Source organism: Lemur catta, chromosome 8, assembly GCF_020740605.2.
Source record: "Lemur catta isolate mLemCat1 chromosome 8, mLemCat1.pri, whole genome shotgun sequence".
Lineage (NCBI taxonomy): Eukaryota > Metazoa > Chordata > Mammalia > Primates > Lemuridae > Lemur > Lemur catta.
The window spans coordinates 81,542,656-81,614,744 of record NC_059135.1 but is presented as its reverse complement, the minus strand read 5'-3'; positions in this window follow the sequence as shown (position 1 = coordinate 81,614,744).

Here is a 72,089-nt window from a genome sequence, read left to right as displayed (position 1 = left end):
TTGAGATAATTTTGTTATTTTTATCTTATTTATTTATTTATTTATATTTAATTTCAGCATATTACAGGTATACAAATGTTTAGGTGACATATATTGCCTTTGCCCCACCCAAATCAGTGTGTCCATCCCCCAAGTGGTGTGCACTGCAACTGTTAGGTGTAAATATACCCATCCCTTCCTCCCCCCTCCCAGCTGCCTGACATCTGATGAATGTTACTTCCACATGTGCACATAAGTTTTGATCTATTGGTATCAATTTAATGGTGAATACATGTGGTGTTTGCTTTTTCACTCTTGTGATACTTCACTTAGAAGAATGGGCTCCAGCTCCATCCAGGATAGTATAAGGGGTAGTTCACTGTTTTGTTTTGTTTTGTTTTGTTTTGTTTTTTTATGTCTTAGTACTCCATGGTATGTATATACCACATTTTATTAATCCACTCATGTTGATGGGCACTTGGGTTGTTTCCACATCTTTGTAATTGTGAATTGTGCTTCCATAAACATTTAAGTGCAGATGCTTTTTTTATAGAATTTCTTTTTTTTTTTTTCCTTTGAGGAAATACCCAGTAGTGGGATTGCTGGTCAAATGGTAGTTCTACTTTTAGTTCTCTGAAGTATTTATATATTGTGTTCATTAACACATTTCAATATTTATAGCCATTTTTGCTAATTTATCGTTTAATTTTTATACTAAAATTGAAAGTGATTAACCTACAACCATTGCAGTGTTGCAATATTCTGTATTTGTTTATATATTTATCTTTGTCAGCAAAGTTTCCACTTTTATATGATTTTGTATTACTGTTTAGCATCCCTTCATTTCAACTTGATGAACTCCCTTAGCATTTCTGCTAAGGCAGGTCTAATAGTGATGAAGTCTTTCAGCTTTTGTTCTTCTGAGGAAGTCTTTCTCTCACCTTTACTTTTGATGGAAATTATTTTTGGTATCATTTCTTGGTTGGCAATATTCTTTCTTTCAGCATGGTGAATGTATTATTACTCCATTCCAGCCTACAATTTTTCTGTTAAGAAGTCAGAGAACACTCTTACAGAGTTCCCTTGTATGAAACAAGTCACTTTCCTATTGTCACTTTCAAATTTTTGTTTTTGTCTTTGGTTTGACAATTTGATTGTAATGTGTCATAGTGTGAATTTCTTTGGGTTCATCTTGTTTGTTGTCTTTTGAGCTTTCTATATTTGGATGTCTATTTCCCTTCCCAGATTTGGCAAGTTTCTGGTCATTATTTATTTGAATAAGCTTTTTGCACCTTTCTCTTTCTGTTCTTTTGCAAATTCCATACATGTATATTGGTCCACTCAATGTTGTCCTATATGTCCTTAAGCTTTCTTCACTATTTTTCATTCTATTTCCTTTTTGTTCTCCTAACTTATAATTTTCAATGATCTGTCTTTGAGTTTGCTGATCCTTTTTTCTGTTTGATATTATCTGCTAATAAGTGGTGAAATCCTTCATTATTTTTTTAGTTCAGTTATTGTATTCTTCAGCCATATAATTTCTGTTTGGAATTTTTCTACATTTTTTATCACTTTGTTGAATTTCTTCCTTTGTTCATGCTTTGTTCTCCTGACCTCTTTGAGCATCTTTATTATGGTTACTTTGAATTCTCTGTCCGGTAAGCCATATATTTCCATTTCATTAGGGTCAATTTCTGGAGATTTATCTTGTTCCTTTGTTTAGAATATATTTTCCTATTTCTTCATTTTCCTTGATTTTTTGTGTTAGTGCTTGTGCATTAATTATATAAAGCAGCCACCTCTCTCCATCTTCACAGACTGAACTTGTTGTGTAGGAGAACACCCTCACCAATCAGCCCTGTCAGAGATTCTTGTAATTTCTCTAACCTTTGTGGGAGTTTAAATTGATGTCTATGATCTCAGTGGCTCACAGATGTCTAGAGTACACCTGGTCTGTTAGTACTCCAAGAGAGTCAAGATAGAAGCCAGTGCTTCAAACAGACTCCATAATAATCAGAGCATTAGGTATATAATCCAGTCATTTTCCTCTGTTTCAAGGGAGAAGATGGGAGCTGTATTTTTTCCACCTGCTTACTTTGCACTAAGGTGAGGGATGGGGCTGTGGCATGTGCTAGCTTACTAGTTCAAACCACAGTCCTTATTTTCAGTGGCCCCCTGGAATCTAGGCTAATTACTATCAGCACTCTGAAACAGGAAAAACAGAAGCCAGTGCCTTGGGTAGCCCTCAGAAAAATAAGAATATTACACATATGATCCAGTGCCTTTCTTCCCCGATCAGGGAGAGGCCAAGAGCTGGGGGTTTTCTCCTGATTATGTGGCATTGTGCCAGGGGTAGAACTTATGATTAAAGAGTGTCTCAAATAATTATACTACCTTTGATGTGGCTTGTTTCATGCTCACCTGGGATGTAGGAGCCTCTTCATTACAAAGGGTATTGTTCTGTGCTTTAGAGTTGAATTGGTTTGATCATGGAGAAAAGAAGGATTCAGAACTTCCTATTCTACCATCTGGGTGGCATGTGAATATTTTAATATGCTCTTCTCTGTGCAGAATTGTGGCAATTAAGTTTATAAACCCTATTAGATAATTTGCTCATTAGGAATACACTGTATTGAGTCTCAGTTTCTTTCTCTTTTGTGTTTTACTTAGCAGGAGAAAATTCTGAATAATTTTGTAGTGCATTACACATTAAATACACTGGATGATACCATAATTTTGATTTTTATGTCCAGTTAGTTTTTAAGTAGATGATGGTTCTCATAAATATTATTTTAACCATTATAAAGAAATATATTAAAATTCTTTTTGATTAGCCTACCAATTTCCCCTACAAAGGGGATAATTATTTTATCTAATTTTTTTAAACTGCTTCTTACCTCCTTTATTACCTAGTACTTCCATAATAAATCTGCTAATTTCATACTTCAATATTTTCATCTATTTATGTATTATTTTACTCCTTTCCAATTTTTTTTTTCAAAACCACAAGTAGTACTCAATGGTATACATACACCACATTTTATGAATCCACTCAGATATTGATGGGCACTTGTTTCCACATCTTTGCAATTGTGAATTGTGCTGCTATAAACATTCGAGTGTAGGCTGTCTAGGGGATAGGCATGCTCTGACTCAGGTGGTGCAAAAGCAATTTATGTAACCAAAGCATTTGTATCTCCATAGTATTGCTAAATAAAAAAAAATACAAGTAAATTTTTTTGTGTGGTAGGTAGAAATACAGTTCTATTTCCTAAGACATTTAAAGAAAATAATTATAAATAATACAGAGTCAAAGTACAAAGTCTTTCTAGGCCATTTTTTTTCTCTCACTTACCATTACATTTCATCCTGATCAAAAATGTTACTTTTCCTCTGTTATGCAGCAATGTAATTCACCTGTTGTTTGTCAGAAGTATTCCCTATAGAACTGTTTTGATCCTCCAGTATGTTTCTATTTTGCTTACTATAGCCTGGTATTAGTCCGTCCCAGATCAGATAAAATCTTTAGCATAGATTTTAGGATTTCTAGCTCTCTAAAAATTTTTAATTCAGAATTATTTCGAACAACTCATAGGCACAGTTTGAAAGCCTCAAATCTTTTTTCTATTATGTCAGTGTCCATGACAAGTAAAACAACAGCTAATTTCTCTATGCCTTTGACTGGTAACTTAGCTACCTCTTTGATCTTAAAATTACAAATAAATTATTATCCTTTCCTCAATATATTTCTACATAACTCAAGTGCTACAGAATTTTAACACTTAAGTATTTCTTTTAAAGATGTATACTATTCAGTACATGTGATTATCTTGTTTTTTTAATGGGATGAAAGGTAGCACTTTCATTCAGTAAATAGTAAGTCTGTGCTAATCTTATCTTTCACTTTTGTGTAAATATAATTAGAAGAGAAAATCATGTCTCTATCGAATCATCTTTTGTTAATTTAACTCCTTTGCTTAATGTCACACTCAAAATTTAAATAAGAGAACAAAACTGTTGCCCTAATCCTAATAAATGAGTAGATTATAAATATGCTGGTGTCCATGTGAGCTTAGATGCTTTATAATACTATTTCTTTCTCCATTTAATGGAGTTCAAGTGAAAAGTCTGTAGAATAAAATGCTAGTTGCTTACCCTTATTCATTTTCCTCTTTTTAATTAGCTTGATTTTATTCACAAGAGTAATATGCTCACCTAAAATGCATCTCTTTAGAGCTATGTGAGCTTGAGTTTCTAGCTCAATCAAATCAAATTAAAGTAGATATAATGGGTAAGACCTTGGTAAAAACATCTCAGAAGGAGCTGGCTATGCTCTTTTGTGTTGCTTGCAATCTAATCATGAGGCTCAAGTTCTAGCAACTAGTCCCCTGAGTGTTTGAGCATGTGGGTACTTCTCAGGAGTCCTCCCCATGGCTCACTAATGATAAAACCAAGCCTCCAGCTTCTCCCTAGTAGGAGCTGGACTACATATCTGGAATCCTAACTTTTCTAACTCTTATCTAAGGAAATAGTTTTATGCAACTTGTCTCTGAGAGATTATAGGACCCAGGATTTTCTAGGTTCCTAGGGGGACAGAAAACAAAGCTATTTTTCAAAGTGCATGTGGTTTGAATGAACATGCAGGTATTTGCCACAGCTCCTCTGATTGGCTAAGAGCAGAGCAAGTGGACAATAAACTCCAGATTCCAGCTTCTTCCTGAGGAGAGAAGTAATTGGATCACATGTCAAAAGTTGAACCCCAACTTTTCTGGCTGACAGGGAGTGGTTTTCTATCTTGCCTGTCCTGGGGCATTGAGGGAAGTTGGCATCCTCTAGACTTACCGGGACTACCACTAACAAAGACAGCAGTTTGGATGATCACAAAGGTTTGAGAGGCATGCAGAATCTCTGGCTGGGATGTTCAGTAATGGTCAACTCTTATCTGTAGCTAGTCTGTGACAACTGGGACAGGTGTCTGTTGTATCTAATATATAAAAACCAACCTGGAGAGTAAAAGAAGATAAAGAAATGTAGAAACATGTTCCAAATTAAAGAAGAAGAATCTCCAGAAACTGACCTGAATGAAATGGAGTTATATGAGATATATGATTTACTGGACATATAATTCAAAATAATGGTCATAAAGATGCTTACTAGAGTCAAAAGAACAATGCATGAACAAAGTGAGAGTTTCAAAAAACAAATATAAAAGTACCACACGGAAATAATAGATGAAGAATACAATAACTGAACTAAAAATTCAACAGAGGGTTCCAATAGCAGAGAAGACAAAGCAGAAAAGATCAGTGGATTAAAAGACAGGATATTGAAAATCACCCAGGCAGAGGAGCAAAAAGAAGAAAGAATGAAAAAGATTGAAGAAAGTTTAAAGGAGTTGTGAGACATCATCAAGTAAACCGATATAGCCACTAGGCAATTTACAGCAGAACAAAGAAAAAAAGAGGCAGAAAGCTTATTCAAATGCATAATGACTAAGAACTTTCCAAACCCGGGAAAGGAAATAGGCATCCAGGTTCAGGAATTCCCCCAAAATATCAAATAAGATGAAACTGTAGAGACCCACATTGAGACCCATCATAGCAGCTATCTTGGACCATGAAGTGGCCTTGAGTTTTAGTAGAATTGCAACAACCGTAGAATTACAATATCATTCTTCACTATCTACTTCCAGATTTCTTTTACTTGAGAGAAAAATATTTGAATATTGTCTAAGACTGATACTAACCGATAAGGTAAAAGAACAGGAAAGTGTGCTTAAGTTCTTTGACATTCCATTTACTTTTGAGTTAGTTTTTATGAGTTTTTCTGAGGTAGTGTTCTAGTCATCATGTTATTTGTTAACTGCTTGCTTTATATTCTCACTTGTTTTATTATGTTATAGGAGATGCAGGTTTTTACTTTCAAATGTTTTTAGACTGGTGAGTATTGACCACTTTCTTCAGTGCCTAGGGCTCTTTTAAGCATTTCCTCCAAGGGAGGTCTAGTGGTGACAAATTCCTTTGGAGTTTGTGTGTCTGGGAAAGATTTTATTTCTCCTTCATTTATGAAGTTTAGTGTTTCAGGATGCAAAATTCTTGACTGCCAGTTACTCTGTTTAAAGATACTAAAAACTGGACTCCGGTTCCTTCTGCCAAGAAGTCTGCTGTTAGTCTGATGGACTTTCTTTTGTAAGTTACTTGATGCCTTTGTCTCACAGCTTGTAAGATTTTTCTCCTTCACTTCGGCTTTGGCTAGACTATGTGTCTTGGTGTCTTTGACTATGTGTCTTAGTGATGTCCTATTTGCAATAAATCTAGGAATTAGTTGACATTCTTATATCTGGATGTCTAAATATCTTTCAAGATCAGGGAAGTTTTCTTCCATTATTCCCTCAGATAGATTTTCTATACTTTTTGCTTTTAATTTTCTGTCAGGAATTCCTATGATTCTCATGTTTGTGCATTTCAAATAATCCCATATTTCTCAGAGACTTTCCTGATTTCTCTTGATTCTTATTTCTTTATTTTGGATGGTTAATTCAAAGCCTTGTCTTCAAGCTCTGAAACTTTCTTCTGCTTAGTCTAGTCTATTGTTAAAATGTCCACTGTATTTTGAAATTCCCTAAATTAATCTTTTGTTTACAGGAGGTTTTTTATTTTTTTTAACTATTTATCTTTTTAGTGATTTTTTTATTCATATCTTGCATAATTTTTTGGTTTCTTTGTATTGGTTTTCGACTTTCTTATCAATCCCATTGAGTTTATTTGTGACCCATGTTTTGAATTCCATATCTGACATTTAAGAAGTTTCACTTTGGTTGAAGTCGATTCCTTGGGAGCTAGTGTGAACCTTTCGGGGTGTCAAAGGATCCTGTCTTTTCATATTGCCAGCATTCTTATGCTGATTCCTTTTCACCTGAAATTTCTTCTCTTGACTCAAAACTGATAGTTTTGCAGTACTCCTGCTCTCCTCTGCTGAAAACTCTGTGGCTTAGTGTGGAGAGGGAGAGGTATACTGCCTTTTATCTTGTGCTCGTTGGTACCCAGTGCAGTGTTCCTGGCATATTGGGTCAGTTGGTACTCAGACCCCTGGGAGGGTGTTCAGATGTCTGTAATCCCCTGTTCCTAAGCTCCTGGGTTATGTACTTGAGTCTTGCTCTGAAATAATGCTTAGGTAGGAAAGATGCACTGTAGCCTTGCAACATTGCTACTCTTCTGCATCTCCCCTTTCTCCTGTTTGTCATAGACCAGACAGGTGCTGGGGGATGTTCATGTAGAGAGTCAGGCTGGTATCCAGGCTTCCGTAGAAAGCTTGGGTGAAAGCAGGGTGGATCCCTCTCTGTGGTAGCAGTGGAAGCAGATGGCTGTGGGGATTTTCTGGTACCTGGTGTCAGCAGGAGCCATGGGTGTGTGTGTGTGTGTGTGTGTGTGTGTCCTACTTGGCAGCATAAGCAGGGGCGAGGGGCCTTGACCATTTGGTGCCATGGGGACCTCCAGCAGCAGGAGCCACGATGGGAGAGTGGAGGCTGCTCAGTGGCATCAACTAGGGGTGAAAGCCTTGTGTGTTTTCTCCCACTGGGGCCTCCCAGCAGTGACGGCAGTGGTGGCATGAAGGCACTTAACCTTCCTCGCTCCTTGATCTGACAGTGGCAACAAGGAGGTGGCAGCAGTGGACCTGAGCCCTGAACAAACTCAGCACTCAGGAGCTTGACTCCCTGAATGGTGCCAGCTGCAGCCTGCAGGTCCTAGGAGCCCATGGGCCCCTGCTGTGCTTCCGCCCCAGAGCAATACCACTGTGCAGTTTCCAGGCCACTCCTCATGTCAGTGTGGAGGCCTGCAGAGGTGGAAAGGCCCTGTGGTAGCTCAGATTGCAAAGTTCACAGGGGGCATATGGGGCACTTGTGATTTCTAACCTGTCCCTGCCCCATATGTGGGTGCCTCTCCCGGCTACCACTGATACTGCTGGGATGGTCACCGTAATTCCCTCTCACTTCCCTTCAGGGCCTCCTGTTGCTTCTCTGCTGAATCCCAATGCTCTATCCCCAGTGATCCACTTGAATATCTGTTTGTCTCTTTCACTGCGTTCTGTGATAGCAGTGTGTGCCAGATGCTTCTAGTCTGCCATCTCGGCCCCCTCTAAAATATAAATATATAATTGATGTTGCTGTGTTTTTCACTTACATGTTCAACTGCTCATTCACATAGAAATAAAAAATACAAATGTTCAAATCTTTCTATCCTGATAAGAATGTGTATTTTGATTTCTGTGCAATTTTTATAGACATAAGGATAATAATAACTAAAATTTGTATAGCACCACACATTTTATAAGGCAGACTAGAAGATGATAGGTAATAACTAGTGATAATAGCTTAGAATTAACCTTTCTAAATGATACATTATATCAGCCATTATTTAGCAGAGGTGTTTAAGGTAGACTCAAACAGGCGGTGGTTCAATTTCTGTCTGTGCTATTTATTAGCTGCATGACCTTGAATAAATTACTTAATTTCTTTAAACATCAATTTTAAAATAAGGCTAATAACACTTATTGCTCAAGAGTATTGTAATAATTAAATAAGACCACACTTTTAAAGCATTTAAAATAATTCCTAGCATATATTATAATATGCTTTCAATAAATAATGACTGTGATTACTACTGGAATCTGCCAATCCTGTCAATCATTTTACACACATTTCTTCTCCTTTAATCATGCCCCTTCTTTCAATCTCTATCTGAAATATTTAGTTTCTCCAAGCAGGTAGTGATCTTGAATATCACATAGAATGCAATAGTTTCTTACATCTTTGATTAATTTAACATTAGTGTTTAGATCTTACATTACCATTTCAACTTTCATTTATATATCTATTATCTCCCATCTCTATTTTAACCTCCTAAGAACCACCATTGAATATCTTACTTCTTTATAGTTCTCCTAGCAATACACCACAGAATGCTATCCAGAGAATGAACCCCTAAAATACGTTTGTACAAAAATATATGGGCTGTCCATATTTATTAGTGTGCCTCCTTATAGCACAATTTCCTTGGCTTAAATCCTGAACATTAACTTTTTTGTTGTTGCTTTGAAGTTTCTCTTTACTCAATGGCTGATGTTAAACTTTTTATGCTTACTCTCAAGATTTTCTATGATAGTGTATTTTCCACAGTTTCATTCATGGTAATTTTCCTGCAAACATTTTTTTACTTTCTCTATTTTATCTTTTATCTCATAATTCTCCTTCTTCAGGTTATATCTTAGAGGTCTCCCATTACAGTGTCATTAAAAGTGTGCTGCATGAACCAATGTTGACCCCCCAAATCTGCTACTTACTGGTCCAAGATGAGATGAGTACAGAACTTGAGATTAAGCATTAAAAAATTTATAACAATTTAATATTTCCTTGTTATCAAATGTATGATCTTTAGACTTGTTTCATTTAACTGGGTATATAAATTAGTTTGGGTATTACATAGTGTGTTACATTGGTACAAGGTATAAACCAGTCATGGGTAGTCAAACAGCTATAGGTACATAATCACTGGGAAGGAAGCACACACACGCACAGAAAAAATTTCCTTCATCACTGATAGTTTGAGATGAACTGGATTAATGGACCCTGAAATATGTAAGATCTAACAAGCTATTAAGTTCAGCACTTGCTGGAGTTAAACATGTATGGGTGTCTACTGCTTTAGAAAAATACAATTTTTCTTTGGCAAAAGTCTTTTACAACATAGCCTAAGTATTCTTCACCACCTCTTCTTCCAAATGAACTGTACTGAAATGTGAGTTACCAATTATTTTCATGTTCCAAAGTCTGTTTATTCATGGGCTTTTAGTTTGCTAGCATTGACTCTTCTTAGCACAGAATAATGGGAATTCTTGTGTTACTGACTCTAAGCTAGGTTGAAGGAGGACACAATTGTCACTGTCCCTTTAATCATTCAGAGCTTGTATGTTGTCCATCTCCATCCTTAGCTCTAATGTTTTTTCTTCCCTTCTAAATACTAAAGAGATCATTGAGGTTAACATAGAATAGGTGGTAACCAATTATGGATCCAAGTCATTGGCTATTCATTTATTCTCCTTACACATCTCAGTGTGGCCACTGACATTTAGTAGAGTTTCGTTAAGAACTAGATTCCTTTGATTACCTAATGTAAGCATGTTTTTAGGTTTCTTTCATCTTCTGATATAATTAAATCAATTCTTATTTAATCCAAGTAGGGTAGCTATTTAAGAAAGTGAACCAGAATATATTGACAGCCTACCACAAACGAAACATTGCGCTAGCCACTAATTAGTATATTGAAAATGTTGTATCTTTGATCACTTACCTTTAGATTCATGTTCTGGTTAAGGGGCTAAACAGGAAATATGTACTGAATATCTGCTTACAATGCACCATTGTAAATGGTGTAGAAAATGTAATAAAAGCATATATAGTTGGCCATCCATATCCACAAGGTACATATCCATGGATTCAACCAACCACAGATTGAAAATATTTGAAAAAGAAATAAAAAACATAACAGTAAAAATAATAAAAATAAAAACAAAACACAGTATAATAGCTATATACATAGCGTTTAGTCTGTATTAAGTATTGTAAGTAATCTAGAGATGATTTAAGTATATGAGAGGATGTGTGTAGGTTTTTAAGCAAATACTAAGCCATTTTAGGGGACTTGAGCATTCACAGATTTTGGTGTCTGCCAAGGTCTTGGAACCAATCCCTTGTGGATGCTGAGAGATGACTGCATCTCTTTGAGAAAAATAGTCTAGGACTGTGTGGGACAAAGGATAAGACAAAATAATATCCATAGCTGCCAAATCCATATCTGGACCCTAATATTTTGAGAAAAATGAATATTTGTTTTAATTTTGGCATATTAAAACTTTTTACTGATATAGTAATTTATTTTTAATTCATACTGATTTTTGTATTGTAACTAACATGGATTAAATGCTTGCTATCTGCCAGGCAATGTTCTAAATGATTCTCCCTAAGTCTAATCCTCAGAACCACTCTGAGAAGTAAGTACTATTGCTATCTTCCTTTTATATTATCTTCATTCTTATATTTAACATACATATACAATTTTTAGTATTTTATAAAGTGGAAAACTGAGGAACAGAGAGCTTAAGTAAATTAAAGAAAATTTCATAATTAGAAAGTAATGAAAGCAATGAATATAGATATTTAAGGAATTGTTTTATATGGCTATGGTTTATCATAGAATATATAATCCATTAGTTAAAGCAAACTATAGTCTCCCAACTCAACAACAGGGATGCATGGTATTTGGAAATCTTCACTAATCATGAGATAATCGGTGAAGGCCTGCACATTTTCAAATTAATTTATTAAGTAATTAATTTCATTAATTTCATCATTGCTTGAGTGTCTACTATGTGTCACCAGCATTTTGGAGGTAAATGATACACACAAGGTCATTATCCTTATATTCTATGGGATCTAGAGCAGCCCCTGGGCAATATTCACCTATACTAATGTTTCCCTAAATGAGAATCATCTCCATTGATTATTCTAGTAAAAAATGGTAAGGTCAAATAATTTCACTATCACATCCTAAGTAATGGAGAGTTTTTTTCTTCCTTTTAAACATTATCTTTAATTATATATTATCTCTAGCTTCTCCAACACTTTTTCTCTATGATCAGTCATAAAACTTAGTTATTTGGTATGAAAATCAATTAAAGTACAATGTATAAACTCCGAGGGACATTTGAAAGACAGAGCAAATTTAGATCCTGAGTATAGTCACATATCTGCTAGTTTTACATGTCAATCTGTATGCATTTCTTCCAATCTTTTTCGCACTCAGGCTAATTCCTCTTGAAGAAGCCAGAAGTTTTTCATGTTAGGAGGCAGGTGAAACCTTAGCAGACACTTGAACCCAAGCGTGTGAGATCAGAGGTGTGATTCTGTAAGGTGGCAGAGACCTGGATTCTGCAACTCTTGGGCAAGGCTAGCTGGGGGAGCATTTCATTTAACTGATTCTCAGTTCTTTATCTACAAGATGAGCAAAAGAATAATAGTTAATAAAACCTCCTGAAGATTAAATGACATAAGCAATAGAATACTTGGACAAGTAAAAGCAGTACACCAATGTAAGGCAATGTAATATGGTGAAAAGATAAAGAGTTCTGTGGTCACACAGCTAGAGTTCAGTGGTTTAACAGAAAGACTCCTGAATCAGACTGCTTAGGTTCAAATCCTTGCTAAACCACTTGACAGTGGTATAATATTGGGCTAGATACATGATCTATCTTTCTGTTTTCCCATCTCTAAAATGGTAGTAATTGTTGCACCTACTTTGAAGTGTTTTCATAATTTGCAAATGAGAAAATAAATGCCTCTAGCATAAGAGGCATCTAAAATAAGTCTATATTTTATTGTGTACTCAGTAGGTACCAGGTAGTGTTCTGGATGCTTTAAACTATTGTGTTGTTTTGTCTTTAGTATAATACAATAAGATAGTTATTGTTATTATCTGAATTTTATAGATGAGGGAACCAAAACATAGAGAGCTAAGTATGTTGCCCAGATTCATAAAACTGATAAATATTGAAATAAAAAGGTAGAGTTCTACACTGTGAATCCAGAGCTCATGTTCTTAGTATTATGCTTTATTGCTTACAATGATGAAGAAGGGAGGAAATAAGAAGGAGAGGAAGTTATCACTCCAAATTCCAATTTACTACTTGTGCAAACTTAAGCAACTTTAAATACTCTGAGTTTCAGTTTCCTTACACAGGGAGAGACAAGTGTGGTCTGGGCATTAAATATTGAAACATAAGGAGAAATATTGATATAGCATATGGCTTTTACATGCATATAAAGAAGGTTAATTATATCATATAATTAATTATTAATGACTTAACCAGTCTTTACCAAAGTTGGTAACCCTTAACAGGCAAAACTAAGAAAATTAGGGCAGGACTGGTTCTCTCAGTTCTCACAATGTGCTAGTCCCAGCCATCTACACTGATCTGCTGCTTCTTGTTATCACCAAATTCTTGTCTAGACTATATACATGTTCCCAAGATGTAGCCTTGTTGCTGAATGGTGCTCTATTTCTAAATTGAAAGCTCCATGTCTGTGTTATTTCTGTGGAGTGCTGTTGAGTACTGAGGTCATAGGAAATGTTTTTAAGTACTGCTGGGGAAAAATCAAAAGAAATAAAGAGCCCTAAAAGTTCTTATTAAATACAGAGATGAAATCAGTTCTCCCATTTAGTCTATGCTGGGGCAACTCTGGTGTTATCTTAGTTAACCTCTTCATCCATCTCCACTCTCAGCAAAGGTGTTATAGCCATTACTGCTTGATCTTCTCAACACCAATGTGCCATAGTTTCTAAATTCCTCAGCATAAAGCTAAATGTATTTTTAAAAATATTGGGAATTCCCAATTTTTAGGAGGCTATGGGGAAATAAGCCCTCTCCCCCACAACAGGTATGATGCTACTAAACCATCTAGCAGAGCTACTAATGATAAATTAGCACACATAGGAGTGTGAGAAACAAAGCAAAATTTTCATGGACTTTCAATATTGTTTTCAGAGTTTTATATAGTTTTTTTCTGAAGATACACATAAACATAAGATATACATATTATACAACATTTAGAAAGTACAAATACATGAAAAAAGAAAAGTTACCAATATTCCACCTTCTCTCCTCAGCTCTCAACCCCTAGGAGCAACCACTGGAGTTGCCAGACTAATATACAATCAAGGAATTTAAAAGTATTTCCCTTTATTTCAAATTCATATTCTCTCTCTTTCTCCCCTCTACCCCTACTTAGGAGCAAAGGAGGACTTCATTGGGCAACCCACACCACCTATTCCAAGAAATAGGTGATTTCTTGGAATTCACCTATCAAATTGAAGACTTTGCTGCTTGCTCTAGTTTCTTCCGGGTTATTGTGGTTTAGAAACTGCTTAACCTCAAAATAACTTACCAAAGTCCCCTATAATTTATGCTCTCATATTATCTCCTCCCCTGGATCTAGTGACGCACTTCTGATGTACATGATCCAGCAGGAATGAAGGGATGCCATTTCCGTTGCGGCTACAAAATGACTGTGGCTTCAGTCTTGCTCCTCTCTTTCTGTTGCTCCTTCATCATGTGGTGAGCTACCCATGGGGAGACCCATATGGAAAGCAACAAGTTCTCTGCCTCTTGCCAAAAGTCAGCCAGGGCCCAAGTTCTACTAACATTCATGGAAGTGAGCTTAAAAGTGGATCCTCCTCCAGACAAGCCTGATATAGTATAGTTCCGGTCATTTGATTACAGTGTTGTGACCCTGAGCCAAAGGACACAGCCAAGCTGTGCATGGGCTCCTAACTCACTGACACTGTGAGATAATAAATGGTTGTTGTTTTAAGCTGCTAAATTTTGTGGTAATCTGCAGCAATAAATTACACTCAGTAAATTTTTCCCCATTCAATGCCCCTTCAACTCTGATACCAATTATAATCCGTAACACTGGCATCACAGAAAGATTTATTTTTATTGTTTATTTTTTTTAATTGACATGTAAAAATTTTATTAAAGTTTAAATTTTTTTTATGTTTTTAAATTTATTTTTATAAAAATGCTTCCCAATATCTTCTTGCTTAGGCAGTTTAAAATTCTTCAATTTTCCAGGTCACGTAATGTCTATTTTTATGTGTGTTTGTGGTTAAATGCAGACACTATTTTGTAACTTAAAATAGGCATCATCTCAAGTCTACAGGAACTATCCAAAATAGTATCTAATGACATTCCTAGGACTTCAGACATGATTGTTATTATTATCACAGAATGCAGTCACTAAATCCTAAGCATTTACTAACACTAGATATTAGTTACTGAAACTGAAATTTGTTGAATCTTTTCCCATTCCACTGTGGTCTCCCACATTTCAACATATTACTGATTTTTGTTTTTAAACTTTACTTAAATATTTCAAATAGAATAGAATAAGAATAAATACTAATCATTCCTGCTTCCCTGACTTTTTCATCCTGTTGTATTTAAAAGGTAACACTCCTTCTGGCTCTTTTTGTGGTCTCATATGTGTTTATAAAGTTTGTAAATATTCACTTTTTGCAATTACATATAATTTTCTTATATGTTTTTTACTGTTCTCCTGATGTTGTTGATATTTTTTTTAATTTCAGCTTATTATGGGGGTACAAAAGTTCAGGTTATGTATATTTGCCATGCCCCCTCCCCCATCCCCTGAGTCAGAGCTTCAAGCGTGTCCATTCCCCAGACAGTGCGCATCACACTCATCATGTGGTTATACACCCATCCCCTCCCCCCTCCCCCCACGTCTGCCCGACACCCAATTGGTGTTATTCCCAAATGTGCACTTAGGTGATGATCAGGGAAACCAATTTGCTGGTGAGTACATGTGGTGCTTATTTTTCCATTCTTGGGATACTTCACTTAATAGAATAGGTTCCAACTCTCTCCAGGAGAACAAAAGAGATGCCATATCACCATTATTTCTTATAGCTGAGTAATACTCCATGGTATACATATACCACATTTTACTAATCCACTCATGTATTGATGGGCATTTGGGTTGTTTCCACATCTTTGCAATTGTGAATTGTGCTGCTATAAAGTTTAAATTTTTTAAGGTTCAGTTTTCCAATATTGCTCACTGGGGTGGGAGATTGCTGGAGAACAAGAATCTCAGAAGGTGAATTCAAGCAATCATATGTCCACAGTTTGGTTGTTTGTCCCTGAAGTGAATTTATGATCATTTTGGCTGACTTGATCCATGGATTTTCTTTTTATAGTCTACCGATTTTTATTTTAGTTATCTTTTACTTTAAACAAGGCAATTTTACTTCATCTATCTACGTTCTCTTATTCTTTTATTTAGTTGTTTTGCATTGCAGATTTGTTTTGTTTTTGTTGCACAGCATATTTTCCTCCCCTTTCTGCTTTATAGAAACCACCAACCTAAAACTCTCAGCCCATGTGCTTCAAATGAAGCCAGTCCTTTCCTAGCTCTATGGTTGGCACAAGACTCAACCCTTAATGATCAAAGAATCACAGTCCTCTAGTGAGAGTGATTGGTTCAGAGATAAGCACACGACCCTACATTAGCCAATAAGAGACTCAGATCGGGGGATTTTCTTTTTTCTTTTTCTTCTTCTTCTTTTTTTTTTTTTAGTTACTGGGGATGCAAACATAATTTTTCTAGTGAACATGAACACAATGATGTGATGATGGAGCAGGCTTCTTGGCAGCTCGAAAGTAGAATCTTTCTTAGAATGGAGCCAACATAAAAAAAAGAGTAGAACACAGAGGAGAAACAATGTTAAAAATATTGTTTTGACACCAAATAAATCCGTTCTGAAGTCAGCCCTATTTTGTTTTTGTTTTTTGCATAAGGCTTATGCTTTGAAATGGTGTTATATCATCTGCAGCTAAGAGTTCTAAGTGACATTAGTGCCAATTTCTCAACCCATACATAAAACATCACACCAAAACATGTCATCATTAATCAACAAACAGTATTCACTCAGTGTTGATACCATGCAAAATATATGTTTAAACTTCCAGTTGGCTAAACTATTATTTGCTCTAGAAAAATTGGACTCACCAAATGAAATAGTACCAATTCAATGTTTACATGCCATTCAAGGTGAGACTGTTCCTTAAAACATGATTTTATACAGCACATTTTTCAAAATAGTCTTTCCCAAAGTAAGTTAAATAGTTGCAATTTAGGAATTTGTTATATATTTAATAGTCACTTAAAACTACTATTGACTTAGGATTTGATCCCTTCTTTGGGTATTTACAGCAAAATTATAGCAAGACATTGGCACCCCTTTATCCATTTTGAAGTCAAGTAATCATACTAACCCTGTCTGCATTCTAAAATATCATAAAAGATTTAGAAAAGGCTTTTACTGAGAAAATGGGGGCATTTATCAAACATAGATGAATTTGCTTTAGGTTGTGTTTAATACAACTAAATTCCTTAGCTCCTGGCTATGTTAATATAATTTAAAGATGACCATAAAATTTTGTTCCCTGGAGCTAACCCTTTGAAAGCTAGTTGCTTTTTAAATTAGTATGAATAATACATGAAATGTAGATGGAGATTTTTCTAGTCTCACTCTATTGCATCATTATAAGATATGGCAAATAACTGCCAAAGAAAGAAGTTCAAAAATAAAACTGGATAGTATGTATTATGCATTCATATTATTACTGCACATCAATTTTTTCTACTAACTTTTGCAGTACATGACTACTGAAAATCATTGAAAATATTGATTGTAAAATGTATGCCATGCTTTAAAAAATGGAGCAAAACCTGTAGCTATTCAGCCTGATTTTTGTCAATAGAATGTGCATCAATTATATAGGTAGTTCTTATATATAACTTGCCATGTCTAACAGTTAAAATAATTAATTTCAAAAACATTTTAAAAGATAAGCTATTCTGAGTACAATTAAAACATTTTTTTCACATCTTAGAAGACATTTTAGATACCCTCCATGTCTTAATTCTATCAATACTCATTGTAACATGCTAAATTCAGATAAAATTAATTCCAATGTTTTAAATATTTTTGTAGCAATGAATTACTATAGTTGAGTTTACAGTAATTATATCTGCCATAGACTAATGGTGTTTTAGTCTTATTTTATCTACAAAAATGTGTGTAATCTCCAGAACATTAGATTAATATAAGTAGACAGCCTGAAGATTCATAGAAATGCTTGGTGAAAAGATTGTGCTTCCTCTAGACATGCTGGATAATAACTCTGGCTATATTTAATGGTTGTAAATGAGCAATCCTGTGATGTATAAAGACACTAAGGACACTTGGGTTTGCTAGGTTAGATTTTAGGCATGAATGAATAGGGTAGTTAGGTGTTATCCTACCCAAGGGAACTCTCCTAGCACCCATGAATCACAGAGGAAACATATTTATATACCTGTGCATACATTGGTCATGTCAGTTCAATGAGTAGAATTGAACTACATGTATGTATTTGTATATGCACATATGTATATTCCTTGATTAATGGGCCAAGAAAAACTCTAAGGCACCTTTTTAAAATTAAAACTATTTTTAAATAAAATCTACAATTTTACATAAAATTGAAAATTGTAAGTCAATCCCAATAGTTTCCTTATGATTCTACTTCTCAGAAATAATATTTCTAAGAGATAATAACATTTGATTCAGATGGGGCTGGAGGGTTCCACTGGGCAATTTTACCAAACTTTCAATTTCCAGATAATCCAAATGCTACTTATCTTGCTCCAGGGAATACAAAAAAAAAAAAAAAAAAATTAAAAACTTTCAATAACAGTAACAATAATAATGAAGTCAGAATTTATACTTAATGGAGAAGTAAAAGAGGCACTCTCATGGAGTCAGAAAGGGACAAGAATGTTCACTATTTTCACTATTAAGCTATTATATTAAAAAACAGTTTGTAAACTTTGGCACTAATGGTACTATGAACTAGATAATTCCTTGTTTGGGACTGGCTATCTTGGTCATTGTAGGATGTTCAGTAGCATCCCTGGCTGCTACTCATGAGATGCCAGTAGCAACCGCAGCTCACACAGTGGTGAAAACCAAAGTGTTTCTAGATATTTCCAAAATTCCCTAAAAAATTTATAATAGCAACAAAGAAGATAAGACTCAAAACGGAATATGCAAAATCTACATGAGAAAAATCTTAAAACACTACCAAAAAGAACACAAGTGGATTTGAACTAATGTAAAACATGTTATTTTATTGAATAATTCCACTCTATATCACAACAATGTCAATTTCTCCAGGTTAATATATAAATATAAGATGATATTAACAAAATGTCAATAACTTTTTAATGGAATTGGATGAGTTTATTCTAAAGTTTAGAAAGGAATAAAAAACCTCTAGAAGATCTAGGAAAATCCTAAAAAATAAAAGCAATGTTGGGATGTCTTTACTCTAAGACAGTAAAATCTTCTATAAAGTGATGACAAGTCAAATACTGTGTTATAGGCACACAATCCCACACAGTACAGGCATACTTTGTTTTATTGTGCTTTGCTTTATTGTATTTCCAAGATATTGTATTTTTTACAAATTGAAGGTTTGTGGCAACTTGCTTTGAGCAAATAGATTGGCACGATTTTCCCAACAGCATGTGCTCACTTTGTATGTCTGTGTCACATTTTGGTAATTCTTGCAATATTTCAGACTTTTAAATTATTGTTATACCTATTATGGTGGTCTGTGATCAGTGATCTTTGATGTTACTATTGTAATTGTTTTGGGGTACAATGAACCACACTCATCTAAGATGGCAAACTTAATCAATGAATGTGGTGTGTGCTCTGATTGTTTCACTGAAATTCTTTCTCTCTCTCTGTCTTTTTTTCTCTCTCTCTCCTCTTCCCCTTCCTCCTCCCTCCTCTCCCCGCTTGGGGCTCCCTATTCCCTGGAAACACAACATTGAAATTAAGGCCAACTAGTAACCCTACAATGGCCTCCAAGCTTTCAAGTGAACAAACGAACAAGGAGTCACATCTCTCACTATAAATCAACAGCTGGAAATAATTAAGTTTAGTGAGGAAGGCATGTTGAAAACGGAGGTAGGCCAAAATCTAGACCTCTTGTGCCAAACAGCCAAGCTATGACATGTAAAGGAAGAGTTCTTGAAGAAAATTAGAAGCGCTACTCCAGTGAACACAGGAACGATAAGAAAGTGAAACAGACTTATTGCTAACATGAAGAAAGATTCAGTGCTTTGGATAGAAGATCAAACCAGTCACAACATTCCCTTAAGCCAAAGTCTAACCCAGAGCAAGGCCCTAACTTTCTTCAATACTGCAAAGGCTGAGAGGAGGAAGCTGCAGAAGAAAAGTCTGAAGACAGCAGAGGTGTTTCATGAGATTTAAGAAGCTGTCTTCATAACGTAAAAGTACAAATTGAAGCAGAAAATGTTGATGTAGAAGCTGTAGCAAGTTATCAAGAAGATTTAGCTAAGATAATTATTGAAGGTGGCTACACTAAACAACATATTTTCAATGTGGATAAAGTAGCCTTCTGTTTGGAAGAAGTTGCCATCTAGGACTTTCATAGTTAAAAAGGAGAAGTCAGTGCTTGGCTTCAAAGCTACAAAAGACAGGCTCTTTTGTTAGGGGCTAATGCAGCTGATGACTTTAAGCTAAACCTAATGCTCATATATCATTCCAATTATTCTAGGACCTTTATTAATTTTACCAAATCTGCATTGCCTGTGCTCTGCATATGGAACAAGGCCTGGATGACAGCATATTTGTTCATAGCACAGTTTACTAAATATATTAAGCCCAGTTTTGAGACCTACTGTTCAGAAAAATAGACTCCTTTCAAAATATTTCTGATTATCGACAATGCACCTGGTCATCAAAGAGCTCTGATGGAGATGTACAAGGAGATTAATGTTGTTTTCATGCCTGCTAACACAACATTAATTCTTTAGCCCATGGATCAGGGAGTAATTTTGATTTTCAGGTCTTATTATGTAAGAAATACATTTTGGAAGTCTATAGCTGTCAAAGAATCCTTTTGGAAATCCTTTTACCATTCTAGATGCCATTAAGAACATGTGTGATTCATGGGAGGAGGTCAAAATATCAACATTAATGGGAGTTTGAAAGAAGTTGATTCCAACTATCATGAAAGACTTTGAGGGGTTCAAGATTTCAGTGGATGAAGTAATCATAGAGATGTGGTCGAAAGAGCAAAAGAACTAAAATCAGAAGTGAAGCCTAAAGATGGGGCTAAAAATGCTGCAATCTCATGGTAAAACTTGAATGGATGAGGAGTTCCTTCTTATGGATGAGCAAAGAAAGGTGAAAATGGGGAAATACAGATCAAGTAAAATAATGGCATGTTAGATTATATGAAAATATGCTTTTTAATTTTTATGTAAGCAAAAACCCCCAACAAAACAAAAATAGCTATAAGCAATTTTGAAAGTCAAATTGGATAAAAAAAGATTCACGATATATATCAGTTTCACAACCCCTACTCTATTTAAGAAAATATTGAGGAAAAGGCAATAAAAACATTATGTAAAAATGAGTAGAAACATAATCAGGTATTTCATGGAAAAAGAGATATACAAAGAGCCTTCAAATATATGAGAATATGTTCACTTTTACTCCTAATTATTAAAAAGAAAATTAAAACTGTACTTAGATTTTTCCAGTCTGACATGTAAAAGGCTTGGAAGTTGTCACTGTTGCCCTCACAAAACAAACTGAAAATCAAGCACTCTTCTTAGATCTATAAGATCGTTGAGGTCTCAGGGTAAACTGCTGCCCAGAAATCTGAAAAGACAGAAGGACACAGAGAATTCAGAGCTTACTTGCCATCACAGCTGGAACCTGGTAGGAACAATTACAAGGTAATTGACTAATTGCTGGATACTGATTATATGCTAGTGTGAGAGAGAAAAAACAAAAAATTCTTGGGGTCCCAGCCTTAGGACAGGCTCTCACATTTTCATAAGTTTTATCTCCAGGAGCCCCACTGGGTTTTCAGGACGAAGAAATGAGAAAAATTCCTTCAAGCTTCTAATGCATGAGAAGAGGAAAAGTAACCATTTTAAAGTAGACCCAGAGCCCTGTCTTCTAATTAACAAAGGCCTGCCTTCAAGGGAAATATGAATATTTTACCAGATTCTAAACAACATGGATTTTATGACAGCCTGACTGATAGTGGGTAAAGGAAATACCCTAAATTCCAGCACCCTTTGACGTTCCACATGGGAGAAGGGGAATATCCCATTCCAGCACACTTTTATGTTGTTTGACTTTTGAAATGTGCAATTCTGTTGTGTAGTCAAAGAATAAAATTAAATGAGAAGGGATAAATTGAATACAAACAAATGAAGCTAGCTTTATACAAATTACTAACTTCAAAGTTAGAAAAAGAAACCCAAATATTAATTCAAGTATATTCGGAATCCTATATGTCAACCAAAATCATTTAAGTAGGTCATTAAATATGAAATGTTCGATTTCAAATCAAAAGTGTAGTTTATTATATCTCAAACAAGAAACAGTACAATTAATCAAAGTATGAGCCTAAACTGTCGACACAGTTTTGCCATCTTAATGGTAGCTCCTTTATGCCAGCAGCAAAGCAGCCTGGAGAGCAAGTAAGTGGCAATGAAATCACAAAAGGTGTTTTTCATAGCTTATTGAGAATTGAACATTTTTCCTTGCAAAGCCTGGGAGAAGTGGTTGTCAGTTGGTGCAAGGTCTGGTGAATACAGTGGATTACAGAGTTTCCAAATCCAGCTTCTGTAGTTAGAGCAGCATTGTTTGTGCCACAGGTGGTCGAGTGTTGTCTTTCAAGAGGATCGGCCTGTCTCTATTGACCAATCACAAGTGTTGTCTTTCAAGAGGATTGGCCTGTCTCTATTGACCAATCAAAGCTGCTTATATCACAAGCATCCTCATCATTTCAACCAATTAGTTGCAGTAGACATCTGCTATAACGGATTGACCACTACAGGTTTGATGAAACTGTAGTGGTAATAGCAGCACTGGACCACCAAACAGACACCATTAGCATTTTTTGATGAATATTTGGTTTTGGACCATATTTATTTATCCAACCATTGTGCTGAATTCTTGCAATTGTCAAAAAGAATCCATTTTTCATCACATGTAATAGTATGCTATAGAAATGGTTAGCCTTTATGTCATGAGAGCAAAGAAAGGCAAGCTTTAAGACAATTTCTCTTCTGATGATCGTTTAATTCATGTAGAACCCATCTATCCAGCTTCTTTACATTGCCAATTTGTTGCAAATGGTTCAATATTGTTGGAATAGTAATGTCAAACCTTGCTACTAATTCAAATGTAGGTTGAGAAGGATTCATTTCCACTGCAGCTTTCAGCTCATCATTATCCACCTTGGTCTCAGGTCACCCACGTGGCTCATTTTCAAGATTAAAATCACCAGAACGGAACTTCTCAAACCATCAACATACTGTCTGTTCATTAGTCACTTCCTTCCCAAACACTTCATTGGTATTTTGAGCTGTCTGCACTGCATTGGTTCCATGACAGAACTCATATTCAAAAATAACATGAATTTTTGACTTATCCATGGTTTCACAAAAATTGCTCCAAAAAATTTTTGAAAGATAATAACAAGCAAAAATGTGCATTTGAAATAAATAAAATAAGAAGTGTCAAAGTGAAATGTCAACTGTCAAACTTAGTATTTAAGGAAATCGGACATTTCATACTTAATAACCTAATATATCTGCTAAGGACAAAAAGAATGTCCATAAAGGAAATTTCATTTAGTAAGTTTGTTATTGTTAAAAGAACTATGTGGTGTGCTTCAAGAATAGAGAAAATGAGTACAAAGTATATATTTATGAGCTAGGGAACTAAGATTTTCGTTGTGGAAGATATTAAGTGAGGGAAAGTAAAATTAGCAACAAATTCTATAGTGTTGGGTTTGAATTGGAGGTCTCAGCATGAAGTCATGATTTATTTTTCTCTTTCATTTATTTTCCATTATTCATGTGTAATTCACATAGTGAGAAATGCATAGACCTTCAGTGTTTCCTGGTGCACTTTCCTATTTATACCTCTCACCTTCAATGTAGGCAACAACTGGTCTGGTTTCTATAAACTTAGATTAGTTTTGCCTGATGTAGGTCATCATATAAATGGAATCATGTATTTGTGGTCTTTGCATTTTGTTTCTTATATTCAGTACAATGCCTGTAAGAGACTTCCATATTGAGTGTATTAGCCATTCATTCATTTTTACTCAGTAGAGTTTCACTATCTTAATCTGCATCTTTTGGAAGGCACTGGGGATGTTTTCACATTGAACTTCTATGAATCAAGCTGCAAGAAACATTCTTATAAAAATTATTTTGTAAATGCATGTTTCCATTTTTGGTTATTAGAAACATTTTTCCTGCTTCTTCACACATGTAGTTATTTTTCTGTTTATATGCCATGTGTTTTGGATACAATGTTGTTATAATTTGTTTAAAAAAAAGATTGTTAAATTTTCTTCTGGTGTGCAATTGATTTACTTAGATAATCTTGATCTAGTAGAATCTTGGTGTCAGGCTTTGATTTCCCTGGCCAGAAAAATTCTGATCTCTGCTTGCATTTCACATCCCTGTTCTGGGGTTTGGAAAGTACCCTCAGGCAGAAAGCTTACCTCAGACTCTTCCCTTGTCTCATGAATTACAACCGATGCTACTTGTTGTCCAAAGCATAAAAGCAGTGACCTCATGTATTTTGTTTAGTTTTATATTTGTTTAAATATAAACAAATATAAAAGTGGAGGGGTGGAGGAGTAAGTCCAATGCTGGCTGCTTCAGTATGACTGGAAATGGAACTCAGTTTGGGACTTTAAAAAAATTGTCTAGCTCTGTTCACAGAAAGTGTCCTGAAGTAGTATTATTTCATAGCAATAGACAAATTTAGTGTCCATTTCTTGTTGTCTAAGTACTTTTCCCAGGAAAAGAAACCAAAGCTCCATGGACAGATAACTGATTTTAAAATTTGGTTCATGGAAAGTAGAAAGCGAGCCTAAAACAACTATTTGTGCCAAAAGCAAAGAAATACTTAACAACTATTGGGACAATCAAAAAGACATAGGATCTTGCTTGAAACAGTCTGTTCTAAAAAAAAAAAAAAAAAGGTTCAAAAGACATTCTTTTACAATTGGGTAAATTTGAATATGGATTGTACATTACATAATATTGTGAAATCAGTATTGAATTTCTTGGGTCTAATAAAAATATGTTTTGTGTCTTTGTCTATTTTGTTGTAATAATTATAGTCATCATGTTTAATATTTATTATTTACTGTATTTCAGGGACTATTTTACTTACATTAACTAATTTAATCATTGAAATAACACTTTGAGGTAGATAAAATTATTATCACAATTACACACACATATCCATGACTTTTCAATCTTTTCCTTTCTGGTGTAGAGCAAAAGTTTTCCATAACATTCCTAGTGCTTCAAAATCAAAATCAATTATGAATAATTTTTTGTACATAATAAATTTCTGAAGTATGCCAAACTATAAAATATTATTACCAAGTAAATTACAGATTTAAAATTATGTATATATAAATTTACATATTTTTTATATCTTCCATCCTGCCTAAAAAGTAGAAATTGACCAGTATGTTTGGAATTCCTCATGTGTCCCTATCCAAATGAAGCTACATCTTCTTCATACAAGAGATTACCATTACCTTGTATTTTGCTTAATTATCTCTTTACTTAAGTAATAGCCTTAATACATGTATTTATTTGCTAGCATTGCTGTAACAAGGTACCATAAACGGGGTGGTTTAAACACCAAAAATTTATTTTCTCACATTTCCAGAGGCTGGACATCCTAGACCAAGATGTCATCAGGGTTGGTTCCTACTGAGGAATATGAGGTAATATCTGTTCTCTGCTACCTTCCGATGGTTTGCTAGAATCTTTGGCATTCCTTGGCTTGTAGATACATCACTCTGATCTCTGCCTTTATGTTCACGTGGCACTTTCCCTCTGTGTGTGTGTGTGTATGTGTGTGTGTGTGTGTTTCCAAATTTTCCCTTTTTATAAGGACACTGGTCATATTGAATTAGAGGCCCATCCTGCTCCAGCACGACTTCATCTTAACTAATTATATCTACAATAACCCTATTTCCCTAGGGTTACACCTGAGGTACTGAAGGTTAGGACTTCAACACGAGAACTTTGCAGGGGGTGGGGGGAGGATGCACAATTCAACCTGAAATAATATAAACTCTGTATGTAGTCCTAAAATTGTGGTTTAATTTGGCTTGTTTTTGAGTTTTATAATCATAATGCATTCACTTTGGGTGACTTGATTCTTTACTCAATATTATTTCTTGAGATTTATTTTTGTTAACACTTGTATCATACATACTCTGTTTTATAATCTGCTTTAATCTATTTATAGACTCTAATATCAATGGATATGTGGATTAGCTCTTTTTAAAAATTTCTATTACAAAGAATTGCTGTTATGACCATTCTTACACATGTCTCCAGATGCATATTCAAGGCATTCTCTAGGGCAATGTTCCCAACTAGTTTCTTCTGTAATTGGGTTAGAGATGTGTATGTTTATTGGTCCCTCAGCCCTGCGCCTGTAAGCAGTCTCATTCATTACCCTAGTATGCTATCCAAATATTATGTCCTTCTACAAACTTGAAAAATGCTAAGAAGCCTTACTTAATAAATGCTTCATGATGATGTTGCTGGGTTATAGTGAATATCCACATTTACTAGATATTGCCAAATTGTTCTCAAAAGTCATTGAGCAATTTATACTTCTACCATCACTGTGTCAGAGTTTTCAATTCTCCACACCCTTGACAATACTTGGTATTGCCAGACTTTCAGATTTTTATCAATCTTATGATTTCAAAATAATATTGTATTTTGGCTTTAATTTGCTTCTCCTGATTACTAAAGAACAGATAATGCAAATCAAAACCACAATGAGATACCACTTAACTCCGATGAGAATGGCCTTTATCAAAAAGTCCCAAAACAACACATGTTGGCGTGGATGCAGAGAGACAGGAACACTCATACACTGCTGGTGGGACTGCAAACTAGTGCAACCCCTGTGGAAAGCATTATGGAGATACCTTAAACAGATTCAAATAGACCTACCATTCCATCCAGAAATCCCATTATTGGGCATCTACTCAGAAGAACAAAAGTCATTCTATAACAAAGACACCCGAATGTTTATAGCAGCACAATTCACAACTGCAAAGATGTGGAAACAACCCAAGTGCCCATCAATCCACGAATGGATTAGTAAACTGTGGTATATGTATACCATGGAGTATTACTCAGCTTTAAGAAATAACGGTGATACGACATCTCTTTGGTTCTCCTGGAGAGAGTTGTAACCCATTATATTAAGTGAAGTATCTAAAGAATGGAAAAACAAGCATTACATGTACTCACCAGAAAATTGTTTTCCCTGATCATCACCTAAATGCACATCAGGGAATGATACCAACTGGATATCAGACTGAGGCGGGGTGGGGGGGGGGTGGGGGGAGGGGATGGGTGTATGCCTACATGATGAGTGTGTTGCGCACCTTCTGGGGAATGGTCATGCTTGAAGGTGCTGACTCAGGAAGGTAGGGGGTGGGAGGAGGGGATGGAGGTATGACTACATGGTGAGTGCCAGGTGCACTGTCTGGAGAATGGACACGTTTGAGGCTCTGAGTCAGGGAGATGGGCGGGACATGGACAATGTATATAACGTGAGCTTTTGTACCCCTATGATGAGCTGAAATAAAAAAAAAAAAAGGAACAGATAATCATCAGATATATTGACAATTTATATTTCCTTTTCTGTAAATTATTTCTTCATGTATTTTGGGCATATTTCGATTGGATTTTTGGATTTTATTGATTCAAAGTAGTTTTTATACATTTGAAATACTAATTGTTGTTGCTTATGTGAATAAAAATATTTTTTCTCAGCTTGTGGCTTGCCTTTTCTACACATTTATGATACATTTTTATGAGTAGATTTTCATTTTTGTTAATGGAATTTACTAATATTTCTTTAGATCTTTTTTCTATTTTTTCTTTGTAAATTTTTTTATTTCAAATTTATATGAATAAATGGTTATACATATTTACAGGATACATGTGATATTCTGATATAAGCATACACTGTGTTAATGATCAAATGTGGATAATTGGGATATCCATCACCTGAAACATTCATCTTTTGTGTTGGGAACATTTCAAATCTTCTCTTCTACCTATTTTGAAACATACACATAAATTATTGTTAACTATAGTTGCCCTATTGTGCTGTAGAACACTAGATCTTATGCCTTCTATCTAATGGTATTTTTGTGCCCATTAACCAACTCTTCATCTCCTGCCCCCTACCCTTTCAGCCTCTGCTAAATATCATGCTTCTCTACTTCAAGGAGATCTATTTTTTTGTTTACTTTTCTATATGAAGATGGTACAAATATTTTGTTACATGGATAGTTTTTATAATGCTTTAGTCAGAGCTATAAGTGTGCTCATCACCCAAATAGTGTTCATTGTACCCATAGGTAGGTCTTTACCCCTGCCCTGCTTCGCCCCCCCCCCCTTCTTGATTCCCAACAAGTTTTACTTCTTTCTGTGCCCGTCACTTAGTTCCAAATTATTAGAGAGTACATGTAGGGTTTGTTTTTCTATTCTTTATATACTTCACTTAGGGTAATGGTCTCCAGTTCCAAGCAAATTGCTGCAAAAAACATTAATTCCTTTCTTTTTATAGCTGCACAGTACTCCATGGTGTATATATACACCACATTTTCTTAATCCACTTGTGAATTGATGGGCACTTGAATTGATTCCAAATATTTGCAATTGTGAATTGTGCTGCAATAAACATTAGTGTACAAGTGTCTTTTTGATAAAATGACCTGTTTTCCTTTGGGTAGATATCTAGTAGTGGGGTTGCTGGGTGGAATGAGTCTACTTTTAGTTCTTTAGAAAATCTCCATACTGCTTTCCATAGAGGTTGTACTAATTTGCAGTCCTATCAACAGTGTATAAGTGTCCCTTTCTCTCTGCATCCATGCCAGCATCTATTTTTTCACTTTTTAATAAGAGTTATTCTAACAGGGCTAAGGTGATATCTCATTGTGTTTTTAATTTTTTAATTTGCATTTTCCTGATGATTAGTGATATTGAGCATTTCTTTATGTGTTTGTTGGCCATTTGTCTATCTTCTTTTGAAAAACTTCCGTTCCTCTCTTTTGCCCACTTTTTAATGGGGCAGTTTGTTTTTTCTTGCTGATTTGTTTGAGTTCTCTGTAGATTCTGAATATTAGCACTTTATCAGAAGTATAGTTTACAAATATTTCCCCCCATTCTGTATCTTGTCTGTTTACTCTGTTGATTATTTCCTTAGTTGTACAGAAACTGTTTAATTTAATCAAGTCCCAATCATTTATTTTTGTTGGTGCCGTAATTGCCTTTGGGGTCTTAGTCATAAGCTCTTTGCCTAGATCGGTATCTAAAAGAGCATTTCCTACATTTTATTCTAGAATTTTTATGGTTTCATGCCTTACATTTAAATCTTTTATCCATCTTGAATTAATTTTTGTGGATGATGAGAGATAGTGGTCATGTTTCATTCTTCTGCATGTGGTTATCCAATTTTCCCAGCATCACTTATTGAATAGGGCTTCTTTTCCCCAGTGTTTATTGTTCTCTCTTTTGTTGAAGATCAGATGGTTGTAGGTAGCTGGTTTTATATCTGGGTTCTCTGTTCTGTTCCATTGGTCTATGCCCCTATTTTTGTACCAATACCATGCTGTTTTGGTTACTATAGCCTTTAGTATAGTTTGAAGACTGGTAATGTAATGGCTCCAGATTTGTTCCTTTTGCTTGATATTGCTTTGACTATTCAGGCTCTTTATTGTTTCTGAAGGAAGTGTAGTAATATTTTTTCCTAGATTTGTGAAATATGATGGTGGTATTTTGAAGGGGATTGCATTGAATCTGTAAATCACTTTGGGAAGTATGGACATTTTAATAATGTTGATTCTATCGATCTATGAGTGTGATGTGTTTTTCACTTTATTTGTAACCTCTATGATTTCTTTTCTGACTGTTTCATAGTTCTTCTTTTTTTTTTTTTGAGACAGAGTCTCACTCTGTTGCTTGGGCTAGAGTGAGTGCTGTGGCATCAGCCTAGCTCACAGCAACCTCAAACTCCTGGGCTCAAGCAATCCTACTGCCTCAGCCTCCCTAGTAGCTGGGACTACAGCCATGCACCACCATGCCCAGCTAATTTTTTCTATATATATTTTTAGTTGGCCAGATAATTTCTTTCTATTTTTAGTAGAGACGGGGTCTCGCTCTTGCTCAGGCTGGTCTCAAACTCCTGACCTCGAGCGATCCACCAGCCTCGGCCTCCCAGAGTGCTAGGATTACAGGTGTGAGCCACCGCACCCAGCCTCATAGTTCTTCTTGTAGAGAACTTTCACCTCCTTGGTTAAGTATATTTCTAAGTATTTTACTTTCTTTGTAGCTATTGTGAATGGCATTGAGTTTATAATTTGACTCTCACTTTGACTGTTATTGGTATATAGAAATGCTAACCACTTTTGTGCATTTATTTTTTAACCTGAGACTGCCAAATTTATTTATCTATTCCTGGAATCTCTTGGTGGAGACTTCTGTATTTTCTAGATACAAAATCATATCATCAGCAAAAGTGAATGTTTGACCTTCTCTTTCTGGACTTGGATGCCCTTTATTTCTATCTCTTCTGTGATTGCTCTGGCTGGGACTTCCAATACCAGGTTGAATAAAAGTAGTGACAGTGGGCACCTTTGTCTTGTTCCAGTTCTCAGGGGAAATGAATTAAACTTTTCTCAACCCAGTATGAAGTTGGTTATGGGTTTGGCTTATATTGTTTTTATAATTTTGAGATATGTTTCTTCTATACCTAGTTTGTTGAGGGTTTTTTATCATGAAATGGTGCTGAATTTTGTTGAAAGCTTTTTCTGCATCTATTGAGATGACCATTGGGTCATTGCTTTTTGCTTCTGTGTTTGCAGTGAATCACATTTATTGATTTACATGCGTTGAACCATCCTTGCATCCCTATAATGAAGCCCAATTGGTCATGGTGGATTATTGTTTTGATGCACTATTGAATTTGGCTTGCTAGAATTTTATTGAGGGTTTTTGCATCTATATTCATAAGAGATATTTGTCTGTAGTTTTCTTTTTTGTTGTGTCCTTTCCTGGTTTTGGTATCCCAGTGATACTGGCTTTGAAGAATAAGTTGGGGATGATTCCCTTCTTTTCAATATTATGAAATAATTTCTGAAGTATGGGGTACAAGCTTTTCTTTGTAGGTATGGTAGAATTCAGCTGTGAACCCATCTGGTCCGAGGTTTTTTTTTGTTAGAAGATTTTTTATTACTGTTTAATCATGCAGCTTATTATTAGTCTGTTCAGAAGTTCTATTTCTTCCTGATTCAGTCTTTGGAGGTTGTGTGCTTCCAGAAATTTGTCTATTTCCTCTATGTTTTCTAATTTATGTATATAGAGATTTTCATAGTATTCCCAGATAATATTTTGTATTTCCGTGCTATCAGTTGTAATATATCCTTTTTTCATTTCTGATTGAGCTTATCGGGGTCCTTTCTCTTCTATTCCTGGTTACTATTGCAAGAGACTCATCAATTTTGCTTATCTTTTTGAAGAACCAACTTTTTGTTTTGTTGATCCTTTGCATTGTTTTTTTGTTTTACATATAATTTAGTTCTTTTCTGACTTTAATTATTTCTTTTATTCTGCTGGCTTTTGTTTTGGTTTGCTCTTTCTTTTTTAGTTCCTTGAGATGTAACATTAGGTTGTTAATTTGTTATCTTTCTGTTTTTTGCAGTAGGTATTTAAGGTTATGCATGTTGTCCTGAGGACTGCTTTTGCTTAAACCCATAGATTTTCATAGCCTGTGTTCCCTCCATCATCACTTGGAAGAATCTTTTGATTTCCATCTTAATTTCATTATTGACCCATAATCATTCAGCTGCTGCTTTTTTAATTTCCATGACTTTGTGTAGATTTGAGTTTTTCTCTTATAATTGATTTCTAGTTTTATTCTTCTGTGGCCTTAGAAATCACACATGGTATGATTTGGATATTTTTGAATTTGTTGACATATGTTTTGTGGCCTAAGATATGATCAGTCTTGAAGATTGTTTCATGTGCTGATGAGAGGAATGTATATTCAGCAGTTTTTACATAGAATGTTCTGTACATTCTGTTAAGTCCATTTGTTTTGGAGTCCCATTTAAGTCTGGTGTTTCTTTATATATTTTCTACTTTGATGATTTGTCCAGCTCTGTCAGTGGCGAGTTGAAGTCCCCAGGCTGGGGTGGGATCCTGAGTTGGGAAGCTTCCACCCTGAAGCCCCATTGTTGGTGAGCTCAGCTAATTTGAGTTCCTGCCTGTGGCCAGATGCCTGAAGGAGACATCTGGCACTCCTGACAGGCACACTGTGAATCCCGGATGGCTTCTTTTCCACTAGCAGACTTTCTTGTTTGGCAGTGCCAATTAAGCTCCTCTTTAGTGACTTTCACCAGTGGCTTGGGAACTGACCCTCAATTCCTGGAGAGACAGCTTTCTTACCTGTATTTGTGGAGCCTGAATGAAGACTCACCTGACCCAGCCCCACCCAGCCTCATTCCTTCACTTGCCTCTGCTGTGGTGAAGCATAAGTACTCACCTGAAAGTTCCAAGGCCCTGGCCACTGCCTGGGATATTCAAGTGCTTCTCCTGAGGGGCTTGACCCAGTCACAAGTCCCAAAATATAACACTGCAATTGGTTCTTTATGGCAAGTGCCGCCTACTGGCCAAGAGGATAACTTGTGAAGCCTTTTACAGCTTTTACTGACTCAATGATAGAGGGCGTGGCTGATTCTTATCCACAAGTATCATCTACTGTCTCAGAAAGTTAACTGGGAATCCCAATATAATTCACACTGTTAGGAAAACGATATGGCTGGACAACCAGAAAGGATTTCACAGACCTCCATCTTTCCTCTTCAAAAAGAGACAAGGAATCTGCCAACACACATAGTACACCACTGCTACAGTTTACAAATAACTAGCAATTAAGAAAACCACCACACTAAAGCTATCTATAACCAAGACATCCTTCCAGAACCTAGACCCCCATCAAAACACCCACAAGCAATACCAATGGTTCTTACCCAACATATGCTACAGACACACCCTTAAGAGTGAAGTGGGGAAAAACTCTATCTAACCAAAAGAAAATTAAAAAACAAGGAGTGAAAGCTTCTCCAGATGAGAAGGAACCAGCTTAAAAACTCTGGATGTATACAAAATCAGAGTGAAAGAACATTCCCAAAGGTGCATACCTGCTCTCTAACAATGGATCCTAACCAAAATTAAAATACTGAAACAAAAGATAAAGAATTTCAAATATGGCTTGTAAGGAAGCTCAATGAAATTGAAGAGAAAATGGAAAACCAACTCAAAGAAACCAGAGAAACAATTCAGGAAATGAATAAAAAATTTACTGAGACACAAATATTAAAAAAATGGAGCTTCTAGAAATAAAAAAATCATTAAAGAAATACAAAAAAATGTGGAAATCTTTAAGAATAGACTAGACCAAACAGAAGAAAGAATTTCAGAACTTGAAGACAGCTCTTTCAAATTAATTCAGCCAAAACAAAGCCCCAAAAATCAAAAGAAATGAACAAAGCCTATGAGAAATATGGGATTATGTAAAGTAACCAAATATAAGAATCATAGACATTCCTGAGGATAGAGAAGAAAAAGTCCAAGGTCTGGAGAACCTATTTGAAGGAATAATTGAGGAAATTGTCCCTTTCTTGCTAGAGATTTAGGCATGCAGATACAAGAAACTCAACGAACACCTTGGAGATTCATTACAAAGAAGGAATCACCAAGACATACAGTTATCATACTGGCCTAAATCAACACAATGGAGGCACTCTTGTGAGCCATGAGGTTAAAACATCAGGTAACTTACATAGGAAAATCCATTAGGCTAACTGCAGACTTCTCAACAGAGACCTTACAAGCCACAAGGAATTGAGGCTCTATCCTCAGTCTTCTTGAACAGAACAACTGCCAGCCTAGAATTTTGTATCCTACAAAACTATTTTTTGCATATGTATGAGAAATAAATACTTTGCAGACAAGCAAACACCAAGGGAATTTGTCACAACCAAACTTGCCCTGTAGAAAATACTTAGTACTGCATATTCATGTATCAGCACCATAGATACCCACTAGAATAAAATTACTTAAGAGGTAAAGCTTACAGTTCATATAAAACAATAGCACAATAGGGAAAACAAAGCAAGAAGGTATATCCAACATGATGAACAGAACAGCATCCAACATATCAATTCTATCGCTCAATGATAATGATCTGAATGATCTGATCACTCAAGAGACATAGGCTGGCTGAATGGATAAAAAAATACAATCCAAGTTATCTGCTGTCTCCAGGAAATATATCTAACCCACACAGACTTAAGGTGAAGGGCTTGACAAAAATATTTCTTGCAAATGAAAACCAAAAGAGAGCAGGTATAGTCATTCTCCTATTGGATAAAATTGACTTTAATCAACAATGGTACAGAAAGACAAAGATGGTCATTATATAATGGTAAAGGGAGCAATTCAACAAGAAGACAAAATAATCCTAAATATATATGCACCTAACACAGAGGTTCCCAGATTCATAAAGCAAATTCTACTAGATCTTAGCAAAGAGATAAACAGCAGCAACATAATTGCTGGAGACTAGATCTTTTTTGTGTCTTGTTTTAAAAATGTTCTGTTGCTCAAAAGGTATGATGTATTCTCCTATATTTCCTTGTAAAGTTTTAAGGTCTTTCCTTTTAAAACAACTTAATCTCTTTGAAATAGGCTTGAGTGGTTCTGAAGCTTTTTCAGTATGCTTTTATATGATGTAAAGTTGTGATCTAATTTTATTTTTTTCTCATATGGAGTGATGGTTAGTTTTATGTGTCAACTTGACTGTGCTAAGGAAGGCCCAGATGGCTGGTAAATGTTATTTATGGATGTGTCTGTGGGGGTGTTTCTGAAAGATATTAGCATTTGAATCAGTAGACTGTCTGAAGAAAATGGCCCTTACCAATGCGGGCAGGCATTACCCAATTAGTTAAAGGTCTGAATAGACCTTTCTAATTCAGTCATGCTTTTTATCTTCAAGTTTGTATCTGCCACAATGGCAGTTTTTGGATAATATTTGCCTATTGTAATTTTTTCCAGCCTTTCCCAGTTCCAATCACTGTGGCTTTACATTTTAGAGGTATCTCTTGTCAACAACATATAGCTATATTTTATTTTTTTTTAAATAAATTCTTCAGTCTACCAAACTGAAGAATTTAGTACCATTGTCTTGATTATTCATATATTTAGATTCAATTTTTCTTCTGAGTTTGGCTGTCTTTTTTTGTCTCTGTTTCTCTTGGATGATTTTTTTTCCTCCACTTTTCCTCACCTCATTTGATCTCTTCAGTAGTTTGAAATTTATACATTCTATTTCTATTAACTTTCTATGTAACCTAGAAATTACAGTATTATCCTTTCAGTGACTTGAATTAGTCATTATTACTTTTATACAATATATTTCTTTTACTTGGTCATTCATTCATCCATTCCTTCACTTATTTACAGATTCAAGAATACATTCATCATTTCCTTTACTCATTATTGTTTTCTCACATCTCAAAATTTCCTTCTGGGATCAATTTCTTTTTTTCTGATGTACATCCATAAAGTATTTTGTTTAAATAATTTTTATTGTACACTCAGTCATAAATGATAATTTTATTGTGCATGGGATTCTGGGTTGACAGTTATTTACCCTCAACAATGGACATTGGAACTGCAGTGTCTGTGCCCTTCGTTGCTGCTATGGCCAAGTCAGCTTCTAGTCCCCTGTTATTCCATTGTTGAAAATTGCTCTTTCTGTTTGTTATTCTGCAGTTTTATTTCAGTGGGCCTCTGGGTGAGCTTTATTTAATTAAACTATTTGTGGTTTTTGTGCTTCTGGTTTCATAACCGGTATCTCTTTGCTATCTCCTATTTGCTATGCTTTTAGGTCTCTCCTTTTGGAAATCTAGTTAGATATACATTAAGCTTGTCTTTGTCCTCTATGTATCTTAACCTTTCTTTTATTTTCAAGATAATTGTCTTTTTTTGTCTAGAATTGCATAAGTTTTGGGGAGAGTGTGTCATATATGTGAAAGCCATTGAGAATGGCTGATTGGACCATCAACACATTGTCCAGTAGCCATTACACTGTCTCTTCTGTGACTCATAAAAAATGTTATACTAAGGTTGTCTCCTGGGAAACTTTATAAATGAGAAGACTAGAGAGTATGCCTGGCTTATTTTGTGAATTTTGGAGATTCTTTGATATTCCATGGCTTTAAAGGATAGTAATAGTAACATGAATCATTAAAAGTCTCTAAAGTAGTAGCAATATGAGTTACTAATAACTGTAGCAAAACTTTAGGTTATATTTGTGATAGTTCCTTTACTTTCCAAAAAGATCACCAAAACTATATGGTAACATTATCAAAATGATTACAAATAATAATATTATACATCTTAAGGTTTTAATATTTCTGACTATACCTGCATTCATCTTAGAAACAGAGAGAGTAATTTGGAGCTTTTTCACCTAGAAATACATTTAAAATTTTGGAAACTACATGTTCAGCTATTTCAGTCATAGTATACATGTGTGTGTATAAACATACACTACTATATGTTATTATAATAAATATAATTATTATAATATATAAATAATATGCTATTCAATATAATTATATAATAACAATATATAATGCAATTATAACATATTAAAATAATGCATAATAATATGTATATAATATGTATTATTATATTAATGTATGATATATATATTATATTAATAATTATTATATATTATAATATATACTACATAATAATATGTGTAGTATACATTTGCCAAAATACACTGATAATTGACTGAAAGTTATTTAAGCAGAAACTGTAGAAACAATCTCTTGCTTGAGCTACTAATTAAAGTTGACAGCTAATCCTATATCCTGGCTGGTATAGAGAGAGAGGTGGGGGTCAGGGGAAGCATTCCTTCTGGTTTTCTGAATTCTCACTAAAAGCAGAAGGAAATAAATTATTTCCTACTAGTTCTTTTCTCTTATAGCATGGTTTAATCACAGAAACTCACACATTAAAATATGATTTACCAATATCATAACAAACATCAAGTGAGTTCCTGTAAAAATTACACTCAAAATATTTGTAAAGTTTGCTGTAAACTTAGGAATCATTGTTCTTTCATATGGTTGGAAGAAAGCTCATTCAGTTTACCTTTCTAACCATTTCCTGACCACACCTAAATAGAAAGAGACATATTCCTTTGCAAGAACACTAAATGAACCCTATGTCATTCCACTGATAGTGACTGTAGAACAAAAATAATGTTTGACTCCTTTGGAAATAAGAAATAACTTTTTAAATATTCTTTAGGCAAGTACATTGCAGTTTCTTGTAATAACAAGAATATTCAATATTGTTTTAACTTTTAAAGTATTTCCCATATAAAATATAAAAGTCTAAGTTTCTCTTCAAATTTTACAAGTCAGTTGAAGTACAATACTGATAATATTTATAACAATGAAATAAGATACTAGTGCTTACATTGAGTCTGGCACTATCCTAGCACTTCACATAAATTGTCACATTTAATTCTACCCTCAGTACATATAATATATACCATTCCTATGCTTGCTTTACAGATAATAAATATAAGTCACAGTGTAATGACTTGTAAGAGTTCACAGCTAGTCAGTATTAAAGGAATTATGTAAAGTTAAGGAACTTGCTGTAAGTCACATAGCTAACCCAACATGAGAATCAATGCCCAAGTCTGGTAACTTTCACTTTTTTTCATTGGTTGGATGATTTGTTTGGTTTGATAATATTTCCTCAGATTTCTTTAGGTAATACTGGTAAAGACAATTTCCAGCTTTCATCTTTAGTGTTATGTAATGCTAGGTTGCACAATAACATAATAGATGGCAGGTGCATTGAAAAAAATCACTTGACAACTTTTAGAGGGCATGAAATGTTCTGGTTCCTCAGTTTTTACCATTTGGGGGTACTTTCCCATTTTTATTGTATTGAACTTGTCACTAAAGACAGGTTCCCTTTGAACAGCCACTACTAGTCAACTTCATATTTAAGTAAGAAAATGGCATAGAAGAACAAGTTTTACTCCATTAGCATAGCCACCTACAAAATAACCAAAGAAACATTTGTAGAGAAATTTCTATTACAAAGCAAGTACTTAGAGATTTACAAGAGGATTCTTTTATTCTCAAAATTCTAAAAAGTAGTGAAAACTTGTAGTAGAAAATTGGAGTTAAAAATAAAAACTAAAATGTTGAAAGCTTAATAAAGTATCTCACCACCATAGAAAACACAATTAAAATTTTGTTTATGTGTGTCTGTGCAATTGTGTGTGCTTTATTTTGTTTATTTTTTCTTTAATATTATATACATATAAGGATTAAATATAGGTTACCTGGGATATGAAGAAAGAAGGGACTTCCATCATTATCTCAGCAAAATATTTTCTCTAAATATCCTTTGCATTGATGGTGGAACATTTCTATGACCCTTCATTTATTCATCGGTCACTTATTTATTGAGCACCTAAAATGAAACAATCTCTATTCTAGGCTTTTAGGATATATTAGTAAACAAAAGTCACTAAGATCTCCATTGCTGAGAGGCTTGCATTCCATTGGAGGAAGATAGACAATAACAGTAATAAATACATACATTATATACAATGAAGAAAGTGAGAAATACTGTGCAGGAAAGAGAAGAAAATAGAATAGGGTAAGGGAGTGTGGTAGGCAATTCTAAAGGGACAAACCAGTGATCCCTGTGCTTGTATAACCTTCCCTCTGTAAGTTTGGAAAAGACCTGTATGATGACCTAACTTCCATTACCTGGCAAAAGAGATTCTACAGATATAATTAAGATCCCTAATTAGTTGACTTGGAGGTAATCAAAGCAGAGATGATTTGCAGTGAACCTGATCTAATCATATGAGCCCTTTAAGATATGGTGAAATATCAGTGAGACATTTCCTGCTGGCCTGGAAGATAAAGCAAACTTCCACGCAGTGAGATTATGAGGCATGTGGCAAGGAATTGAAGTTGTTCTTGGGAGTTGATAGTAGACCCTGGCTGACAGACAATAAGAAAACTGAGGAGCTTAATCCTTCAACCACAAAGAGATGATTTTTGCCAATAACCATGCATTTGGAAGAGGATTCTGAGCCCCAGATGAGAACCTCAGCCCTGACCAACATCTTGATTGCAGACTTCTGAGATCTGTGCAGTGGACCCAGTTGAGAAGGGCCTGGACTCCAACACCTTGGAATGATGAGATCATAAATATATGTCATTTTATGCCACTGAGTTTGTGATAATTTGATACATAGTAATAGAACACTAACACAAGGGGTTCAGATCAAAAGAGGCATCTTTACAAAGGTTATTTGTTGGCCAAAAGGTGAAGAGCAAATAGGGAGCCATTTCAGGATTTTTATTACTTGAGTCAAGTGCTAAAGTATCAAAATTCTTGATTTTATTTATAGAAATTAAAAAAAAACAAAGAAAAAATAACCCTTTCATAATAAAAATATGAAGGAGTATTTGAGCTGATAAGGAAAAATTATTCACTTCTCAGAAACACAAAGTAATCATCCTTCTCAGAGCTAATATTTTGAATTACAGGAATATTAGGAAAAAGGTCTCTGGCAAGGATAAAAATCAGGGATCTAGAGATACGCAGAAATAAATGCCATCAAGAGGTAAAGGTGGAGGGTGGCAACAGCAAAAGCTACTGTTCATTTCTTTATGTGATGAATATTTTAAGGAAGTCTGACCCAGAGAGGAGCTACTTAGCAACTAATCAATCAGTGCATTTATCAATCAATAAGTAGCTATAGAGCCCTTTGCTTTGCAGTAATTTGTATAAATAGGGTACACTCATTTGCATAAAAAGGGTATGCAAATGACATTTGCTGTCATTTAGATATACTGACATTTGCTCTTCCTGAGAGCTTAAACTTAATTGGATAAAGAAAACATGGAAACATAAGTTATGGAACAACAGAGGAAAAAACAATGTCAATTTCAAGAACTAAGGAAAATCTTCATGGAAAATGTATAGTTTGAGACAGGTTGTGAAGGGAATGGCAGAATTAGACTAAGTGAAGAGGATTTAATAATGTTATGGAAAATTATAGTTTTGCAACTGAGGAAACCCAATATTCTGATAGCAGTTTCAGATTTAGAGATGAATATAAGAGCAGATGAAGATGGTGTGAAACAGTTTTACTTAGCACTGCTTAATCACTTGTCTGGGTTTGGTGAGACAGAACATCTATATAAGCAACAAGTTATACGAAACAGATTTACTACTTACAGATAGGCAGCAAAGAAATCCATTGTGATTCAGTCTATTATGGGAGTGGATGGCATCTTGCCTAAAAGTATCACATTTGCACTGCAGCTGTGGACCCCAAAAAGCAACCTGCTCAAGGTTATATGCTTTGGGATCACATGACATGCTGGACTAAAGCATTGGAGGACACTGTCGTTTTTAAATGGAGACCAGAAGAAAGCCTGGGGTGTTCTGAGCAGTCTCTCTTCATCTCAGGATGTTGCATTCCAAACACATTCTACAATTATTCTTAATAACTACAAGGGAGAAAGGAGGAGGAACTGGCTAGGTCCAAGTTCACCTGGAGAACTGTTCTGCAGTTGTTACATCTCTTAATTTCCCTTTGTGGTAAGAATGATGTGGAATGAAAATATACTGTTCTCTAATATTCCCACTTTTATTTTCTCACCAGTCTTCTCTCCTCAGAAGCAAATAGCAAACAATTCATTTAATTCACATGTGCTAAGTTCTATTAGAAAGACATTGTCCTAAATATACATCCATAAGTACAATGGATTCATTTCAGAGAATGAATGAATGTATTACAGAAGATTAGAAAATATGGGGAGTTGCAGTTCTTATAAAATAGTATTTAAGTTTAGTATTATATATGGTCCTCTCCTAGAGCTTAATTTCCTCAAAGGAATAGCTTTGTCTGGAGTTGGTATTTTCAGCACCAAAGACAGTAACTATCATTTTCTGAAAGGATTACCAAATATGATGAATGGATGGCAGTGTGGTTTATTTAATCATGTACTCATTTCAGCAGATGGTAGAACTTAAGGGGTGCATTCCCCACCCTCATCACTTTTCAACTCCTGATTTTCTCAAGCTTCATCCTGATTTTCTCACATCTGTCCACCTTCTTTTGGAACATACTGAGTTACCAGGCCCTAGCAATGTTCCAAAATGAAACACCATCATGTAGAGTCAAAGCAAATGAAATCAATTGATACATCATATTTTGAACGAGCATTGGCAAACATCAAGGCTGATAGACAGATGGGATTCCACAAAGAAGGTACAGATGGACCAGTCAGCCCAGAAGGAATGTCTTTAAATGTTTGTTTGAAAAAGCAAATGTTTTATTTCAATACAACTTTCATTGTTGTATTATTGCAGTTGACATTTTCTAACTACGAAAATATCTTTAGAAGCATGAGACTTGCTGGAAATGCCTTCTTACCTTGTATCATTTGTTCACGATCAGAGTTCTGGAAGAGATTTGTTTGTTTTTCAAAACAAAATAGTGGCTTGTGACATTATCTGTATCCCATCAGTGTTATTACACCTTAATTCAGAATTAAAACTAAGATTCCTTACATAATGATCATTAAATTATTTTGTTATATCACAAGAGACTGTTTATGAGCAGATTTTTTCAGTCACACAATGCCACAAATATTTTAGCTCCAGGGAGAGATTGAAAATCATTCCAGAATTAGAAAACACAATCTTTGTCAATTTGGTTATTTCAAGAAATATACAGTGCGCAATAAAATCTGCTGATTGTAGAGAGAAAGACATTGTAGGAACCAAAATCTCCAGAGAGACTAAATTAATTGTTTAAGGAGGTTCTGGTCCAAATGACGCATTTTATTTTAAATTTGTGAGTATTGTGAGCTAGAGCTAAGTGTGCTTTCACAGGTGTTATTGTTTTACGTTGTCTTTAGTACTGTCCTGGGAAGCAGCAGAACCTAACTCTATGTTTTGTAGAATTAGCACTTGTTAGTACTCAATAAATATTTAATAGTGTGATACGCTACACATACTAATGTGTTGAATATTTTAATTTTCTGCATTCCTGTGTGATTTAACATTGCATATTAAAACAACTTTTTAGAGCTTAAACTTGGGAGAATGTAGAAAACTTTAAACACTAATTTGAGATTTTGCCAAACGAATGGTCCTTTCTCTTTTGGAATAGATAAGTTGTTTGGATTAGCTGATCAGCTCCATGGAATAGGTTTATTCATGAGATGTTATTCGCAATGAAACTTCCTCTTTTTAAAGAATAGACTATCAAAGGAAGACCTTCATTTAAACTCACTCTGAATGGAGATAATGTAATTCAACTACCATTTTAAGACTCTGCATCTTCCTTCCTGACAGCAGCTCTCACTCACTGTGTTAGTTTAGGTTCAGGTTATAGTGTATAACTTGCTAGCACCAGTGGGAAATAATGGTGAACACCTGCTACAGGTGACCTTTAACCGATCAGGTCCCATGTATCTCTCAGGACCCTGCTCCTGGACTTCCAAGGTCACTGTCCCTGTTGCATATAATTCATAGCTTTTCTAATGTGGTGGGAGGCAGGAGAACCAAAACGTTATAGGAAGTTTTAATACAATGAAACCCAGCATGAATGCAGAAATAGCCCATCTAGAACAGGAAATCTGTTTCTGTGGAAAATTGCGGGACAATACTCTAAATCTCAAAATCTATTTTTCAAATTATAGCAATTGATTTATTATTTTGTAGTGACATTTATGGACCCACCAAATGTATGATAGTATACAACAGGAATTTATCCCTAATGGAATCAAGCAATATTCAGCTACAAAAAAATATTATATGACATTCTTACAAAGAAATTCTCAACAAATTCAACTGTATGAATATTTGTTTTGTCCAACATTACATGGATTCTGTACAATTTTCCATAACCATATGAATACTAGATATTAACTTATAGCACGCTTTACTTTCCTCTTTGTTCAAGCCTGTTTATTTCTTAAGTTCTGGCAAAAAAAAAGAACTGTTTGGAATGCATGATTGCATGTGATTTTCAGAGAATATTTCCAATGAGCAAGAAAGGCAAGGAGATTGGTAATTAGTTTTAAATACAGTCAGTCATTTAACCTGTTATTCTGGGAAAGAAGTGCGAAAGGCTTTGCTAAATCCAGAACAGAGAGAGAGAGAAAGCAAAACTATGAGATTCAATTAAGTGAGGAAAGGTTGAATTACCTGTAACGTTTGTTTTCATCATCTGTCTTTAGGCAGTGCAGGATTTACATTGTCAAATTACCAGAGCTCTCATATTGGAAGAAATTCTGGAAAGAGAAAAATTATGTTTTTAGATTTTGCCATTGTAGAAATATGATTTTATTTTCTGCTTTGTCAGAAGGTTTAATTATCCAGAAAAATATCTTTAAGATTTACAAGTAAATTTGTCAACAAAACTAACAGTCTATGTCCTAATTGATTATTTTTAGAAATGGTGAGTCATATTTCTCTTTTCAACTTAAATTCTGGGAATGTATGAAAATCAATGCTTCATACTAGTTCTTACTTTGTGATGAGGGAAAACTTACTACATCTTTGCTTCACTTGCACTATGTGAAAGTAAAGTTTCAAAGTTGCATTTTGTGAACTAAAGTTGCACTATGTGAAAGTTTTTATGCTTATATAAAAGAATGGCAGTGACAAAGGAAGTAGATCATATGGGAGGTTATTTTAAGCAACCAAACAATGAGACACATAAACACCGGCTTCCAGGATGGGAAGATGCTTTATTTCATTCAGTGGAATTAAAAGATTCTACATGACTTAGCATGGTCAGTGAATGAATAGAGTGCATAATTGAATAAATTTAATAAAATTAGTATTTTCAAATAGGCCATTGTTTTCAAAGATTTGGAATATAATAAAATGAATTTAATTTTAGAATTTATTCAAAAGCCTTTTTGATGTTATATAAGACTATGTAGTTATTATAATCTTTCTTATATCATGATGATTATGATGCCATAGATATGATCTATAATGACTTCCATGCAGTTATTAATTGTTAGATGGTCACAGATATAAACTATAAAAACATTGACCAAATAGTTTGGTTAATAGACATCTTGTCCACAGAGTGTTTATTATACGGTATTTTTTCCTCAAGTGGACATTATCTATCTATTATTGCAGGATACATATAGGTAAAATAATTGTTAGATATTTCTCTAATATTTGGATAGAATAAAAATATTAAATTACATGTATGCTAACAACACAATCAAAATTAACTACAGTTAATTTAAAGTGGGAGCATAATAAATAAATAAAATGATACCTAAAAGTGATAGAAGAAAATAATAGGGGAATACTTTTATTAGCTTAGGTTGGAAGAAGGCTCTCTAAGCAAGGTATAAAATAAAATATCAGAAGAGAGAAGACTGAGATATTGAACACTGAAATTATTATTAATTTTTAAGGGTAAAATATATTATAAATGAGAATGTATTATATTTGCAACACAGAGCAAAAGGATCAGTAACCTTACTATCTAATGTCCTTCTCCAAAAATAAATAAATAAAGAGTCCAAGAACATAATGAGTGGAATCTATGAACTGATAATTTATAAAAGAAGTATAAAATTTCCTGATGTTCATATAAAATCTTATTATATACTAGTAATCATGGAAATAAATTTAAACAAAAATAGGCTACAATTGTTCATGTTTTAGAATAAAAAACTCTAATAAGGGTAATGTTTTATATAGTTTGTGGGAATGTGAATAAGTACCAGAGTATTGAAGGTCAATTTAACCATTATCTAGCAAAGTATTTTTAAAAAGTGCCTTTCAGGATATTCATCCAGCTAAAAGGAATGACAGTTGCTGAAATTAGCATTGCTATGGTTTGAATGTGTCCACTCCAAAATCTAGGTGTTGTCAATGTGATAAGTACCATTTTGAGAGGATTAGGCTGTGAGGGCTCCTCCCTCATTAGTGGGATTAAGGCTTTTATAAAAGAGGCTTCACATGGCATTTGGGTTGTTTGCCCCTCTCGCTTCTGCCATGTGAGGATGTAGCAGGAATGCCTTGATCTTGTACTTCCCAGAACTGTGAAAGATAAATTTCTTTTCCTTATCAATACCCAGTCTTAGGTATTTTATTATATTAATAGCAGGATAAATGAACTAAGACAAGTGTCTCACAATATTTCCTTCAAAAACTGTGAAGAAAGAGAAGAAAAAATAAAACTGCACAAAGCCACACCCATAGCAAAACATGAAAACAGGGAATATACAAAGTTCCATACAACTGTAAGTAAAAACAATAGAAAATAGCGAATCGATTCAAGTGTTCTCTTAAGCACCTGCCCTACCAGAAGCCTTTATGTCAAGAGAAGGCAGGCCAAGAAAACCTGCTGAGAAGAGAGAAGAAGGAAGCTAATTTAAAGATTGATCTAAAACCACTCCCAAAAGAAATAAGGATACCTTGAGGCTGAAAATACAAAAAGAATGTCCTAGTAGATTAGAGCATGGTCTACAGAAAGAAACTTAAAAGGATATATTGATTTAAAGGGGAAATTTTGAAATGCATAGCTTTTCTAGGAGAAAAATAGAGAAAGAAAGAGAAGAATCCTTAGGCAATTGGGAAACATTTCAAATAAGACTGGGAACAAGGAAGAATATCCACTATCTCTTCTAATATTCAATGTTGTGCTATAGGTATTAGTCAATATAATTAGAAAAGAGAAATCAATTAGAGTATAAGAATGAGTAAGAAGTTAATATTTCATAACTCTATTTTCAGATTATATGAAAACTAGAAACCTGGAAGACTCCAGATAACTGATGATAAAACAAAATCAAATAATAAAAGAAAATGCAATGAAGTAGCAAGATATAAAATTAACATACAAAAATCAACAGCCTTCATATACACAGCCAATAACCAGTAGTGAATATATATGCAATGATAAAGGAAAAACTCATTTATTTCAGCAATTGAAATATTAAAAATTTAGGAATAAACTTAAGAAGAAACATGTAAAATCTAAAGAGGAGGATCTTTAAAACATTTTGCAAAGTCCCAAAGCTAGGTTTGAACAAATGGAAAGATGTCTGCTGGAATAATATGATTCAACATTATAAAGATGTCAGTTCTGCCAATTTTAATTTACATATTTAATTCAATTCCTAAGATAATGCTAACAAATTTTCTCAAGTATTTAGATAATTTGATTCTTGAGTCTATATAAGCATGCAAGAAAAGCCAGAAAAACATTGAAAAGGAAAAACTTTGAGGAAGAATTAGCCCAATCAGGCATTAAAACCTCTATAATTAAAAACCCTTTATAATTAAAAGCACGAGGTATTGGCACACGAATGGGCAGGTAGAGCAGTGCCGCAGAATACATAGATCTAGTATGGGTATAAGAATATACGCAAAATAAGCATAGTATAAAGGTAGTTTCTCAAACCACTGTGGCAAAGATAGACTTTTTAATTAATAGTGCTGGGACAATTGGGAATTTAGAAAAAAAAACTTGACCTATACTTTATACCATACAGAATAAGTTCCAAATGCATCAGAGATACAAATGCTGTTAAATAAAATATAATTTTAGATGAAACCCATATAATCTGTGCTTGAGGTTTAAAAAAATCCACTAATTAAGGTTAATTGCAATGAGTATGAATTAATGACAAAACATATATTTATGACAATTCAAATCAGGTTTTAAAGATGTTTCCTAGTAGCTTAATTTCTTTTTTGCTAAAAGTTTTATACGTAAATAAAATGGGTATATATGTGTGTGTATGTTTGTGTGTGTGTAAATATATATGTGCATATATATATATGAAAGTAATTTGCTACTAACTTATCTTAAGCTTGGTGGCATTCTTCATTTTTTAAATCATCAATATTTTGCACTATGACTTTTGCACAGTAAAAGTAAACTTAAATAGTCCAATTATTTCACAAAGGAACAAACAACAAAAAAAATAAAGCTTGACTGGTATCTACACAAATGGGTCTATCTGTGCAAGCAGATTGAAAGCAATGGTTGACCACTCTAGGTGCAAAGTTTTAGATTAGCTATGCAAAGATGTGAGGTACATATAGTCCTACTCTCAAAAAATGTGCAATATACAGAAGCTGATGGAACCCCAAATCCACCAGCTTGCCTTCACAATATTTTGTAATTCTTTGTTAAGATAAATTACTCATGAAGTGAATTAAAGAAATTATTTTCTGAGTTTGTGAAATACTTAACTTGAGAACACATCTTCGTGATATCACTAATCTTCTTTCTAAATGCTGTATTGAGTTCTTGTCCTTTGAAGAATTTAACATTCATATTTTCATCTGTGAAAAATTCTATAGGTGCATAATAGTATAACATCAAAATTACAAAATTCCAATTTTATAACAGCCTTGGTTCAAATGAAAAGGAATTAAAAATCACAAATCTATTTGTTGAGAGATATTATAAAAGAGGAAACCTGATAACAAAAACAACTTATATTTTAACTGCTCTTCTTTGTAAGATGAGGAAGAGAAGTCTAAAGAAAAAGACACTTTCTAGTAATCCAGAGTACAAATTAGCAAACAGATCTCTTGGAGACTATTCAGGTGCAGCAAGCATCTAATTTCAGAATAAAGCATATGTAAAGTACTTGATTTCTTTTTATCATTAATTTGGTGCCCTTACTATCCCAGGAATGTAATCTTAATCCAGGAAAATTAACCAAAGAATTTATAAAACATATTATTTAATGATGGATTGTTATTTATTTGATAAGTTATGAAATTCTTAAAGGAAATTGGATTTACTTACTTTAGCTGTAAGTGAATGAACGAGACTTTGTCACTTTATTCATTACTATATGTACCGTTGATAGTGTGTGGTTTGTTTTAGTAGTCTGAAATCATCACAAGGACATGATATAATCTTTCCCTTTGCTTTTTAATGAAAAGTGTCTTCAGCTAATTTTGGCCTAAACATAATGAAAAGCTTTTATATACCTCAACATATGGCAATATTTAAATTTTGTTATTTGTTATGGAGGGACCAGTCACTTAGGTAATCAATACACTTGTATAACCATTTTTGACCATAGTAAGGGATAAGGGTAAGAAAAATTATTTAGCTTATTGCCAGTGAATAAAATGTTGGAATACAGTTTGTTGGGAAGGAGTTCACCATAATTCTAGATTAGGAGGAAAATAAAAAGGATTCATAAAAATATTTTGGCAAATGCTGAAAATAAATTTCTCAATTATAGCAAAATGTTTAGTGAAATTTCAAAAATGCTAAATGTGAGGTGTGAGATACGCACAGAATGCACGCTTATTGGTGTGGAAATGTAATTCAGAATATAACTAGAATTCTGCTGGAACGGTTCTGCAATTGTTAATTGAGTGTTTGAGCAGACATTTTAGTTTTCAAAATAGCCATGGTTTCCATTACGTAGAATTCTAATGGGTATTCTTATTTTCTATCCGTTTACCTATTTTTTAACTTATCTTTCCCAGCACTAAATTAAATGACATATATAACCCATCAACTGCACTTGATTTCCTGTCTGTCCTTTTTCAGCTGAATTCAGTCTAGATTTATTTGATACGCACAACTTCTCTGTCACACAATGTTCTCACACTTCTTTTTACCTTATGTAGCCAAAGCTGTAATCAAATGGGTATTGATTATATTTTTGATAGTGATGAAAAAAAGGTAAGTGAACCTTTTCCTTTGAAGATATGTTTTATTTACTCCAAAAGTGGTTCTTTGAAAATTACCTTAATAGATTTGTAACAAGTCTTTCCTGTTTAAGAACTAAAACTAAGCTCTGATCTCCTTTGAAGAAATGCTATAGTTATTTCCCTAATTCATTTCACTTGTTATAATGGATCTTTATGCATGCTGAAAATTACCATGACCTTTGGCTGCCTTCTATTATCTCTACTATTCTTCACCACTAATAAAGTGAGCTCAGTGTTATAAGGATACTTAATTGCCAAGACAAAGTGAAGATAGATGAAAATTAATATTCAAAGGTTGAATATCTCTTAGAACTACGCTGTATTAAAGATTTAGTTATCACAAGTGATAAACTAAGAAATACTACAAAAATCCTCTTAATTGTTCTGATCTCTTTGATATGAATCATAAAATATTTTCAAAGCCCTTCAAGAAGAAAATGTTTATTCCCAGGAGGTGAACAGGTTATTTAGTTGATAAATTTCAATATATTCTCTTACCTAAAAATGGAACTTCAAAACTGCAAATTAATTTTTACCTTTCTTTAAGAATTAGTCACTGTATTGTTTCCACTTCCCTCTTTTCTATAGCCCAATACTTAAACGCACGTGCACGCACACACAGAGATATTTTAAATTAAATATTTTTTTTACTATAATTGTCTTTCTTCACAATTAATAACTTTTCTCTTTCAAGCAAAGATTTTTTCTTATTAATCATCTTCAACTTTCATCACTGTTCTTAGCATTACTACGCTTTGTGATCCTTTCCTCAAGTACTCTGATATAAAAACATTTGTTGTCTCCTTTTCAAATTTTTTACTAGTTTTTTCCTTTTTAAAAACTTTTATTTTGAGATAATTATAGATCCACAAGGAATTACAAAGAAAGTATAGAAGAGTCCTATGTACGGTTCACCCAGATTCCCCTAATGATTATATAACATATAACTATACTGCGGTATTAAAACCAGTAAATTGACATTGGTATAATGTGTGTGCATAACATTATGCCATTTTATTACATGTAGACTCATGAAACCACCATTGTAATCAAGACACAGAACAATTCCATTACCATAAATATATTCTTCATTTTATCCCTTTCTAGTCATGCCCACCCTCCCTTCCCCCAACTTTTCCTAAACACTAGCAACCACTACCTTGCTCCCCACCTCTATAATTTTGTCATTTCAAGAATGATATATAAATGGAAAAGAATCAAGGAGTATGTAGCCTATACATATTTGCTTTTTTTTTCACTCTTAACCCCTTCATAGAGTTGTTTTTCTTAATCTACTCTACCCATGTTTCTTTACTGAAACATCCTGTTTTGTAATTTATTTCAAACATGTTTATAATTGCTTATTATTTATTTTTTATTATTATTTCAAAATATTACAGGGGTACAGATATTTTTGGTCACATGTATCAATTTTGACTTTTAATTGTATATTTATACTAGTTACATTTAATGTAATTATGATAAACTAAGACTCAAGTCTGCAATTTTATTTTTTGTTTTCTGTTTGCTTCCTTTGATTCTTATTTCTCTATTCTTCCTGTGAGTTATTTGAACATTTTTTAAAGAAATTCAATTTTGATGTATCTATTGTGTTTTTGAGTATATTTCTTGGTATAGGTTTTTAGTGGTTGTTCTAGGTGTTGCATTGTGTTAGTCCATGTTATCCAGAGAAACAGAACCATTAGGATATATGTAAATACATAAGAGGAGATTTATTATGGACATTGGCTCACACAATTACAGAGTCAGAGAAGTCTCAAAGTATTACTTTTGCAAGCTGAAGAACCAGGAAAGCCAGTGGTATAATTCAGGCCAAAAGTTCAAAACCCGGAGAACTAGGGGAGCTGATGGCTCAACTCCTAGTCTGAGGCCAAAGGTCTGAGAATGGGGATCTGCTGGTGTAAGGCCCAGAGTCCAAAGGCGTGAGAACCAGGAACAACGTCTGGGAGCTGGCAAAGATAAATGTCTTAGTTCAGGAAGTGAGAGAGAGAATTTTCTCTTCATACATCTCTTTGTCCTGTTTAGGCCCTCTACAGTTTGGATGATGCCTTCTGACTTTGGTGAAGGTGGATCTTCTTTACTCAGCTACTGATTCAATTGCTTATTTGAATTTACCAGCTATTTGGGTATTCCTTAGTCCAGTCAAGTTGACACATAAAATTAACTATCACATACATATACACTTTATTATAATCTACTGGTATTGACACTTTACCAGTTCAAGTAGAGTATAGAAACCTCACCTTCCTTTATTTAAATCCCTTTACCTCTCGCCATATATAAAATACTTAAATATTTTCACTATGTAATTTAAGAACCACATGTGACAATATTATAATTTTTTAAATGCCAAACATATTTGAGGAAGCTTAAGAGAAGAAAAGTTTATTTATTTAATTATGTATTTGTTCTTTCTTTTCATTGTTCTTTCTTCTTTCCTGATGTTTCAGGATTTCTTTTTTTCTTTCATCATTTCCTTTTGGTTAGCCACTCTTTTAAAAGTTACAGATTCTCTTAGATTTTCTTCATCCAAGAATGTCTTTATTTCTCCTTCATTCCTGAAGCTGAATGTAGCCACATTAGAACTGGTGGCTGACAATTCTTTTCTTTTAGCACTTGAAAAATGTGCTAATTCCTTCTGGTCTCCATTGTAATGATGAGAACCCATTGTCTTTTGAATTGTTTTCCCCTTATAAGTTAGCTGTTATTTTTTTTTTCCGCATCATTTTCAAGATTTTCTCTTTGTCTTTAGTTTTCAGAAATTTGATTATGACCTGTCTTGGAATGGATTTTTTTGGGTTTATTGTGTATGGAATCCTCTCAGCTTCTCAAATCAATAGGCTTATGTCTTATAACAAATTTGAAATATTTTCAGGCATTATTTTTAAAATATTTTTTCAGTCCCACATTCTCCTCTTTTTATGTGACTGTAATGACAAAACTGATAGATCTTTTATAGTCCCACAGGCCCCAGAGTTTTGGCTCAATTTTTACATTTATTTTCTTTCTGTGAGTCACAGTGGGTAATCTCTCTTGCTCTATTTCAAATCCAATGATTCATTCTTTTGTCCTCTCCATTCTATTATTGGTCCCATCCCCTGGGTTTTTTGTTACAGTTTTGTCTTTTTCAATTCTAAAATCTCTATTTGGTTTTCTTTATATTTTCAATTTCTTTGCTGAAACATCCTATTTTTTAATTCATTTCAAGTATGTTTCTAATTGCTTATTTTTTCTTTTTTATTATTATTTCAAAATATTATGGGGGTACAGATGTTTTTGGTTACATGTATAAATTTTTTTATGCTTGAGTCAGATTTATACATGTGTCCATCACCCTGGATAGTGTTCACTGTACCCATTTGATAGGTTTTTATCTATCCTTTCCTGCCCTCTCCCGGCTGCTTGATTTCCACTGAGTTTTACTTCTGTCTGGGCACATGCAGAAGAATGAAACAGCATCCCTATCTCTCACCACTCACAAAATTAATTCAAGATAGATAAAAGACTTAAATGTAAGGCATAAAACCATAATAATTTTATAAGAAAATTTTGGAAAAACTCTTCTAGATATCAGCCTATGCAAAGACTTTATGAAGAAGACCCCAATGGCAATCACAGCAACAAGAAAAATAAATAAATGGGACTTGATTTAATTATAATTGCTTACTTAAGAATTTTATGATGGGACTTGCTAGATAATCACAACATTAGTGTCACATCAGCATTGACATTTGTTGATTATATTTTCTCATTCAAGTTGATACCTTCTTAGCTCTTGGTATGATGAGTAAAATTTCAAAATCCTGGACTTCTTTGGTATTATATTATGAGATTGTGGTTGTTATTTAAATTTTCTGTTTTAACAGGCCTTCCTAGACACTGAGTCATGCTGTTTTAGTTTGCTTTTATTCATTTAGTAATTGCTGTATGTGTAATTGTGTGTGTTTTGGTTTTGAAGTTTCATTCGAGATATGAATTTCTCTATAAATTTCTTATACATTAAGCCTTTTAGATATATTGTGTATAGAAGTGTATTGTTGAAAAATTGGCTGTTGAAATAAATGCTACAGGAATTCAGTACAGAAAATGTATTACACTGTAATATAGCCAAATGCTCACTGTGTGTGTCATCCAGCAAGTCTGTTTGCCCTCCTAAGGCTCATTTCTTATGGAGTTTTGTGAGAGCTTTCACACAGGCACATAGAGATATATTCGTTTTGAATATCATTCTTGTGCATTTATAATGTGGTCTCCTTCTTCTTTTTCTTGTTTTTGTTCTTCCTCCTCATATCCATATTATTATTTTTATTCTTATTATATTGTCTTAAAATGTTTTTTCTAATATTTGGGAGACAATGTTACTCCATGTTTTAGTGAATCGTTACCCTTGATACTTGACATTTATGTTTTTAAGTCGACAGAATTCAGCTAATTCTGATTGTGAATTAGCCAGTTTCTCATTCTAATTAGCAGTTGTGCTTTGACAACATTGATCTGGCATTGGAAAGTCGTGAACAACCAATTCATAAGACACTAATCTACAAGGAACATGCATGTCAGGTTATTATTTTAATTAGTTCTCATGAGCTGAGCTTCCTGAATAGCACATTGCCAAAATATTTTTCTCCTTCTCAGACGTGATTGAGACAGGCAGATGATTGCTATACCAGACTTAATGGAGCAGAAGCAACACTTAAAAAATATTTTTCAAAGAGCTATTTGTCAAAACACTGGACAGAAGCTAACCTGCTCCCAAATAAAATATCTAAAGTTAGTAGAAAATACCTATGAACACCACAGTAGATATTGACATATACAGTCATATAAACATATAGCCATCAAAATGAGAAAAATTATGGAATAAGTAGTCTAAAAGAATAATTTTATGCAATGGAACAAGCATAAATTTCTCTGGGTTATCTAAAGAATTCAAGTTAAGTAAAAAAGGAAAATGGAATTTTAATGTATTAGGAAATGAAAAAATTATGTAAATTGGAGGTAGTTAATCTGTACATATTAGCATTATCTTAGAGGATTTTATAATAAGCTAGAAGATGAAGGATAAATGTGTTAATTTTTTCATAATATGAATATTAATTGTATGCCAAAGTGCAGTTGATATTTTAGCACTAGCTTTCTTCATCTACAGGTTTAAACTTAACTTCAGAATTCCTTCTAATTAGTAGTTTGCCTGTGACCAGAGGGGATCTCCCATACTGACCTCAGGTGGCACAGAGATTTAAGCAATTTTACCACTTCATTTTCTCACGTTACTGGTCTTTCCAAAGTTAGCACATAACTTTTCTCACTGCTATTTTCCTTTTTTTTACAACCGTGTTATTCAAAAAGCAATACACATTATAGTGGATGTTTACAAAGTGGATAAACAAATACAATTGAATAAGCTTTACTAGCTACACAGTTTAAGAATATATCACAACATATACACCACAAATACCACACTCCCTCTATATTATTACATTTATGGTATGTTGGTGCATACATGTGTATGTATATATACAAGTACATACACCAGCATGGGCTATATGTACATGCACATGTATATGTAGGTATGTACATAAATGTATATATGAATACATACACAAATATACACACACATTTTTCCCTCAAAGGAGACACTAAACTACTGAAACTATAGAAGTTAGGTGGTAGTATTATGCACTGATTTACTAACAAGTTTATGTATTAAGATGGAGTTATTTGAAATGACTCTCAAAAATGTCTTCCCAAAGAAATTTTATGTTCCTGAAATGTAAAGGGAGGAAAAATGACCTCTTCTAAAACTTTTGGTGGTAATGATGGTATATAAACATCTGGCAGAGGAGTCCAGGCATCAGGCATTTGTTCAGTAGTTGAAGTGAAGGAACACGATGAGGGAAGTATAAGGCCATTAATCTGAGTCTTCACAATTGCAAACAAAGAGAGCAAATGAGACTTGGGTGTCTTGGCCTCAGAGACCATTCTAGTCATGAGTAACCCTAATGGATGTCAAAAACTGGGAGTTCTCAGAACTAACCTGCCTTTCGTTCCTTAGTCTTCTTTCTTGGGCTTGATGTCTCTCTTTAGGCAAATGGCTCTTCTTTGTGGCACAAACAAGAGAAACAAGTAATAGAAGAAAGGAAGGGAGAGGAGAGGAGCCTGCTAAAGTCAAACTCACATTTAGAAAGCAGTCTGCCATTCAAACCATCTGAGCAGAAGCATACCTTGAAGAAATATAATAATATTAACTCATTAAACTTTATGAAAAGCTGTGCCACAAAATGGAGTACTACACACAGAAACTAATGATCTGAAGCTGCAATTAGTTGAGCAGCACTGGAGGCATACATAATCCAGGCATTTCAAATATATGAAGACTTAAAGCAATTTGGAGACAATTCAGAATGAAAGGCCATTCTCAATATCATTTCAGCTATGCCTTCCCACGTGTGCTTACTGAGCCCTTACAGTACAGCAACCGTGGCCTCAGGGACTATATGGACTAAATATATGGGTAGATCTTATAGTCAGAAGCTATATTGTTGCATCTCTTTGTCTAAAACATCCAACACATGGCATGGCTCAAAAATCATTCTCCAAAACTGTTTGTTAAATTCACTTAAAACACAAAATGGAGTTACTGTCCCTATGAGCAGGTAGTTAGATGATAGAACAAAATAGAAGTATACGTAAGAAGTAGAAGACAAGGTAAGTACTTAAAAAAGGTGGAGGCAATCAGTGTCAAGGTTGCGGATTATCATCTGGATGTGGAGGTGAGAGAAGATAACTCAGACGATGAGTATTGCACAACAAATGTTAAGAGGAAAGAATGTGTGGTTTATGCTCAATACATAGTTCAAGAGACCAGCTGGGATATTTGGTTTGTGTTGATAAGAAATGGGAGATAGGTATGCTGAAACAAGATTGTAAATTTTAGATTTTATTTTTTGGAAAACTGCCAGTATTTTAATTTAGAAAAGTATATTGAATGGATTGCAACATGAAAGTATTACAGGCAAAGTCGGCAAATCAGAGATTGCATTAGTAATTTAGTATGAGTTGATTCAATAGTTGGGTCTACTTAAGTGATACTTAAGGAGCTAACAAATTATCTTTAGTGGAAAGAGGATGAACTTTTTGGAAAAAGACATTTTTTTTGTTTTGTTTTGTTTTGTTTTGTTTTTTTCCTCCCACCAGTTCAGGTAGACAGACATGGTTTTAAATCCTGCCTCTGCTGCTTTCTCACATATAACTTTGAAAAAATAATTTAATTTTTCTGAACCTCAGTTTTCTCATCTTTAAATGAACATAAAACTCCTACACTGTAGGATGTTTAACAGCACTGAGCACAATAGATGCTTAATAAATGTCAATTGTCTTCCCTTCATCTGACCCATAAATTCCAGCTTTTTTTGTAGCCCTGGTAATTTGACCTTTACCGAAAATTTAGTCCATAGAAAGCTTTGAAATTACCCTTGCATATAAGGATAATTAAGGAGACTAATTAAGGATAACAAATGTACAGTATCCAAGTGACTCTGAACCTTCTTTGTCTCTCTGTCTCTCTGTCTCTCTCTCTCTCTTTCCTTTTCTCTGGTATATGAGCCTTTTTCTCCATCCTCCTCTCTCAGCAACACACACACCCTGCACTCATTATTCACGAATACTACTCAGACTATTTGCATTTGTGACAAGAAATGCCTTCATGAATAGGTTATGGCTACCTTTGTTTCTCTCCCCAAGGCAGTAGAAACTGATAACTAGATCTTTTCCTGGAGAACTTCAGTTCTTCGCAACTTTTCCACCCCTAATCAGAGGAGCATACTTTCTGTTTATGCTTTTTCCCCTCAAGCAATTTAACTTCTTTACAGTGAGGAGAAACTTGATTTGCATACAGAAAACAATGATACTTCAGTTCTTAAAGTAAAAGGTAGCATGGTTTAGCAGAAAGAGCACGAGATTTGGACACAGTTTGGAGTTCAAAGTTTTACTCTCCTACTTATATGCCAAATGTGAAACCTTAGAACAAGTAACTTTGCTGTTTGGAGCCTTGTTTTATTCTCTACTAAAAATGGGAAAATGGTAAATACTGCATTGCAGAGTTGTTGAATTAAATGAGATATCTGATGTAAAGCTTTTCACATAATATCAGTAACATAGCAAACTAAATTGGCCCCGGTTAATTTCTGGAATCAAACTACTTTGTTTGAAATATAGTCAGCCCTTGTATCCATAAGTTCCACATCCATAGATTCAGTCAACCACAGATCCAAAATATTCAGAAAAATAAGATGGTGTGTCTGTCCTGAACACATAGAGACTTTTATTTCTTGTCATCATTCCCTAAATAATACAGTATAACAAACATTTGCACAGCATTTACATTGTATTAGGCATTTTAAGTAATCTAGAGATGATTTAAAGCAGCATTCTCCAACCTTTTTGGCACCAGGGCACTGGTGTCATGGAAGACAAGTTTTCCATGGACCGGGGCTTGGGGGTGGGGAGCTCAGATGGTGATGTCAGTGATGCGGAGCAGCTGTAAATAAATACAGATGACGCTTCGCTTGCTGGCCCAATATTTCCATGGGAGGGGTATGGGGAAGTAGGGGGTGTAGCTCTGTGGCCTCGTCCCTAACAGGCCACTTGGGGACCACAGATTTAAAGCATATAGAGAGATCTGAGTAGAATATATACAAATACTACACCATTTTATATCAAGGACTTCAGCATCTGTGGATCTTGCTATTTATGGTGGTTTCTGGAACCAATCCCTAGACCTTGTACTAACTCTGCCATTTGCTATCCATGTAGCTTTTGGGCAGCTTATTTGATCTTTGTTATCTAATTTTTGCATTCTCTTTCTCAGCTATAAAATGTGCATAATAATGGAACCTGCCTCCTCAGATGTTTATGATTATTAAATGAATTAGTACAGATAAAGAGCTTAGAAGTGCCTGTTCTAGAACACTTATTGAGCAAGCCCTCAATAAATGTTAGCTACTGTTATTTTCTACACTGCTTTTTTTTCTGCTTTTACTTCTAGAATCCAGCATTGTTATATGTATAGTTTTTAAACATCCTGCTTACACAGTCCAAGTTCCCTACCGTCTCCTAAGGAGTACTAAGTCTGAGCTCCTAGACCTCACTGCTTGCTTACAACATTTCCAAGATCCCGTGTCCTACAATCTGAGACTGTAGCCTTAAAGCAGAACACATGGCAGCTCTGTTTCCATCCAAGTGGCAAGCTATAGTGATGAGTTATTAATCAGAGAAGTTTCTGGAATCAGGGGTTTCTCCTTGAGTAATGGATGACCCAACTGTTTGGTGGGATACAGCCATGACAATCTAGGAGCATCCATCATCCTAGACTAGCTGTCTGGAAGTCCACAGTAGGAGAGCTTGAAAACAGCAGGTAAAATGGCCTTAGGCAATGTTCGAAGGCTCCACATCAGGACTGCAGCTCATGCCTGGTGAGAAATCCACAGGAATAAACTACTCTCTTCCTTTGGAAAGATTAATGGGAACTGGGATACAATGTGGGAATCAGTTGTAGAAACAGGGCAGCTCACTTTCAGAACTGGTAACAAGACAGAAACTGAGAGAAGATGAATTCCCATTTATTGAAGGGTGATTCATGAGGTTGCCTTGATTTAGTGAGAAATCCGCTGTGTAAGTAGCCTTTAGATGTCGTAGGAATAAGACAGAAGAAGAAAGAACTGTGTTACCTGTAAAACCGAAAGGGAAACGCTGAGTAAGGTATGTCTGGGGATGGATCAACCTCTCTGTCTAGAAAGGCTTAGGCAATGATATATTTAGTGTCTGAATTTGGAGAGCAGTAAAGGGAAGGCTAAGAGCTAATATTTCTCTTTTAGGAAGCAGGAAGCCATTAAAATTTAAGCAGAGAAATGGAATAATGTAGGCAGTGCTTTAGGAAGCAGCTCTGGTTGTGTATACAGCATATATTAAAGGTGTGAAGGACTGTAATATCAGTTAAGAAAGAATTCTGTCAATAGTCCAGGTCTGAGGGAAAAGCCTATCTTGCATTGTTGAAGTGAAAATGACAAGTCTTGAAGATACAGATGGATTTTAGCTTATATTCAGGATGTGCTAATATGAAAACATAACCAAAATGTACCTCTATTGGTTTTTCTAATCAAGAAGGTTTCTGTCTAACTGTAACTTTGTATCTGTTGACCAATCTTTCCCTATATTCCCCTTGTCACTACACTCCCCAGCCTCTGGTAACCACCATTCTACTCTATACTGCTATGAGGTCAGCTTCATTAAATTCCATATATAAATATGATCATGTGGTATTTGTCATTCTATACCTGGCTTATTTCACTTAACACATATCTTCTATTTGTTGCTGCAAATGACACAATTTCATTCTTTTTTATAGCTGAATAATATTCCATTGTGTATATATAACACATTCATCTGTTGGGAGGAAAAAGTTCTAGCATTCTAATGCACAGTAGGGTGACTGTGGTTAACAACACTGTATTGTACATTTCAGAATAGCTAGAGGAGAGTAGCTTGAATGCTATTACCACAAAGACAAAAATAAATGTATAAAGTAAAGTCATGGATATACTATTTAAATACCCTAGTTTAATTATTGTATAATGTATATATGTATTGAAACATCACACAGTACCTCATAAATATGTATAGTCATTATATATCAATTAAAAGCAAAATAAAAGTAATGAAGTTCCTGAGAAGTAAATAGCTCCTATTCTTTTGGAATTATTTAAACTCACAAAAAAGTCTTATACTAAAATAAATAACAAAACACAAACATTCTAAAACTTTGTGTAATGAATGATGAAACATGCAGCAGGAGTAAAGAGAAAAGAAAGTTAAGATATGCTAAAGTACTATGATATACTGTGAAAAAAGAGTTACTCTTTATGACAAGTTGAGTGATATATATTGAATTTGTTGGTTAGCTACAGATGATAGTCTACTCATGGTGTGACTATCCCTAACTCTGTCCTGGCAACTAAAGGAATCCTGGTTTTTATGACACACCTATCCCCTTTTCTCCACTCTATGATGATTTTTTTCTTCTTTTGGTATTTTCCAAAGTAAACATGGTAATCTCAAGTACGGTGAGCAAATTATTACCTTTGGCAGAAAAGAAAAACTATATAATAAGATTCTACGCATTAGATAAAGAGTGAGTCTTCATTTTACATTTCAGAGTATCGGGTTCTCTCCCAACTGTTCTTCTGAGGGAAATATGTTCTTGTCCTCCAGAATGAAGCACAAAATTGGGAAATAAGTTATAGGCTATGAAGTTAGTGATTAGTTTGCCTTCAGCAGATGAACAAGTTTTAGATTGGCCGTAGTCATTACTACGGTGATGAGCTTCATTACTATGAAGACAAAAGGAGTCACATCCTGTGAATCATTCAACAGTAGAAGAGTCCAGAGCAATGTTTCTCCAAGTGTATACCCTGATGACATCAGAGATCTTCTTAAAATGGGTTCGGCTTTCTGGGATTGGGACTTGGCATCTGTATATTTAATAAGATCCTCAAGTGATTTAAAACTTGCTAAAATTTGAAAATTCCTAGTTTATCTTTTCCTAACATACCTGTTAATTTTCCTGCTAGGACTCACTACATTTTTTCTTGGCCATAAGTTATGACTTACTAGCATGGAAGCTCCACTGGGGACATTCAAAACTATAAATGCCACATTATGTGTATGCCTGTGCTTTTGTGTATATATGTGCACATTAAGTATATGGAACCTACCTCACCAATTGTTACCTTGTGCCCTGCATAGAAGGTTGATCTGTGTTGTACAACTTTTCATGTGATATTAAGTGATACAAACTTAATAAGCCAAATGAAGACTACATTTCTCAGGCTTCCTTGCAGGAAGTTGAGAACTTGCAACTAGGTTCTCACTAATGAAATAGAGGGAGAGTATATGTATTATCCTATGGTAAAGGTTGGTTCATAATTCTGTCTCTGTGTTTCAGAGGAGGTCAGTGAAGGATTCTACTATGGAATCATAATCTGTAATTTACTTTTCTGTCAACATCCACTTTCTCTTCAGGTCCTTGAGGTTCTTAGGTATTCCTAATTATTCTAATTATACACAGGAATTTGACTTTTCCAAACCATACACTATTCTATAATCCTTTCCATCAATGTCATCTTCCTTCTTCAGAGTATAATTACCTGGTTAAATTTGCTCATCCCCTTATTTATCAAAGTAAAAGCTAACTAACTAGTCTGATAGGCTTAATGGGCAATGAGAGTTAATGGCTTAATTATATCTCAATATTTAATTAAGAAGTTAAATATTTCTCATGAATTAAATAATAAAAGGATTTAAACTAAGTTTTTCAACCTAGGGCTATTTGGAGTTTTTCCCTGACTTTGTTTCTATACCCAATTCCCACTAATGCTCTAGACATACACTTTGCTCAAGCCAAACAAATGAGTCTTCTCTGCCCATTTAACCCACCACATCTGTTCTGATCTTAGGCTTTTGTTCATGCTGAATGGACTGCTCACTAAAACTCTTCCACAAATATAATTGATTAACAGATTTCAAGGTTCACCTCCATCCTTAGTCTTCCTTGATAATCCTTGACCAAAGTCATCTCTTTCTTGCTACATCATGGCTCTAATAGGACTTTTTCAAGAGATACATGTTATACATATAAATGTACCTGGCAACGGGGATACAAAGAGAATAAAATTCAATCCCTGTCTTCCAGAAATTCATCATGCCATGGAAATAACTAATCAACTATAATACAATAAAAAAAGAAATGACATATAAGGAATTATGTTCAGTGGAGAAGTGCTATGTATGATCAATTAACATGTAAGGTGTATGACTTTTCTGCACCAGGTATATATGATGCATGCATTTTTTGTTTAGAACTGCTATATGGAGGGATTATGGGTTACATTTTATTAGATATGCCTAGGAATATGTTATGAAGCTAATGAGAACCAGAAAGAAATAGGAGCAACTCAAGACTAAAGAATTTTAAGAAAAAAACCAACAAGACAGAAGAAGCTAGTTTATGTAGTTGTGCTAGTTGTAAGCTCAGAATTCAAGAACATTTGCCCATTTCCATCAAGACTCTAGGAATCTACCTCCATCCTATGAACAAGCCCAAGTTACCTTGCTTGATAATGAGACAGAAGACCCAGAACTGCTTTCATCATGATGAGAGCCAGTCCCCAGAAACCCTTCCAGCTGACCAAAGCTATAAGAGCAAGCATGATTTATATCAGCAAAGCCTGGCACATGTCTACAGAATTGCCCAGCAGAGCTATGAACTGTAACAATAATTAATCATTTATTTATTATTTAGGCCACTAAATATAGAGGTGGTTTGTTACTCAGCAAACACTAAATGCTAACTTATACACTTGACTGGTAATTAAAAGAGCTTAAAGTAGGAAGGGATGATGTGATAATTATTAATAATAACTCATATTTACTGAGCACTTACTATGTATGAATTACAATACATATACTCACTGAATGTTACTGTGTATGTGTCCCCTGAAGACCACCCTGAATGGTAAATAATATTTTTCTCCTTTTTTAGATTAGAAAACTGAGACCAAAAGTAGTTAAGTAATCTGACATGACAAAGCTCTAAGGGGAAAAGTCAGCATTTGAAATCAACCTTCTTAACTCTTATCTTTGTTATATCTACCTTATATCTCATATGACCTTATAGTGAAATGAGCAGATCAGAACTAATACAAATATGTGTTAGAATGCTCCTTTAATGTGCTTCTCATGGAATGTCTTATTAATTTCTTTGGCTTCTTAATAAGTCATATTAGCCTTAATGTTGCTCATCATAGTTCCCATCTCAGTTTCTTGTTTCAGTTCCTCATTCCAAAAGAGAGAGATTGATGAAAATTTCATGCCCAGTAGTAAACCATGGAGGAAGACTTTTGAACGGGTTGGGTTTAAGGTTCTTGAATACATGGCCATCCAGTTAGACCTATTCTGCCTATGCCCAAGGCAGCCTCTAGTATCCATTAAGGTAGTTCTTGAGCTCTGAGACACCCAGGCAATAATAGTGACATTTTTCACAGGTGGAAACTAATATACCATATATGTCATCCTAGCACTCAAAAATTAATGTTCTATTTACTTTTTAGCAAGTAACCGTTTTAGTGGAATGACGGTTGATATCTATTCAAAGGAGTTTTTTAAGGGCATCTTTTAATTATGTTAGTGTAGGTTTTTTTATGTCAGTTTTTTTAAGGTACAATTTTTACGTAGGTACACAGTTCCATGCATTTTGACAAATGCATATCCTTGTGTAACCACTAGTACAATTAAGCTATAGAATATTTTCATCAACCCCTACATGTCCTAAATTATCCTTTAGAAAGCCAATTCCCTCCCCTAGCCCAAACCCCTAGCAACAACTGATCTGTTTTCTGTCCCTATAGGTGTTCCCATTCTGGAATGTTGCATAGATAGAAATCATACAGTTTCTCTTGATGTCTTCCTTCTTTCAGTTAGCACTAGGCTTTTGGAATGTACCCACATCATCCACATGATTACATAGATCAATAGTTTTCTGTTTTCATGGCTGAGTAGTATTCCATTTTATGAATATACTACAATTTGTTTATACCTTCCCCAGTTGAGGAATTTGGATTGTTTCCAGGTTTGTGTGTGTGTGTGTGTGTGTGTGTGTGTGTGTGTGTGTGTGTGTGTGTGTGTGTGATTATTATGAATATAGCTGCTTGGTAAACATTCACATACACATTTTTGTATAGATATAAGTTTTCATTATTTTGGAGAAAAAGAGAAAACTCCTAGGCATTAGATTTCTTAGTCAGATGGTGTAGATGTAAAGGACTGAATGTTTCCTTTCAGAATTCATATGTTGAAGCCCTCACCCTAAAGTGAAGGTTTTAGAAGGTGGAGCCTTTAGGGGGATGATTAGGTTTAGATGTGGTCGTAAGAGAGAAGCTCTCATGTGGGATCAATGTACTTATAAGAACACAGAGAGACATCAAAGCTTCCTCTCTTCTCCATGTGAGGGCATGGCAAGAAGGTGGCCATCTGCAAGCCAGGAAGAAAGCCCTCACCGTGAACAGAATCTGCCGGGACCTTGATCTTGGACTTCTCATCTTCCAGATAACAGAGATAAATGTGAGAAATAAATGTCTGTTGTTTAAGCCACCTAGTCTATGGCATTTTGTTATAGCAGCCTGAGCTTACTAAGACATATGTTAAGTATATATTTCATGTAGTTTTTGATGTACTTCTCTCAATTTTTTTCTGTAGAACACCAATTCATTTACTCTCATCGATTACATTGTATTTGCTCCTAAAAGATTAACTATTTTCAGAAGTAAGCTAAATAAATTTTTACTATATTTTCATTTCTTGCCTGCTTTATTAATGCTCAAAAACAACTCTTTTAAACGCAAATGTATACTCTACTTTCTATGCCAAATACATTTAACAAATTCAACTTTTTATGGAACAATTATAAACTATTTTATTTTCTCCCAAATATTTAATTTGTAAATTTAAGCATGCTTTATGCACTGAAACCAAGTATATATCCTATGAAAAATAGTGGCAGGTAGAATTAGTGGATGAAAAAACTTAAATAAATGGAGAATTTATCCAGCTCTTCTTCATGAGGGCCTAATTTAATCAATGCACCTGCAGTTGATTGCTACCTTTTAATGTGCATATCATGTATCACATACAGAGTGTGAAGGAGGTATATCACTGTGGCACCTTGAAATATGAGTAAAAAAATAAAAATAGGAAAGAAAAAAGAAGAGATTAGAAAGATGATTACAACATTTTGTGGGAAGCTAGCCAGATAAGCCCTAAATTTATTTTAGATCTATTGAATTAAACCATGAATGAGTCATTGTTTGGGAAATAATTTATATTAAAGTACCAGCTTGTACCTTGTTGGCAGAGGAATCAATTATATAATGCATTCTATAGCAATCAGAACAGAAAGTTTATTTGGAACACAGTAATATCCTATAGAGGAAGGTAGAGTGTGCTTCGCAGAAGGAAAGAATAACAAATGAACACCATTAGGTTAGATTTCACAGGTTTAAAACTGCATTAAACAACAATAATGAATGTATCAATTAAGAGACAGTCAAGAATCACATTTCCCTAAAATAGGAGGAAAGCTGAATCAATCCATTGGAATGTATATATTTTTGTTAGTTCAGAAGAATTTCCTTTGAAAATTGTCATGTTATCTTATTTGGCTTTAGGGCCAACAGCAGATGTTGGAGCCTGCAAATTCCTTCCCATCCCAGGCAGGACGGAAAGCTAGTGTGACGGCTGGCATCTTGACAGCCAAGGCCCTGGAGTCCCTGACTTGTTTCTTAAGTGATGTCTACTGGCACTGGATCTACCCAGTTATTTTCTAAATGGTTAAGTCTCAATAGATTCTGAGGAACATCTTTAGAAGATAATTAGGCATATTCTAGAGATTGCCATTGGCTTTTCCTTGAAATAAATCTACACTCTTAACTGCATGTCTGCAATCAGGTCGTTCATTACATTTGTAACAAAACGACAGTAATTTCTCCACTACCTTTTTGGAGCAGGTGCCTTTGTACCTTTACACACGTCAGGGTCTGTGGTAAATTGCAACTATGTATTATTTCCAATCATTCCAACTATGCTGGGAGAAGGACTTGTAATCCTTATTTTACAGATGAGAAAAAAGAGCTCCAAGGGTTGACAATTTGCCGTATGTCAGTCAGGTTAATAGCACATGGCTTGTTTGAATTATGTAGTCAGGTCTGTCTTGAGGTTATTTCTGGTGGCCACTGTTGAATTTGTACAAGAGTAATCATTTTTTCTTTATTCCTCATTGGCAGGTACCCTGATATTATTCCAGTATTTATTCTTCCTCAACTGATAGCACTCCAGAACAGAGCTCAGGCAAAACATTCTTTTGGCTACTTGTACTGGATAGGGAGCTAACACATGATTAAGGTAGGCTCAACTAGATCAAAGAACATAATTAATATTCAGTGGTGAGGTCTTTTCCCCAGTGATTACGATAGAAAGGTTCTGCCTCTATTGGTCTGTAGCAGATATCTTGTGACAATAAGCAAAACTTGTCTGAGGATGACACCAACACACCACACATGAGGAAAGAGAGCTAGAAAGAAACGTGGTCCTGGATAACACATTGGACCACTGAATCAACTAGCCCTAGAACACACCTTTCTCTGGTCTTCTTGCTATGTGAGATAATAAATATATTTGTATTGTAGGGCAGTTTGTCTAGTACTTGAGTTTCAAAACATGCTAACTTATAGACAGTACACCATATTCTCCTCAATAAGAGAACACCAATCAATACCTGTCTCCATCCGTCTTATAGAAACACGTTAATTCTCAGTAATGTTTCTGTGTATCTCTTTGTAAAAAAGAGAAAAAAAAATATAGATGCAGCATGTGGCCTATTTCAATAGTAAATCAGTTTAAATGATGATTGCCTGCACAGGATTTTTATTTTATGGAACTAGGTAAAGCTGTATACACATGTTTAGGGCCATGGCCGTACATTACAGTTTATTCCTGCACAGAGCTCGGTGTAATTTGAAGGCAGTAGCAGAGAAATGATGACAATTGCTCTCCTGGAACATAACTGCAATGAAGATATCCAATACCCAAGCCCTCATCACCAGTGGACCACCTAAGGTGAAAGCCTGATAAATTAATTCATCTTGTAGCAGAAGGTGTCATTCCTTGCCTTTAAATATATTCAGTTTATCTGCCATCATCTGTGGGAATGGATCACTGGGCACCAAGCTATCCCCAGAAACATTTTCAGATAAGATGATGATTTTTCTCTAAAAATTGTATTTTTATGTAAACCATAGCCGAGTATAGTGGAACTGCAGTCAGAGAACACATTCATCTCCAAATTATGCATTGAGATGCATCTTATGACCTTGAAAGTATATCTTTTTGGAAGGTTTTAGTGCCACTCTTAAATAGGTCTATATTTTTAAATATATTATGTTTCTCTGAAATAAAACAAAATATGTGTGGCTATTAAAAACTTAAAATCAATGCTTCAGATTTAATGCTATAAAAATGAATTTCCATAAAATATTCATAACAGAGACATGAATGCTAAAGATAGAAAAGCAGATAGGTTTCAGTTGAAATGCTTATATCATTCTGAGGGTTTTTTGTACATGAAGTCTTTTTTCCTTTTAAGCTGCTGAGGCAGCAATGTGTATTTTTATTATTAATAATTTTCTAATTTTGAAAGAAATGAAAACATTGTGAACAGTCTTGGCAAGAAAGCTGAGATCATCTTTTAATAGTCATAGTAGATGAATTAATTACAAGTCTTTCCTTTCCCATGTCAAGAAAGCTACAGGTTCTAGGTCCTGCCCCTATCATGTGGATGCTCATGTATATGTCTGGGGAAATGCTCATAAACAATTAAGTTCACATAAACAACTGATAGTTTTAAAATTGCATTAATTAGTACATTGACTTCTGCCACCTTCGTTGGAAAGCAGATTTTCAGTGAGCCTGATCCACTTTTGTTTCCTGCAACAGCTTGAAAATGGAGAGTTAGTCTTTCTATCCTTTGGTTATACATTAAACACTTGTTGTAAGCACTAGGAAAATTAAATTATTTTTTTTAATGCCCTTTGTGGTCTCTTGTGACAATTTTTTTATTCTTATTTCGGCATATTGTGGGGGTACAAAAGTTTAGGTTACATATATTGCCCTTGACCTCCCCCCCTAGTCAGAGCTTCAAACATGTCCATCCGCTAGACAGTGCGCATCACACTCATTAAGTATGTATACACCCATCCCCTCCCCCACCCACATCTGCCTGACACTGGATCAATGTTATTCCTAAATGTGCTGTTAGGTGATGATCAGTTAAACCAATTTGATGGTGAGTACATATGGTGCTTATTCACTTAACTCCAGTGAGAAGTGTAGTACCATAACAACAAATGTTGGCGTGGATGTGGAGAGACAGGAACACTCATACACTGCTGGTGGGACTACAAACTAGTGCAACCTCTGTGGAAAGCGATATGGAGATACCTTAAACAGATACAAGTAGACCTACCATTTGATCCCACAATCCCATTATTGGGCATCTACCCAAAAGAACAAAAGACATTCTATAACAAAGATATCTGCACCCGAATGTTTATAGCAGCACAATTCACAATTGCGAAGATGTGGAAACAACCCAAGTGGCCATCAACACATGAATGAATTAATAAAATGTGGTATATATATACCATGGAGTACTACTCAGCTATAAGAAACAATGGTGATATATCACCTCTTGTATTTTCCTGGAAAGAATTGGAGCCCATTCTACTAAGTGAAGTATCCCAAGAATGGAAAAATAAGCACCACGTGTACTCACCATCAAATTGGTTTCACTGATCATCACCTAAGAGCACATTTAGGAATAAATTCTTATCTAGTATTTTATTACATTGTATTAAAAGAAGAAAAGTAACTAAGTTACATCATTCTTACATCCCTGAATTGTGAAGATGTCTATAAATCCTTTGAAAATATGCTGCACTCAGTCCTTCAGGCACCTTTTACAGACTCTTCAGGAAGATATTTCTTACTACAGAATTAAAAGAGACATTATTTATCATTACTTTCACAAATGCAAACAAGAAGTCTTTGGAGGCAGCTCAGAGTGGACCAACCCCATTTATGACCACTAATTGCCAAATTCCTGTTAATTAGTTCCATGCTTAGAAAAGGCATCTCTGTACATGTGACTTGTGTGCAAAGTACTTCCTGAGAAAAAATGTTGGCCAGAAAATTTTAGGAAAGTGTATTTTATTTTATCAATAAAATATGCCTGAGATGATGAAAGCTATAGTTTGTGGTTTTGAAAACAGAGTGGAAGTACCATACCTAGTAAGACAAGTCTCCATTCCGGCTGACTCTATACAATTTTAATTTGGAGTTTACTTTTGTCTTTAGTGAACTCCTTACATGTTTCAATAGATCTTTCATCATTGTATAATTGTGAAATTTTGTGACCTTTGTCCAAACTCTTTATTTATATCAACCATTTATTCACATGAACCATTGGCATGCTTTATCTACTATGAACAGAGAACTCACTCGAACCAAGCAGACAAAGGAAAGATAAGGAGAGATTCTAAGTTTTAGAATTGTGAAAACTCTCCATGAATGAATTCCATAGACCTAGGGAGTCCTCTAATGCTAAAGAAGAGATTAATTTGTGCTGTATGCTCTTCTAAACATTTTGACTACATTAACTCTGTTCACAGCTCCACAAGGTAAAGTTTATTAGTATAACTCTACCATGTACTATAACCCTTCTTGCAGGAGAGAAACTGAGGCAAAATCGGAATTCAAACTTTAGCAGACCAGCTGCTAAGTCTAAGTATTTAGTCATTACCTAAACTTCCCTTCAAAAATTTTTCTCTATAAGTGAAACTTGGCTTGCTGTGTAAACGCAACTAGCAAAATTGTAATTTGTCCTTTAATTCTTTCTTAATCCTGGTTCTAACCTTTGTTTAAAAAATTCTTCCTTTTTTGCAATAATTTCAGAGTTTTTAGATGCATTCCATTGAGTTGAAGTACATTATCCTTCCCTTTGTGAGATGAAACATCCTTTTCAGCGTATCTTCCTGGTGGCAACGCTGCTATCTAGAAAAAGAAAATGGATTATATATGCACACCCTTCTGCTATGTCAAAAAAAGATACACAATAGGTAGAGGGACAGTCAGTGATATATTTAAACCATATTAAATGCCAAACGGAAGGTGAACCTTTGCGAAAGTTGTGCATTGTTTTGGCTAGCATCTTAAAGTTACAACGAAATCTCAAAGTTGATCCTATTATTATTTCAAGATTCTGACCCGTTTAACTGAAAGTTTGTTGTGAGCACATTATATGTTGTTAACATTCTTGGGTGTGAAGGATGCTGTCAATAAGTATAAATTTTACTATTTCTCCACATGGACCTTACAGTTAAGTAACTAATGAAACCCAACACACACGTAGAAATGAGAAAATATACAGCACCAATGTATTTGCCTCTAAATGTCAAAGCACAGTCTAGGAAGAAAGTGATGAATGTATGTGAATCTGAGGTTAGGGGGTCAGTAGGAAGAAGTAGGTATCAAAGGGGAAGACAGTAAGAAGAAGAGAGACTGAAGTTGCATAAATATAGATTTAGAAGGTAGGAGATTTTTTGTTTGTGTGAAAGTACGTGAGGAAAGCTATGGTAATGAGAATAGGCATAGTTAATTTAGGGCATGTTTAAGGTAGATGATATGAAACTAAATAAGTACAGTGGACCTAGGGTGAGCTAGCTGGTCTTTAGCTAATGACCTTTGGCAATGCTCTGTTTAAATATTCTGTTGCCACCTCCTCAGTGAACACAGTAGATACAAGAAAACACCTCTGCACCTTTGACCAAACTATTCCTGTAGCCTACAATTATCTTTGCTCCATCCCCGGGCTATTAAAAGTCATACACCTTTCAAGGTTCCACTCAAACTCTTTCTGAGTCATTTGATAATAGCCCCCCAATTAAACCTAATTATCCCCTCACCTGCACTCTACAGCGTGTGGAAGCCGCTAGAGTCAGGCTGTTCTGTCATGTTGAATGTGGTTAGCTGTTTGTGTGTGTGACTCTCTGGGAGAGCAGACGTGGTGTTTTTGCATCACCCCGTGGCACAGGTATGGGGTTTTTGAATAGATTTTTCTTGATAATTTGTGTTGGATTGAGAGGAAACAGTTTGACCAACAGCTCTGGCATAGAATGCAAAGCTCCTAAGGGTAGACTCTATCCAGAAATAAAGTGGAAGGAAGATATTTTAGCTAGGGTCAGGTCATTCTCACAGCAGGTAAAGTATAGACAACATGGGCCTGGGATTACAGATTTGATCTTTGTGGGATGTGTGAGCTTTGCTCTGCTCCACGATTACCAATAGACCTCTTTCCATTCCAGCCAACTCTTTTATGTGTTTGTGTTCAATGAACAGTGGAAAAACATTTCCTAGAAAAGAAAATAAAAATCAAGACCACACAAAAGAGATTCAATCTTCTCTCTTGAGAACATAAATGTTTATTGTACATAAGAAGGACTACTCATCATTAGAATCCTTTTTTTTTTGTTGTTTGCTTGTTTGTTTTTAACTTTGAATCTTTCAATGTTGGATAATTAAAAAAATACATATAATCTCAGAGAAGCCACAAAAGAACCTTCATGAAATACATATTTATTTACTTAAGTGTACATTAAGTCACATTTGGCCCAACCTATAAATAGGCCAAAAGGTGATTAAGGATAAGCTCTTTCTGTCTTAGGTCAGTTTTGGTTCAGAGACTGAGAAAAAACATAACTGAGGCATACTTTAGAGAATCCTTTACTTCTAATAAACTACTCCCTGGGACCAACAAAAGCCAACAGCACAGCCATCTGTAATGTAGTCAGTAGAAATACAATGTAATACAACTTTTCTAAATTGTTAATACTAAAATTATTTCCCTTTTGTTCCACAAAGCTATCCTCTATTTCTGACGTCCTTGCACTTAAGATAGGCCTTGTGACTGAGTGCTAAGGAACTCACTAGTCCACATTTCACTAGGAAAGTGAGTGGATACCTTATGCTCAAGGCCAGGCCTGGCTGGTGGAAATCTACCACTCATGATCCCCCCAGCTTTTTTCCCACCTGCTGACTGTGTACCAAAAGTCGGGGCAAGCTTAAAGGCAGCAGAGACACCAGTAGCCTGGGCCATGCCATCACAATCTAGACCCACACTAGACTGTCTTTAGAGCAAGAAATAACCTATTATGTTCAGCCACTGGAATCTCATGCGTGTGTGTGTGTGTGTGTGTGTGTGTGTGTGTGTGTGTGTGTGTGTGTTGGTAACAGTAGTTAACAATAGAACCTTAAAAAAACTTTTCTGATATGAGCAGTGGCTCTCAAATGGGGACAATTTACTCCTCAGGGAAGCTTTTCAATGTCTGGAAACATTTTTCATTGTCACAGTTGAGGAAGGTGCTATTGGCAGATAGTGGGCAGAATCGGGGGAGGCTGCCAAACATCCTACACTAAGGAGAAGAGCCCCACAGCAAAGAATGATCTGGCTTCACATGTCCGTAGTGCAGAGGATGAGAAGCCTTCCATAATAAGGGTAAGCACTAGAAAAAATATCAGTCTTATTGACTATTAGCTGTTGAAAAATAAACACATTTTCATTATCTTAAAATGAGTTCTATTGCAAATATACTCTATTAGCAATTAATGACCTCAGCCTAATGGAATTTGAAATTTTAGGATATACTTTATGGTCTGAGTCAATATTATACCATAAAAA